General features: G+C 37.5%; 4 protein-coding genes and 1 pseudogene across 4 annotated transcripts; all 5 read left to right on the forward strand.

Moving 5' to 3' along the window:
* The first annotated feature begins 399 nt into the window (after positions 1 to 399).
* On the forward strand, positions 400 to 1,344 carry OR4D6 (olfactory receptor family 4 subfamily D member 6). The gene has a single exon (XM_077115009.1). The coding sequence runs from the start codon at positions 400 to 402 to the stop codon at positions 1,342 to 1,344; it is 945 nt and encodes a 314-aa protein (XP_076971124.1).
* A 6,363-nt stretch (positions 1,345 to 7,707) lies between these two features.
* On the forward strand, positions 7,708 to 8,668 carry LOC143645535 (olfactory receptor 4D11-like; annotated as a pseudogene).
* Positions 8,669 to 42,053: 33,385 nt separating this feature from the next.
* On the forward strand, positions 42,054 to 42,989 carry LOC143645899 (olfactory receptor 4D10-like). The gene has a single exon (XM_077115010.1). The coding sequence runs from the start codon at positions 42,054 to 42,056 to the stop codon at positions 42,987 to 42,989; it is 936 nt and encodes a 311-aa protein (XP_076971125.1).
* A 5,096-nt stretch (positions 42,990 to 48,085) lies between these two features.
* Positions 48,086 to 52,046, forward strand: LOC143645536 (olfactory receptor 4D11). The gene is made up of 2 exons (XM_077114836.1): positions 48,086 to 48,120; positions 51,083 to 52,046. The coding sequence occupies exons 1-2, from the start codon at positions 48,086 to 48,088 to the stop codon at positions 52,044 to 52,046; spliced, it is 999 nt and encodes a 332-aa protein (XP_076970951.1).
* A 6,591-nt stretch (positions 52,047 to 58,637) lies between these two features.
* Positions 58,638 to 59,573, forward strand: LOC143645900 (olfactory receptor 4D9). Its single transcript, XM_077115011.1, has one exon. The coding sequence runs from the start codon at positions 58,638 to 58,640 to the stop codon at positions 59,571 to 59,573; it is 936 nt and encodes a 311-aa protein (XP_076971126.1).
* The last annotated feature ends 12,516 nt before the right edge of the window (positions 59,574 to 72,089 follow it).

Consider the following 72,089-nt stretch of genomic DNA (forward strand, 5'->3'; position numbering starts at 1 on the left):
GTAAAACTTATGGATAAAAAATAAACAAATAACAGGGAGACAAAGGTTAAAATGAATTGAGTAGACTGAGAGACTAGTGGTCAATGAGATGGAAAGGTAAGGGGTATGGTATGTATGAGCTTTTTCTTTTTTCTCTTTTTTTCTTTTCCTGGAGTGATGCAAATGCTCTAAAGAATGATCATGGTGATGAATACACAGCTATGTGATGACATTGTAAGCCATTGATTGTCCAACATGTATGGACTGTTTGTGTGATGATTTAACAATAATTAAAAAAAAAAAACAGACCTCTCTGTTTTCCATGACAATAGGTGATAAGTGATATCAGTACCTCGAGGTACCACACTCCTAACTCTAACATCTTTTCTGAAGGCTGATACAGATGAAGGGCGTCCCACTATGGACAAGAGAAACCATACCAATGTGAAGGAGTTTGTATTTCTGGAACTCACACACTTCCGGGAGCTGGAGCTTTTCTTATTCGTGGTCTTTCTTGCTGTGTATGTAACAACCGTGCTGGGCAATGTCCTCATTGTGGTCACCGTCACCTGTGAGTGCCACCTCCACACACCCATGTACTTTCTCCTACGGAACAAATCCATCCTGGACATTGTTTTCTCATCCATCACTGTTCCCAAATTCCTGGTGGATCTTCTGTCAGAGAGAAAAGCCATCTCCTATGATGGCTGCATGGCACAGATCTTTTTCTTCCACTTTGTTGGTGGGGCAGATATTTTCTTCCTCTCTGTGATGGCCTATGATAGATACCTTGCAATTGCTAAGCCCCTCCACTATGTGACCATTATGAGGACAGAGGTATGGGTGGTCTTGGTGGTGGTTTCCTGGGTAGGGGGTGGATTGCATTCAATTGTGCAGATAATTCTGATGCTTCCACTCCCCTTCTGTGGCCCCAACCTCCTTGATGCCTTCTACTGTGACGTGCCCCAGGTGGTAAAACTAGCCTGCACTGACACCTTTGCACTGGAGCTCCTCATGATCTCTAACAATGGTCTCGTGACCCTGCTGTGGTTCCTCCTGCTTCTGGGGTCCTATACTGTTATTCTGGTGATGCTGAGATCACATTCTGGGGAGGGGCGAAACAAGGCCCTCTCCACCTGCACCTCCCACATCCTGGTGGTGACTCTCCACTTTGTGCCTTGTGTCTACATCTACTGTCGGCCCTTCACTACACTGCCCATGGACACAGTCGTATCCATCAATAACACGGTCATCACCCCCATGCTGAACCCCATGATCTACACTCTGAGGAACCAGGAGATGAAGTCAGCCATGAGGAGACTGCAGAGACGGCTTGAGCCTTCTGAAAACAATAAACTGGGGTGAGGAAGTCAGATTGAGACTAGAACTCAAAGACAGATTTGGTTTCCTCAAACTGCTATCCTAAGGGTAGGAGACAGCTAGCTCTTTCCTCTCTGTATCCTCATAGCCACTCAGCTCTATAAGAGAAGATAGAAGAAGAAAAGGAGGATATGAGAGTGAACAAGGTGAGTGAGCAGGCTGTTGGATTGGGGAGAAATAGGGGGTATACAACTGAAATCAATATCCTAAATTCCATTTTGATGTAATGTGTGCTTCTCATGCCAACGTGCTGCACCCCACATTAACTACCTTCAATGTGGAAATAACATTACCTACTCACCAGTTTGCCATGAGAATGAAGTACAGTAAATGTTATGAGAATGATACTTGTGACAGTCAGCACTGTTCCTGACACTAAGAAAGTGTTCAATCATTATTACTTATTATTTATCTACCTATTCATATATATATATATATATACATATGCAGAATATAGATGTATTTATTTATATAACATGATTTCCCTGGAGTCCCTTGTCATTTCCAGTCAATTTTTCAAGTGAGTTATTGATTTTATATATTTTGACTCTAGAAACTTAACTATATGCCACCAAGAAGTACAAAGAGAAGGAATGTTTTAAGTTGTGTTGAACCAGATAGATACATGGGCAAACCTATACATAGATAAAAAAATTTCTTATTCTCAGGTCCATTCTACTGATTTTCTCACTGGAAATAGTCTCAAAAGCTTCTTGTTCAGTTTACACACATAGCTATACAAAATTCATAAAAACCATTTATTTTATGTTAACTAGAACTTCCTTCTTCCCTTTCTCTCCTTTTTCTATTTCACTCCCAGGCATTTTATAGTTGAAAAAAATTATATAAAATTCATAGGTAATTCAAAGCAAGCCACTGTAGCTCAAAAAAAAATACTTAAAAAATATGATTTCAAACACTCAAAGCCCATTTTGTATACCAGGAGAGAAAAGAAATACATCTTCTTCAGAGTGTTATAATTACAGCCATTGGGATTGAATTGAAATCCACCCATCTCCCAAGGAATTATTCCAAGAGAGTCGATGGAAAAATAATCAGTCTCTTCTCTTGAAGCTCAGCTCAAATTCTATCTTTCAGCCTCCAATAACCATACAAAAATTCATCAAGAAGAGTAAGGAAGCTCATGAAATTGCAACATACTAAACAACTTTTATAAGATATCAAATTGTTTAATTCATTCATCTTATGCCAAAGAGGTCCAAGGAGGTGACAAAATCTATAATCCTCTCTGTGTCCTATAAGACAAAGACATTGGGCTAAAACTCTTAATGACTGTGTTTCTCCACCTTTTAAAATTATTGTCCTCTTAAGGAGACATTTTAGATTTTTTTTTCTTATCACCCCTCCATGAAATTTTAATACCATAGATATGGTACTATATGGTATTATAGACTTTGGAGGGCCACAAACTACTGAAATATCTATTATTTTTCACCCCAGACCCAAGTTTTGCCCCCTTGGAGTGAAGTCACCTTCATTGAGAACACATAAGTATATATCTTTAGATGTTTCTGCAGATAAATTTTCCCAAAACTCAGAGAATCATAGAACAGATGGATAATTTATGTCTTTTGTGGCCTTACAAGAATTTGGAAGGCAGGAATATGTGGATGTCTTGGTGACTGTGCGTTGTTTGTATGCAGGTGTGTGAACTTGCTTGAGGTTATGACTTGGAGACTGTTTAATAATTCCCACTGGAACTCCAACACTACCAGCAAAATGTTCATTCTGTTTCCACCTCCAATAAAATTCCCTTTGCTGATTCTTATATGAGGATTGAGTCTAAGGGACTACTGCATGTGGTAGGGACTCTTTGTGACAGGAAGAAAAGCCATGGTACTGTGGCTCTTTCCAATGTGAACATTGAAAAGATGACAGTGAATCTGGTATAACAAATCTCTAGGATGACTTCACTTTCAATCATGAGATTTCCTCAACATCATATACACAGAGGCCTGGGTACCCAGAATCAGCTGATATCATGGTTGGACATTGAAAGATTTAGGTAAGGAATTACTATGAGTGACACACTGTGAATTACACATGAACATAATGAACACTAAAAGTTTACCAGGTTATATGATGCTGAAAAAATAGTTGAAAACTTTTAGAGAAAGAAAAGTAAAGAAGTTGATGTTAAATATAGGGGAAAGGGAAGGTCTTCAAAAGAGAGAGTTATGCAGAAATAGTAAGAGAAGGCAGCTTGTATTTGATAGATAGAGCAGTTGAGTTGTATATAAGGATCATATTTTGTTCCAGCTTAGGGTTTATCTCTGAAAGAGGGGTTCAGAGACCTCTTTCTACAAAATGAGCACATCCTTGAAGAGCATGTTTTAACCCTAAATTACATCCAACAATGTGGCAGATCCAAACCCTGGGCCATATCCAGACAGTACTGATGACTCTTTTCCCTTGACTCGGAGCTGGCCTTGCTCCCAAATCCACTAACCCAGCACCAAAGTCTCTGGTCCACTTGGTCAATTCACACAAGTTCACACAAGTTAAACAAAAATAAGAAAACTGGTTCAAAGATAAGGCATGATTTAATTGAACAGCATTTTAAGTTCTGTAAATGTCTTTATAAATCACCCTTTCTGAAAGATCAGATACTGTTTGCAGGGGAAAGAGAAAGGAACAGAATGCTTTGAGTGCCTCCTATGTTCTGGGCACTTTACAAACATTGCCATATTTATTACTTATACACCTAAGTTCATTATGTTTCCCAGTTTTCAGAGGAGGAAACTGAAGTAAATTAAAGGACTTGACCAAGGTAAGAAAGAAGGAAGATCAGTATTTTCCAAGGTGGAGGAATGGGAGATTCTGAGAATGGGAAGAACAGGGCATGCAGAGGGAGAAAGAGGAAAACAGATGCAAGGCTGTGGAGCAGGAAGAATTTGCATAAAGTTTGAGTCACTTAGAGGCTTAAAGGAAACAGGGCACCAGGTAATATCCAAGATGGAGGAAAGTCTTGGATGCCATAAAAGAAATTTAACCTTTATTCTACGGACAATAGGGAGTCATTGAAAAAGTATCAAACAAAGGAAAAACACATGGTCCCATTTATGAATTATAAAGATATTCCTGGAAACAACAGAGAGAATAAATTAGATAAATCTAGACCAGAGAAAAGGAGGGCGGTCAGGAAACTACTGTGACAATGAACAAGAGCAGATGATAAACATTTAACCAAAGATAGAGACAAGATGGTAGATTGAGAGAAGTGAAGAAAATAAAGTTTTAAAGAGAGTTTTATATTTGGTCTGGTTTCTTACAACATTAGTAGTTCAATATGTCTTTTGAGTAAAATGTGCTATATGTTGGTATATGCTGTAGCGGTGACCATGCCTTCACAGATGACATGCACTGGGTAAATGAGACAAGTTGTCACATTCTCTAGAGCAAATCAGAGGCAATATGTGATTTTCGTTTATTTATACACATAATTTCCCAAGGCATTCACCCTCCCAAAGCTTGTTTTTACATAAACTAAGCACAGTGTTCCCAGCTTGTGGTTGATTTGAGGACCATCTCTCTAAACAGTGGGGCCACATGACTGAGACATAAGCTTAGACTCAGCATGGATGTTTTCCTCTAACCTTAAGTAAGTTTGTCACCTCTTATCACCTATGTAAGTCTTCCCAGAAATTATTGGAGATATGTGGAGTGGAACTTGCATTGCTGTGTGAATTGTTTCCAATCACTTAAGCCTCTCAGGAACTTTATTTCTCCTGAATTGATCCTCAGGCAATAAAAAATTTCTTACTTTTTATATAGTGAATTGAGAAATGTGCTGGTTGTATCTGCCCTTTCCTCTCTGTGCTAGTTTGAAATTGTTATGTGCCCCCAGAAAAACCTTGTTCTTCTATTCCTGATTCAATATTATAGGGTAGGACACTTTCATTAGATTGTTTCTATAGAGATATTATCCACTCAATTGTGGGTGTGACCTTTTCATTACATGGAGATTTGATTCCACCCATGCAAGGTGAGTCTTGATTAGTTTACTGAAGTCCTTTAGAAGGAGAAACATTTTGGAGGAAGCTCAGACACTTCATCTGCTTCAGAGCTAACAGAGATGTAGACATCTGGAGGTGCTTGGAGTACTAACAGAGAAAGCAGGCGTCTAGACAAGAACATTTGGAGATGAAGAATCCAGAAAATGCTGTCATGTATATTCCCATGAGATGCTAAGGAAGATGGAACCCAGGGTTTTGCCCTGGAGGAGCTAAGTGAAGAACCACAGATGCTTAGAGAAAAGCCCACTAGTATCAGAAGCTGGAAACAATGGAACAAGGACAAGCAGATGCCAGCCACGTGCCTTCCCATGTGACAGACATTAGCCTTTCTGGAGTCAAGGTAACTTTCTCCTGGATGCCTTAGTTTGGACATTTGTATGACCTTAGGATTGTAAGCTTATTACTTAATCAATTTCCTTTTTAAAAGTCATTCCAGGGTGGGCCACGGTAGCTCAGCAGGCAGAGTTTTGACCTGCCATGCCAGAGACCCGGGTTCGATAGCCGGTGCCTGCCCATGCAAAATAAATAAATAAATAAACAAAAATAAATAAATAAATAAATAAATAAAAGTGATTCCATTTCTTGTAACTGCATTCCAGCAGTATTAGCAAACCAAAGCATTCTTCAACTAGGATTCTATAGTAAAAGATCTTGCAATGCATGGGGGAAATGAAGGAGGGGAGATTGCTTCCTTCTTGTGCTGATGTGAATGCACTAGTATGTAATTCATCAGAATCTGTGAATCCCAAGCTGAAAAGACAGTGCTTAAATTTTATAGGAATGAGGTAGGAGGATGTGGTATACTACCAAAATCTCTGTGGTAACCCCATATTTAATTTCCTTTGTCTATATTTGCATTTCTGGACCATCATTGTCTTCAGGAACAGAGCCCTTATCATCTTATTTGTGTTAAACCCATCATTTATCTTCAACCCCTGTGTACCCATGGGGTCAAATCAAAACTTAAAGGTAAAACTTGTGATTTCTTAATGATAACAGAAGGAAAAGGGCCTAAAATTCCATTGTGATGAAGAGAGAAAATACAGGAGGTGATGAAACCCATCCTCAGAAGTCCAAAAATAATTCTGTAAAGATTTCCTTGTGTAAATCATTCTTAGATTTTTGTATTCTGAAACCGGCAGGCAAGGGGGAATACTGGAGAGATTCTGGAATGAAGAACTGGGAGAAATTTGTTTTAATCTCCCTCTGCCACTTATTTGCTGTATGACCTTAGAAATTTTATTTACCTTTATTGAGTTCAGTTTTCATATTAGTAAAGGAAGAATAATAGTCTTCCACTCTAACCTCAGAGGACTGGTAGGAAAATTTATTATAATTAGGTTTTGTGCTGGTTTGAAGCTGTTATATGCCCCAGAAAATGTCAAGGTTTTGTAATCCATTCTTGTGGGTGCATACCTACTGTGGGTGCAATCTTTTGATTAGGTTGTTTCCATGGAGATGTGACCCACCCAAACAAGGTAAGTAGTTCTTAAGGAGTAATGCTTAAGGATTAAGCTCTTTACTCAGAGCTCAGAGACATTTGGAGACAGAGGGAGAAAGACCCTGGAGACACTAAGAAAGGACCCACAGATGCTTAAAGAGAAGCCCATCGAAATCAAAAGCTTAGAGCAATGGAACCCAGAAGCAAAGGACCAGCAGGTATCAGCCATGTTCCTTCTCATGTAACAGAGGAACCAGATGTCAGTAGCCTTTCTTCAGAGTTAAGGTATCATCCTTTTGTGCCTTAATTTGACATTTTTATAGCTATATAACAGTAAATTTGTAGTCTACTAAAACCCCATTGAAAAACTCAACCCATTTCTGGAATATTGCACCCAAAAGTTTTAGCAAACCAAAGTAGGTATGCAGTAGCTTTTAAAATTAAAATAGGATATCCAAATTGATTCCTATTATGTCGTTACTGAAAGGCACCTGAGCATTTATTTAGTCTAATAGAAACAAAGTGGAAAGTGAATAAATCAGACCTTCTCTGATTCATGAGAGCCTAGGGACCCACAACTCCTTCACTAAGCCTTCTTTGCATTCTCTTCCTCAGCAATTTGTAGAAATGGGCTCTACAGAACCCACAGGCCCCCACAGAAAACAACAGGAAAACTAATGATCAAGTCCACACCTCTCCTTGAGCTAATGAAGAACTGAAGAAAGCGGAACTAAGTGAATTTCCCAGATTAATGCCATGAGTTCATGAAGAACATGATAATTGACAAAAATATATTTCTGCATGTTCAATATCCACTGAACAGGTAAACCTTACTTGATTTCATTGTCTAAGTAATATTATTTCCTTCAAATGTGGGCATGGTGGAGGAAACATTACCCAGTGGTCCTGGGAAATCATACCAAGGTGACTGAAATTATTTTTTGTGTACTTACCCAGTCTCAAAAGCTAAGCCTACTCTTATTTTTTTTTATCAGTGGTTTATGTAACAACTGTGTGAGCAAACATTACCATCACAGTCACTTTGAGTCTTGCCTTCACACCCCCATGTACTTCCTACTCCACAATCTCTCGGTCATAAGACATCTGTTTTTCCTCCATTACTGCTCTGAAGATCCTAGTAGACCATCTTTCAAGAAGAAAGACCATCTCCTTCAATGGTTGCATCAAACAGATGTTTTTCTTCCACCTCCTCGGTGGGGCTGACATTTTTTCTCTCTCTGTGATGGCATTTGATGATTAGATGACCATCTCAAAACTCTTGCACTACATGACCATCATTATTAGGGGGTGATGCATGGCACCCCATTATGGCCTCCTGGGTGGGGGGCTTTGTCCACTCCATGATGCATATTTCCCTGTTGCTCCCACTCCTTTTCTGTGGACTTATGTTGTTTATGGCTTCTGTTGCAATGCCCTCAGGTCCTCAAATTTTCCTGCACTGACACCTTCCCTCTTGAGTTCCTAATGTTTTCCAACAATGGTTTTGTCACTACCATGTAGTTGGGTCCTTCTCCTGTGTCCTACATTGATGATGTTGAGGTCTCACACTGGGGAAGTCAGGAGGGAGGCCATCTCCACCTACACCTCCCATACCACTGCGGTGACCCTGCATTCCATGCCCTGCATCTGTATCTATACCCTGGCCCTTCACTGCCCTCCTCATGGACAGAGCTGTCTCCATCACCTTCACTGTCATCATTCCTGTCCTGAATCCCATAGGCTATACACTGAGGAACCAGGAGATGAAGTCAGCATGAGGAGACTGAAGAGAAGATGCATGGTTTCTGAAAAAGAATATTCTCATTATTGAGTGTGGAGCTTTAATGTTTCAGTTTGCTAAAGTTACCAGAATGCAATATACCTGAAATGGACTGGGTTTTACATGTTTGTATGTTAAACTTACAATTCTAGGTCATGAAAATTTCCAAATTAAGGCATCAACAAGCTTATACCTGGGCTCTGAAGAAAAACCACTGGCATCTGGAATAGCTTTGTCAGCTGAAAATGCATGTGGCTGGTGTCTGTTGGTCCTTGCTTCTGGTTTGGTGCTTTCAGCTTCTAAATCCTTAACTTCTCCATGACAAACTCTGGATTTCATCTCTTAGCTTAGTATCTACCAGGGCATTTTCTTTTCTGTCTCCAACTGTCTGTGCTTTCTCCAAAATGTCTACCTCTTAAAGGACTTAAATAAGCAGATTATGGTGCACCTAGAATGAGTGAGGCCACATTTCCATCAAAACAACCTAATCAAAAGTTCCCACCCCACAATAGGTGTTCCCCAGAAGACTAGATTAAAAGAACATGGTTTTTCTGGGGTATATAACAGCTCCAAACCAATACACTTAGCTTCTAAGGAATTTTTTATTGCCTTTCACTCCCTCTAACTTTGTGAGAATTGGAGGTCACCTGGAATTTATACACTCTGATTCTTAGAAAAGTCCCAGTATACAACTTCAGAAATGGTAAAAATATGGAACTGTCTATTCCTATCATTGTCTCAATCATATGCTTGTTTGACCAAAGGCAAAAATAAAATGTAATAACCAATCCAATAAATAATTCTATCTTTCTTTTATTTTGCTTATGTGTGCTTCTTTGTCATTTCCCTCTCCACATTGTATAAAAATATTCCATAATACTTCAAATTAGGAGATCTAATTCTCACTTATATTCCCAGTATCTTGAATAGTGTCTGACATATAAGAAGCTCTAAGTAAATGTCTGTTGAATTTGTAAATCGAAGGAAATGAAAGCATGAAAGAAGTTGATCCCAAATTCTAGTTAATCTTCAATTTTTGGTATTTAAACTGAGTTTACTTCTTAAACAGATACTTCCTCGTGGAATCAAGGAAATCGAAATGAACCAGCGCTTTCTCAAGGCCTTAGTACCTTTGTCTATCTCTTTATGACGTCATTAAAATGTTCATTGGCACTCAAATAGCATTCTATTGTATGTACACAATAGAATGGAAATTTTAAAGGATAAATGAATGTTTCTACACATAGAACCTAATTCATTCAGAGTTCCAATCATCCTACCCTCTGTGTTCTTCAAGTATGTGGGATATTTGAACTAAACATAAATATAAACAGGAAGATGGGACTTATTTCCTCTCTCCTCTTCCTGGAACCCCAAACCTAGGACCTATTAACCGTAGGGTAAGAGAAGGGGGTCTGCTCTACTTTGCAAGCTGCCAGATGTGATTTACTAGAAACAGAACAGCTTTTTAAAAGGGGAATTTATTAAGTTGCAAGTTTACAGTTCTAAGGTTGTGAAAATGTCCAAATTAAGGCACCAGCAAGATGTTATCTTCACTCGAGAAAGGCTGATGAAGTTTGGGGTTTCTCACACAGTTGGTGGAGCACATGGTGATATCTGCTAGCTTTCTCTCCAGGTTTCTTGTTTCATGAAGCTCCCCCAAGGACATTTTCCTTCTTTATCTCCAAAGGCTGCATGGTTTCCGTTAGTTATGGTGACTCTCAAGCTTTTCCCAAAATGGTTCCCTCTCAAAGGGCTCCAGTAAGCAACCTCACCTTGAATCCGTGGAGACATATCTCCATGGAAACCATCTAATCAAAAGTCGCCACCCAAAATTGGCTTTTCTGGGGTGCACAGCAGATTCAAACCAACACAGGGTCATTGAAATGTATCTAAAGGCTAAGAATAAAAATATAAACCACATTCCTTTACTTTAAGTTAGGGAAATCAGATATATTTAGAAATTTAGAACTTATTAGATTTAGAAAATGCCATATGCATTGTATTGTATATTACATCATTTCTCCCATGAGGAGTAGTTCATATGCAATGACTTTAATATCTCTGAAGGAATCATCCTTGCTAAATACATTAAGTTAAAACTAAGCATAGCTTTACATTAATTCCGATCAGATTTTGTCACAAAGTTAATGTAGGTCAGGACAAGTTTTGCCACCAAGTGAGTTTCTAAAAATTTCAGCATTCAGCATTTGGAGATTTCAGAATGACTGGGATCATACAGAAACTGAATATGAAGGGATTGTGGTAGACAGAATAATCCCATCCAAAGATGCCCAGATCCTAATCCCCAGAACCTGTGAATGTGTTACATTCCATGGTGTTTTCATTTCCCAGCTGCTGAAATAAATACCCTTCAATGTGTTCATTCAATAAACAGAAATTTATTGACTCCAAGTTTCAGAAACCATAAGGTTTGCTTCCTCCAGGGGACATCTTATGGCTGGCCAGAAATCACTGGGGGTTCTTGGCTTCTTTGTGAATGTTAGGTTCTGGTGTCAACTTGGCCATGTGATGATGCCCAGTTGTCTTGTCAGGCAAGCACTGGCCTGATCATTGCTGCAAGGATATTTTTTGGCTAGTTGATAAACTAGAAAGCTGGTGTATTAAATCCTCAGTCAGTTGATTGCACCTTTGGCTGATTTTTTCTGCCATCAGTTAAATCATGTCACCCACCAACAAGATAACCCAATCCATTGAAGAATTTTAAGGAGGCAGAAAGCCTTTTTCACTGCTTCTCCAGCCAGCGAGCCTCTCCTATGAACTTCATCTAAACCCTTCATCAGAGCTGCCATCTTCACAGCCTGCCAAATGAATTTGGGACTCTTCCATTTCCTGGTTGCCTGAGACACCTTTATTAATCTCATATTTACAGATATCTCCTGGTAGTTCTGTTTCTCTAGAGAACCCTGGCTAAAGCACAGGCAGTGCACATGGCAACTTCTTCTCCTTTCTATTGAATTTCACCTTCTGATTTCCCTCCCTTTAGCCTTCCCTAGAAGGCCTCCAGTAATAGGATTAACAACCCACCCTGATTCAGTGGGGCCACAATTTTTTTTTAATCTTTTTTTTTACATTTTTTTATTAATTAAAAAAATTAACTAACACAACATTTAGAAATCATTCCATTCTACATATGCAATCAGTAATTCTTAATATCATCACATAGATGTATGATCATCACTTCTTAGTACATATGCATCGATTTAGAAAAAGAAATAGCAAGACAACAGAAAAAGAAATAAAATGATAATATAGAGAAAAGATAAAAATAAAAATAAAAAATACAAAAATATATAAGAAAAAATAAATAAAAAACAAAAAAAACTATAGCTCAGATGCAGCTTCATTCAGTGTTTTAACATAATTACATTAAAATTAGGTAGTATTGTGCTGTCCATTTTTTTTTTTTTAGGAATCATACCATTCTACATATGCAATCAGTAATTCTTAACATCATCACATAGATGCATGATCATCGTTTCTTAGTACATTTGCATCGGTTTAGAAGAACTAGCAATACAACTGAAAAAGATATAGAATGTTAATATAGAGAAAAAAATAAAAGTAATAATAGTAAGAACAAAACAAAACAAAACAAAACAAAACAAAAACCTATAGCTCAGATGCAGCTTCATTCAGTGTTTTAACATGATTACTTTACAACTAGGTATTATTGTGCTGTCCATGTTTTAGTTTTTGTATCTAGTCCTATTGCACAGTCTGTATCCCATCAGCTCCAATTACCCATTATCTTACCCTGTTTCTAACTCCTGCTGAACTCTGTTACCAATGACATATTCCAAGTTTATTCTCGAGTGTCGATTCACAACATTGGGACCATACAGTATTTGTCTTTTAGTTTTTGGCTAGACTCACTCAGCATAATGTTCTCTAGGTCCATCCATGTTATTACATGCTTCATAAGTTTATCCTGCCTTAAAGCTGCATAATATTCCATCGTATGTATATACCACAGTTTGTTTAGCCACTCGTCTGTTGATGGACATTTTGGCTGTTTCCATCTCTTTGCAATTGTAAATAACGCTGCTATAAACATTGGTGTGCAAATGTCCATTTGAGTTTTTGCCCTTAATTCCTTTGAGTAGATTCCCAGCAATGGTATTGCTGGGTCGTATGGCAATTCTATATTCAGCTTTTTGAGGAACTGCCAAACTGCCTTCCACAGTGGTTGCACCATTTGACATTCCCACCAACAGTGGATAAGTGTGCCTCTTTCACCACATCCTCTCCAGCACTTGTTATTTTCTGTTTTGTTGATAATGGCCATTCTGGTGGGTGTGAGATTGTATCTCATTGAGGTTTTGATTTGCATTTCTCTAATGGCCAGGAACATTGAGCATCTCTTCATGTGCCTTTTGGCCATTTGTATTTCCTCCTCTGAGAGGTGTCTATTCAAGTCTTTTTCCCATTTTGTAATTGGATTGGCTGTCTTTTTGTTGTTGAGTTGAACAATCGCATTATAAATTCTGGATACTAGACCTTTATCTGATATGTCGTTTCCAAATATTGATTCCCATTGTGTAGGCTGTCTTTCTACTTTCTTGATGAAGTTCTTTGATGCACAAAAGTGTTTAATTTCGAGGAGTTCCCATTTATTTATTTCCTTCTTCAGTGCTCTTGCTTTAGGTTTAAGGTCCATAAAACTGCCTCCAATTGTAAGATTCATAAGATATCTCCCTACATTTTCCTCTAACTGTTTTATGGTCTTAGACCTAATGTTTAGATCTTTGATCCATTTTGAGTTAACTTTTGTGTAGGGTGTAAGATATGGGTCTTCTTTCATTCTTTTGCATATGGATATCCAGTTCAGTTGGGCCACAATTTAACAACTTATTGAAATGTTCTACTTACAATGGATTCACACCCACAGGAAAGAATTAAGATTAAGAAATATTTTTTATGGGTTGCTAAATTCCAAGCCATCATGAATGGCAAAGGGTAATTAAGATAGCAGATGGAATTAATGTTGCTAATCAGCTGACCCTAAAATTGATAGATATCCTAAATTATCCAGGTGAGTTTAATATAATCACAGTGATCTTTGAAAATGGAATACATAGGCAGAAGAGAACTTCAGTGTATTTTAGAAGTGCTTGACCTGCCATTTCTGGCTTTGGAGATGAAAGGGGCCATAAATCAGGTAATGTTGGCAACCTCTAAAAGAAGGAAAAACCTAAGAAATAAATTTTCTCCGAGAGACTTCAGAAAGGAATTCATCCCTGTCAACACCTTGATTTTAACCCAGTGAGGTCTGCATCAAACTTATGACCTAAAGAACTATAAAATAATGTTGGTGATGTTTTAAGCAGCTAAATTGTAGTAATTTATTACAGCAGCAATATGAAACTGATCCAAGGTTGATGGGCCAGTTGGAGATGAAGAATCTGTAGTAGTCAAAGAGGGAGAGGAAGGGAAAGGTAAGTGCTAGGAGAAGGGGCCAGGGGTGGGGAGGCCCTCTCTTCCAAACAGGGGAGGGTGGCCACAGGCTTCTCCCAAGGACCTAGGAATGAGCACTACACACATGCACAAATCTTGAGTATGTGTGAAATTAGCTAGAGAAGCCAGTCCCAAGTCTTCACCACTTCATGGACTACATTTTGAATAGGAAATAGCACTTGAATTTGAAGTAAAACTCTAGTAGAACACCTTCTGAAATTTCGTGTGTAACATAAATCAATAACAATGCCATTGAATAGTGAATTAACTGTTCCCAAACTTTAAGAAAAGAGACCCAAAAAGGAGTTTCAAGTATTTTGTATAGCAACCACATTTACCACATTAGAAGATGTCATCCACTGTGCAATGGTTGGGTTCATGGGTCAAAGGCTAGGTTATGGCATCTGGTGGCTTTGTCAGGCATACAACAGCCCTGTAAAGGGTATTGAGGTCATTAGACAGTTGATTGCATCAAGAGCTGATTACACCTACAGTCAATAAAGGAAATAGCCTCCAGCAATGAGACAAGTCTCATCCAACACTGAAGGCCTGAAGAAAGAACTGAAGATTTCAGCAGTCAGGAAGAAGAATTTCTACCTCAGCCTTGGCCAACCAGCTTCTCCTTCATCAGAGTTCCTAACATGTGGCCTGCCCTACAAAATTTGGACTTGCCAACCCCTACAGTCACATGAGACAGTCTCTGTAATAATCTCAGAATATTTGCATATTTAATACTGTCAGTTCTGTTTCTCTGGAAAACCCTGGCTAATACATGCTGCAAAATGCATTTGCCACCTTAATAACAGCTATGTAGAAAAAATGAAACACTACCATGTTACATGTACTCAATGATTGTAAAACACATAATTTCAGGGGTATTTGAGATTTCAGGGATTATCTCAGAGCAAGGAGGAGCGAAGGAGGTGTTGGGAATTTAATTTAACTTGGAATATTTTGTTTTCAATTTCTTCTTCAGAAATAGACCTGAATTATGCCTACAAAAATCCTCCATGGTAGTTTATTCATAGAAGTGGAAACATGGGTCTCTCTTACTCACCTTCAGGGTAATCTGAGCACCACCTATCATTGAGACCACAACTAATGTCTACTATCAACCCTCCAATGTCTTTCTATGTCACTCAGCACAAAACATTCCTTACACTAATCTAATAAGTCTGCATGCTTTGGAGCTCTGTTACCTCTCGACTCTCTTATTCTATATACTGCCCCTCACAAATTCCACCTTGGTCCCACCCCCACCCCAACGAGCACACCAGACCTTTCCTCAACAACCATATAGAAATGTCAATCCCCTTCTATGACACTTTCTATCCCTTGCTCTGTTTTATTTTTCCCCACACTACTTTCTTCAATAAAATATTCTTTAGATTTTACTTATCAAGTTAGTTGTCTGTATCCTCCCCTGAGAATGTTAAGTTCCATAAGGGCAGGGATACATACCCAGTCAGTGTCACATTTCCAGTGCTAGAGAAGAATCTGGTATATAGTAGGTACTCAATAAATATTGGGGTTTTTTTTTTGTATTTTTTATGTTTGAGATATTTCAAAGATACCAGAAATCCTATAATGGCACTGATTTCTTTTCTCAGGAAATCGCATTTCCTGCTTCCAGTTCATGTATTTATTATTACGCTAATTTTACTTTACTTTTGAAATTCTTTTCACAAGTGAAAAAAAAGATTCCAATAGAGATTCAGATTTATTTTGAGCAATTTTTTTAAATTTTTACTGAGAAATATTCAACACATGCAGTCCATACCCGGTGTACAATCATGACTCACAATATCATCACATAGTTGTGTATTCATCACTGTGATCATTTTTTAGAACATTTGCATCACTCCAGAAAAATAAATATGAAAGAAAAAGGGCATACATCCCATACCCCTTACCCCTGTTTCTCATTGACCACCAGTACTTCAATCTTTCCAATTTAAACCCTTTGCCCCCCATCTTTGTTTATGTTTTAATTCTTTTTTTTTTTACTCATCTTTCCATACGTTGGATGAAAGGAGCATTGGACTCCAGGTTTTCACAGTCACACAGTCAAATTGCAAAAGCTGTATCATTATACAATTGTTTTCTTTTGAGCAAATTGGACTGCACACCTTCAAAGCCATCAATTCTTTTCAATGCCTTTGCCTGGTTAACATGTCTATGTTGAGAGCCTTCACAATTTAATTCAACTATAAACTCTTTACAGCAAAGCACATACTTGTCTCTTCTGTATATTATTCATATTCTTTCTCATGGTACCTTCTGCTTCTCAGTTAAGTGCATATGTACTGTCTGAGACAGAAAGGGTAGAACCAACAATTCATTGAATCTGGACCTCTGGGACCAGATTTCATGGCCCTCAAAATAGCAAAAACTAAGAATTTCCATTTCAACTCCCAGGACATGGAGTATAATTCATACCATTCCTATTCTGCAGATCAATAAACTGAGTTCATTTAATGAATGCAATTATGTGGGCAATTCCACCAGTTTATCCCTATATAGCTATATCTAAACATAGATTTCTCTAGCTCTCTCCAAAGTGATACAGCTCGTATAGTAAAATCATTAGAAACCATTGACATGTATGTGATTATGGTACATCATAATCATAATTACCACCTATGATGTGTTTCTATATATGATAGTGTCTACAAGAGCTTTGGGGACCCATAAGCATCCTCTGCTTCACAAGAAAATGAAGAGTAATGAGAGGAAGATGGTTGGGGTCCAGTTCTCTTTTTCTTGCTTCTTGACAATATAATTTAGGTGACCCACTTGAATATATAATGGCCTTTGTGCCTTTCAAACCCATGAAAATGAACCTTAAAGGCTTCAGACACATTATTTAGCATGTTCTAACAAAATCCTGATTGAACTGAGGGTAAGGGAGCTTATTTTCCCTCTTGCAATTGGATACTCAGGATAAATGTAAAATGTAGCTTTTTCCACTTATATGTTTTCACATTCACATATGCATTAGGAACATTTCAATAACTCCACTGAAACACCATTGCCACCGGTAGAATTAGCCACTTTATCTCTACTTGTTTGTTCAAAAATATTCCTTTGCCTAGTGCCTATAATGGACATGGAGCTGAGGAAGTAGTACATGAGACAGGGCAGAGTGGAAAAACCTTGAAGTTGTGATTCCTTGAGTCTACTCTTACCTTTGTGAAGTGGTGCAAAGAAAATGAGGTTATTAGTCTTTCAAAGGGCTTAATCTTCTGAACCAGAATTTACCCAGAAATACGTGACCTGTGATCCGTGTGCACAGGCCCTAAGGTCTTAAATATTTTACTTGAATTTTAGGGGTTAAAAGAATGATTTAATGACATTGAACCTCTAGCTAAGGTTAAGATCACATTTAAAATTAAGATGTATTATTGATTTTCATAAATCATCTTATTATGAATATCTTTCTAGATGCATTCAATGATGAAAATAATGAGCATCAATAGTGAAAGATCACAGAGGTGGGAGTTAAACATTTGAAAGTGGAAGGTTTTGTCATTAGTCATACAAACGTAGGACACCATGGGTGTGGCAGAGACAATGTATATTTCATATGATCCCTTGGATTGCTTGTTGGTGAAACTTTTCCAGGTGGGGAACTATGAAATGGGTTTCAAAAGGCAGTTCCTGTAAATTAAATTTTCTCAGATCAACTTCTTCAAATGATATTATTATATAAAATCAATAGTGCTTAGAAGAGTTCATTTGAAAATAACACATCTTTCATCCTGTTTCAATCATTTTCATTTTCATACTCTTTTCTCTCCTTGAAAACATAGATTCTTGCTGCATCTCCAGTGGCTCAACACTTCCTTACTTTTACCATTCCACTCATGCCAGTATCTTCTTCTAGACTGCCCCCATACCAGACTACTCTCCATTCTTCAGTTCTCTTCACTAGTGCCACCCTGCCATGAAGTTTTCCTTATAAGTTTGGCAACTTTGCATAAGTTACTTAACCTCTCCAAGTTTCAATTTCTCATTAGTAAAACACGATTGATCGAACCAACACATGTATTCTGCTTAACACATTAAATTTAACAAAAAAAGTAGTTTTTATAAATGGATATCTTAACACAATCAACAAGCTGGAGATCATGTTTCATCTAACCTATAAAGCTGTTTATCTGTTCCCTTTTGACATCTCATTTTTTATCTTGAAATAGAGCTCTGAATATACATATACTCTCCACTCTTATTTGATGGAAAACTCTTTGGTAATGGGGGCCAATTTATTCCCTCTACAAGCATAAGTGACAGAATAGTTAAGACATGTTCATTAAAGAGAAATTTTGATGGGGAAAAGGAAACTAATATGATTTATTGAGGAAATCGAATAACAAAATACATCATTGTAATTTGGTATTTTGTTTTTTAAAACATTACATGTGAAGGCATTGTCTAAAGATCCCTATAGATTGGGGGTGGGATCAGAGGAGTAGGAGAAGGTAAAACAAAGAGAATAGGATTTGGCAAAGTAGTATGATTGCTGATTCACTGCACTAATATTCCTTCTAGCCTTCCCTGTTTTGGAACAGCTAGAAGGAAAAATCTGAGATAGCAGAATGGTAGCCCATGCCAAACTTTGGGATCTGTACGCTAACTCCTTAATGAAGTGTGCTTTGAAAACTAATTGCTTTTTCTTTCTTTGCTTTGTATATATGTTATATTTTCAATAAAAGTCTTTAAAAATTACATGTGAAGATTATTGAACATTAGAATTTATGCTTATTGTTTTTGTAAATTCATTACACTAAAAAGGAATTATTAAATAAATTTATATTTGATGAACTTATTACATGTGATTATCTCATCAGTAAGAAATTGGGTACGATCAAGAAACAGAAACCAGACCATTGTTTATAAAAGAAAAAATTTAGTAAAGTAATTGGTTAATCAGATGTTGGAGATCTCAAGAGGCTAAAAAAAAGAACAATGAGGTAACAGAGATAGCAACCTGTGAAAGCAGATACCAAGACTAGAGAAGCAAAGGGGAAAAGTTGGGTTTGATCATCAGATCTTTGAAGCCTGAGGGGAAGCGCCATCAGGCTGAGCTTCAGATACTAGGATGGGTGAAATAGCAGGCTACGTGCATGAGAGCTCAGAGAGAGACATTATGGGGCTGGACTGGGGCTTCTGAGAAAAGACTTCTCTGAGAAGATGCCACTGGTATCTCTATCTCTAAGGAATTAAATGGAGTTCTTCTGATTAAATCCTCCAAAACACTGAAACAAAAACCAGTTGCCACACCAAGTTGGAGATCTATTGCTGTGGAGACACTGACAGGAACAGCTTCCTATCTTCTCATCTATCTCTAGTTTTCCTCCTGGCAGAATATAACAAGATTCAGCAGGGAAAAGAGAAATGCAACTTATAGAGTCCCAGTCTTAGATCATAAAGGAGAGTGTAGAAAGGGGGTTTAGAGCTGGGATACATGCTTAGTGATCATCACAGTGTGTGTTTCGGATATATACATATATAGGAAAGTATAAAATCCATCATAGGAGTGATACAGTTCAACTTCATTATATTAATTACCTCTCGGCAATGGCAAACAGTGGGAGAGCAAGTGTTAGAACTTTAGCTGAATCTGTTACACTTTTATTTCTTTTTCAAAAAATAATTTACTTTTCACATACGCTTGAACTTTTTCAAAGTAAAAATTGTGAAAAATTGAAATGGAAAATAAAGAATTTACATTTCCATCCAGGAATTCTGCTCTACCTATGCATAATAAACAGTATGTTAACAGACATTCTCACCAAAAACTACCAGAGAACTGGACAAAGTTTATGAAACTACATTAGTCAAACAAAAGACAACCAGCAGCGTACATCTGAGATACCTAAAGAAGAAAAATCTGAGTCTTAAAATATTTCTAGCTTCTTCGGATTGGAAATTTTCCAGGCTTCCATAGAATGAGGAGTGATCCAAGCAGAGCACAGCAGCCTCCCTTAGAGGAGAAACAGCTCAGAATTTGGAGAAATTGAACCATTTAGAATTTGTAGATCAGAGCACCAGACAAGAGGGATCAATACAGAGAAAGAGTGCATAAATCTACAAAGAGCTCCTTTTGAGTTTTTTGCTTTAAAGTAAGCTGTAATGCAGGGAGAAACCTGAGGCTGGGCAATCAATAACTATGGAATGCTGTAAAACTTAAAAATTCTGAAACCACATAGGGCTGGGTGATATTCAGGTACTCAGAAGAGAGTGGATAATCCTCACTGAACACACAGGGCATTCAGTTCATTCAGCTATGGCAGAAGACCCATGCCTCAGTAATAGAGCTAATATACCCTGAGCAGAAGCTATCAGATCTGCCATAACAAATCTTAAAAACAAGCCACACATCTTCAAATAAGTTAATTCCATGACTAAAAATATTCAATACTCTTTAAAAGAAGACTGCAAAATCTAAACATTTGATGTCTTAATGTTTACCACACTCAGGATCTGATCATAAATGGCTAAGCAAGTGAAGAGATGTGAATATGTGAATCATTGCCAAGGCGAAAAATCAGTTAATAGAAACAGACCCAAAACAACAGAGATGATAGAGTAAAAGGCAAAGAAATTAAAACAGCTATAACAAATATACTCAAGGATTTAAAGTGAAACAATAAAAAGGGAAAAGAAATGGAAGAAAATTAAAATAATCAGATGAAATTCTAGAGCTGAAAAATAAAATAGCTGAATGGGAAAAAAAAGAAATTCACCAGATTGAAATAATAGAAGAGTACATAGTAAAGACTAAAAAAATCACCCAGCTTGAAGACACAGCAAGAGAAAATATCCAAAATGAAGTTGTGTTTCTCAGACATGGCCCCTCCCTCCCAAGCCAAATCTGAAAATAAACTCACTACCCTCACCCCTACATTAGACATGACTCCCAGGGGTGTAAGTTTCTCCAGTAACATGGGACATGACTTCCAAGAATGAGCCTGGCCCAGGCATTTTGGGATTGACAATGCCTTTTTGAACGAAAGGGGTAAAAGAAATGAAACAAAATTCAGTTTCAATGACTAAAGAGATTTCAGACAGAATCAAGAGGTCATTTTGGAGGTTGCTCTTATGCAAGCTTTATCCAGATATTGCAAATTACCATAGTATGCAGAGCCTCAAACAACGGTATTCCTGGAAACCCTAAAGAATACCCTGGGCTCTATATTTGACACTATAAAATTTTTTCTTTGTAAGTCTATTTTTTCAGAAACTTAAGGCCTCCAGATTGTTCCTATTCCAGAAAAGCCCTGAAAACCAGAGGTACCAGTTTCTCCAAGAATACCAACCAGTTTCATTCTTCTACTCCATGATTTCAACACTCCTTTTCAGCATAAACTTAAAATGACCATTGCCTCTATATTCCTGAACATTGAGAGACTGATTAAATGAAAAGGGGGAGGTGTAAGTAAGAAATTAAGTTCTAACAAAGGATTATGACTACTGACTCATTTTATTTTCTTTAGTTTCTAGGATATTAGAATAGCTAGAAGGAAATACCTGAAATTGTCAACTGTAATCCAGTAGCCTTGATCCTTAATAGTGATTATATAACTATGTAGCTTTTATTGTGCAGCCTTGTGATTGTGTAAACTTTGTGCCTGATACTCCCTTTATCCAATGTATGGTAGATGAATAATAAAATAAAGACATCCATGAAATAACAATAATAATAAGTTAGGAATATGGGGGAAATTATCCTTTGTAAATTATAAGCAAAAGTTATAGCACTACTGTAATAATCTTTCATCGGTTGTGCAAATCTAACTACTGTTACAAAATAGTTCAATTACAAAAATAAGTTATCAATTGTAACAAATTTTTCACAACAATGCAACTGTTGTTGATGGTGTTGCATTTGGGAATCCTGTATTTAATGCATGATTATTCTGTAAACCCACTTTTCTAATGAAAAACATTTTTAATATTAAATTAATAAATTCATAAAAGTAAATAAATAAGCCAAAGTACTAGAGTGGGAAAGTAACATACACTATTATAAGGTTCATTTTACCAATGAAGTGATATAAAACATATGATGGTCATATGAGGTAAGTGAAAGATGCATATTATAAACTCTGAAGTAACCTTTAAAGAATAAAGCTATGAGAGATAAATAATAAACCAGAAAAGGAGATAAAATAGAACAGTAAATTAATCTGAAAGGAGGCAAGAAAAGAAAACTAGATAAAAAACACACATAGGGAAAAGAAGAAACAGATGACAAGATTGTAGACATAAACCCATCCATTTTAAAAACTACATTAGGGTTCGTTTCCAGGACCATGCACCCCCCAAAAATTATATTACAAGTTTCTCAATATTGGAGTGGGAGGTTGCAAGCAATCAAGGGGATAACATAAGAATGATCCTTTAGCAACGGATTACAGTTGGAAATATCAATATGAACTTTTGTTTAACTTAACAATAGATACAGATGGTTGCATACAGAAATATTTATGAATGTGTTTATACATGAGTCAGTATCACATATGTACTTCTTTATTCTTTTAACTGCAAGAAACTACAGTAACAATGAGCACACCAAGCATCTAATCTTGGTTTCTAAAACCATCCTCCAATGAAAGGAACCAGGGCACCTTGAAGAAATGGCTGATTCTAGGATGGGATAATTAATGCACAAGGTGACTCTGGAGCATCATGTAGTTCTAGAAAGTAAGGATGTGCTCAAAAATTTAAAATAAACACAATGACAGGGGTACATCAAGGGTATACAGGAGCCAACCAGAAGCACTTCCAATGGCCAAAGTGGAGACAATTTGAGCAACAAAATAAGATGATATTGAATTATAGTCCAAAGTACAAAATAAATATCCATGAGTCCTGTATTGGTTTGTTAAGCTTCTGGAATGTAATATACCAGAAATGGAATGGCTTTTGTAAAAGAGAATTTAATAAGTTGCAAATTTACAGTACTAAAGCCAGAAAATGTCCACATTAAGGCCCCAAAAAGAGGTTACCTTCACTCAGAAAGGCTGATGCCATTGGGAATACGTCTGTCAGCTGCGAAGGCCTGTGGTTGGCATCTGCCAGTCCCTTGCTCCTTCATTGCTTTCAGCCTCTGCTCCTGTGCAGGTTCCTCACTTTGCTTCTTTGGAGCTGGTTTTCATCACTTGGTTTCCCTTGGCTCCCTCCAGGTGGTGGCTTGCTTGACATACCATGGGAAGGCGCATGGCAAAATCTGCTGGACTCTGATCTCTCCAAACATCCATGTCTCTGTTCTGTCAGCTTTCTCCAAAATGTTTCCTCTTCTAAAGGATACCAGTAAACTAATCAAGAGCCACCAGCTATGGGTGGAGTCACATCATCTAATCAAAAGACCACGCCCACAATTGGACATGTCACATCTCTGTGGCGATAACCTAATCAAAGTTTCCACCCTGCAGTATTGAATCAAGATAAAGAGAAATGACCCCCTCTGCAAGACTGAATCAGGATTAAGACATGACTTTTCTGGGGTACATATTTTCAAATCAGCACAAGTCCATATTACATAAATAATTGAATAAACAAATAACTGGGGAAAAGATCTAAATATACAGTACAGAAAAATACCAAAATAATTTATGTTGATATTCTGCCCTGATGGGGGCTGGATAAAATGACATCCTTCAAAAGAGTATAGGAAGGAAAGTGGAAGGAGGAGTTGATTTACATAGTAAAACCTGATGAACTACCTCAACCAGGTAATGAAGTTTAATACCAATCATGAGAAGTCATTTTGAAAGTTTGTACACTTGATTGATGTGATGAAAATAGCGTTTTACTTCTGTAGTTCTCCTGCCAAAACACCCACAGTCCCACTGTCATCATGAGAAAAAAACAGACAAATACCAAGCGATAGAAAATATACAAAATTCCTGGCCATTATTCTTCAGAAAATGTCAATGTCACAGCCTATAGGTGTCTAAGGAGATACGTGACTAAATGTAATGTGGTACCCTAAATGGGAACAGAAAAAGGACATTAGATAAAAGTTAATTAAATCTGAGTAAAGTATGGACTTTATTTAGTTAATAACAGTGTATCAGAAATGCTTGAATAGTTGTGACCAAAACACCATAATACTAACAAGAGATAATGAATGTGGGTATATGGGAGGTCTCTGTATTATTTTTGCAATTCTTCTGTAAATGTGAAATTTTCCCAAAATAAAAAGTTTATTTAAAAGTTGTATTAAACAGAAGAATTTGTAACATTGGATAAAAAAAACAGGTCTCAATTATATAATATTTATAAGGAATGCACTTTAGATATAAATATGGATAGGTCAAATTAAAAATATAAATATTATATGCAAACAGTAATCATAAGAAAAATGGAATGTCTCTATTCATATTAGATGTAGATTTCAGAATAACAATTTTATCAGAGATAGAGAAGACATTTCATAATGATAAGGGGGTTAATTCATCACAGAGACACGGCAATCCTAAGTGAGCATGTAACTAATAACAGAATTTTTTAATAGCTGAATTAAAAAGACACCAAAAATGGACCAAAAGGAAAATAGACAAAATCACCACAATAGGTGAAGATTTGAACACTCGTCTCTCAGTAATTAGCAGAACAGATAATTAATTAAATTTCACTAAGGTATAAAAGCCTTGAACAACAAGGTCAATCAACATGTGTTAATTGATGAATATTATATAGAGAACCACAAAATGTACATTATTTTCAAGTCTGCATGGAACATTCATTAAAATACATCACGCATGAGAGCTTAAAATTATATCAATAAATTTAAAATGATTGAAAGTGAATGCAGTATGTTCTCTGACTACGTGAACTTTAATTAGAAATAATTAACGAAAGTATATTTGGACAACCCCTAAATATTTGGATATTAGATCACACACTTCTAAATAGCCCGGGGTAATGAAAAAGTCACAAGGGATATTAGATGATATTTTTAATTGGATGATAATAAAACTACAGTATATCAAGATTTGTGAAATGAAGCTGAAGCATTCATTAGTGGAGGATAAGCAATTTTCTTATCCTTTAAAAAAATTATAGATTCTAATGCTTCTATTAGAAAAGAGGAAGACTAAAATGAATGAGCTATGCTTCCACCTCAAGAAAACTAAAAACCAAAGTAAGTAGAAAAAATAAAATAATGAACATAAAAATATATATGAATAAAGCAGAAAATGGCTTAACTATAAAGTCAACGAAGTCAAAAGCTGGTTCTTTGAAAACAATGAACACCTTTGTAAACCTCTAGCTAATTGATCACGAAAAAAAAGAAAGTAGCTGAAATTACCAATATTAGCAATTAAAGAAGGGACTTCATTATGAATCTTACAAATATTAAATAATAAGGGAAACAATAAATAATAAAGGAATATTTTAAGCAAATTTTTGCAGAAAAAGCAAAAGACACAACTTATCTGTTTATTGAAAAACACAAATTATCAATATAGACATAATAAGCAACAAAAAATCTGAATAGCTCTATGCCAATTCAAGGAATTGAATTTATAGTAATTAAAATTTTCCTATTAGAAATTCTAAGCCCCAGATTCTTCACAGGAGAAGTCTAACAAATATTTAAGGAAAAAATACCAATATTACACAAACTCCTTCAAAAAATGGTGCATGAAAGAACATTTTCCAACAATTGCTACATACTGTACGGAAGGCCTAAATAAATGAAGATATATAACATATTCAAGGATTGCAAGCATAGGTATTGATATCAATCCTTCCAAAACTGATTTATAAATTCATATCAAGCTAATATATAGCAGGCATTTTTGTACAAATTGGAGCCGTTTTAAATATGTTATAGAAATACAAAGGGTCTAGAAAACCCATAAAATTTTCAAAAAAGAAAACAAAATTGGAGGACTTATAATACCTAATTTCAAAACTTATTATAAAGTTACTTATTATAAAACTTAAGGTGAAATTGGCATGAAGATCAACATATAGATCAATGGAAAAATGAAAGTAATCAGAAATAGACCCAAAAATACATGATTAATCAAATTTAAGCAAAGGTGATAAGGAAATTAGGTGTCAAGGAAAATGGGATAAATAATCAGCTTTTCAACCAATTGTCATGAAACTGTGAATATAGATATGGGGTGGGGGGGAATTTACCTTTACTTACACTATACAAAAACTTAACTTGAAATGCATCAAAGACTGTAAAAGTCCAAGCTCTTAAATTTCTAGAAGAAAACACTGCACAAAACATTTGCAATCTTGGGGTATACAAAGATTTTTCAGACAAGGCACAAAAAGCATTAAGCATAATAGAAAAAAATGTATATATTGAACTTCAGATTAGAAGTCTTGCTTCACAAAATGTATCATTAAGAAAATTTTTAAACAGGCCATAAACTAGGAGAAAATATGTGCAATATGCATCTGTAATGAAGACTGTACCCATAATATATAAAGAATCTACAAAACTCAAAATAAAAGCAATGTTTTTGAAAGGGCAGTAGATTTAAGCAGGCATTTCACAGAAGAAATTATACAAATAACCAATAAGTACCTGAAAAGATACTGATTGCTGGTCATCAGGAAAATGCAAATTAATGCCATACTGAGATAACACTACTATTGAGTGAATAGTTTTTTTGTACTTTTCTATACATTTAGAGATACCGGCGAACTTAAACAATCACAAATTTCCTATTTCACTTGAATGTGCATTTGCATGTTAATTTTCATTCTGAATTAAATTTAAAATCTTGAAATTCCTACCCTGAATACTGAAATTCTAAAAGAGGTTCATATTTGTCTTAATCTAATTATCCAATATCACCACCAAAAGACAGCAATTCATCTGAGATCTGTTGTAGTTTTAATGTAGTTGAGTCAAAGGTCTCCATTACATATTCAAACAATTCATCCATAAAGCTTTTGGGAAAAGTACACACTTGTCCCTTTCATTAATAAATCTTATTCCTTTCCTCAGTCAGCTGTCTCTCACTCAAGTCAAACATTGAGGGCTGCGACAGATGAGAATGGAGGCAAATTTCCATTCAACCCGATTTTCTTGGGCCAAATTACTTGGCCCAGAAAAGAAAGCAATTAATAATTACCCATCTTGGAGAACCCACCCAAATAAAGATTACAGAGTGAGACACTCCAGGGCTCCATTTCCCCACAGAAACTTTGAACAGGCAGCAAGAATTGACAGAAACTTCTTTCTCAGCACTCCAGAAAGCAGTTAAAGTATTGCAATAATTGAGAAAGTGCCAAATCAAGAAAACAGCAACTTAGAAACAGCAGGATTTTAACCAGAAAAAAACAAACAACTTAATTTTAAAATGGGCAAAAAACTTAATTAGACTTATTGTCAAAGAAAATACATATATATATGACCAAAAAGTGCATGAAAACAAGCTCAATGTCATTAGCCATCAGGGAAATGGAAATCAAAACCATTTCATACCAGTAAAAGAAACACCATTTCATCTCAGGAGAATGGCTACTATTTTTTTTAAATGGAAATTACAAGAGCTGGAGAGGATGTGGAGAAAAAGGAACAATCATTCATTGCTGGTGAGGATGTAAAACTGTGCAGCTGCTATGGAAGAGAGTTTGGTGGTTTCTCAGAATGCTAACTATAAAACTATCATATGATCCTGCAATCCCACTACTTGTATTAGTTAGTGTTCTCTAGAGAAACAGAATCAACAGGAAACACTCACAAATATAAAATTTATAAAAGTATCTCATATAACCATGGGATGCAGAGTCCAAAATTCGCAGGGCAGGCTGTGAAGCTAACGATTCTGATGAAGGGTCTGGATGAATTCCACAGGAGATGTTCACTGGCCAAAGCAGGAAGAGAGCCTGTCTCTGAATCCTCCTTACAAGGCTTCCAGTGATTAGATTAAGCATCACTCATTGCAGAAGACACTCCCCTTGGCTGATCACAAATGGAATCAGCTCTGGATTTAGCTGACATGATCATGATTTAATGCTATGAAATGTCCTCATTGCAACAGTCAGGCCAGCACCTGCCTAACCAGACAAACAGGTACCATCACTTGGACAAGTTGACACATGAAATTGACCATGACAGTCCACCCCTTGTCAACTTGGCAGCTATATATATCACCTTAAACCATACCTAATTTCTAAATAAAAAACAATAAAACACACATTTTTCCTTTCGCTTAACAATACTCAACTGTCCTGCATATAACTGAAAACACATTAAATCTCTACAGAATAGGGTGCAAGTCCTTGGGTAATATTCATTATTAAACTTGATATCTTACAACTTAAATAGTATACCATGAACAAAACAGCACTACAGTACTCGTTTCTGTAACTGATCACGTGGTCATAACTCATCTTTATCACTACCCTCTTCCACTACCTATTCCATGTTCCCTTTGCCCTCAACAAGCACTTCAGTTGCCTGTGGTTCTTTGCCTGGTGGGGTGATTCTGAAGTTTCAGAGCCCCCCATTGGTAGTCCTGCCTGGACTGGGTTGTTGCAGTTTTCCATTTATTTTAATCACATGGCACGGTAGTACTAAAAGACACCCTAAAGGATCTCCTACATTCCAAGAAAACTCTTCTTTACCTCCATTGTGTAGTTACAGTCCTACTTCCCCCTGATAGTCAGAGTCAATCACCCCAGACAATAATGTAATATCCTTCTTGGTTTGTTGGTCTAGGGGCATAAGGAGCCCAAAGTGACCAGGTGGCAGTCTTAGATTCCAGTTCAATGGAATTATTGTGGGTTCTCCTGGTGGAAGCACTACCCCTTTTGGATCTAAAACCTGTAGACCAGCAGAGCTCAGGGTCACAGGGGCAGGAAGCAAAAATTTTCCTAGTGAATTACTTGGGGTAATAGTGAGTGGCACCACTCCCATTTCCACTCCATGGTTCCTGGACCTATGCATCCTTGTTATGAGAGAAACAGCACCACACAGCAGACACTGGTTCAGACCATTTGTAGCTTTCTGGAGAATATTACCCCAGTCCTTCAAGGTATTGCCACCTAGTTTGGCCTCATAATTGAGTTTTCAAAAGGCCATTCCACTGTTCTATCAATCCAGCTGCTTCTGGATGATGGGGAACATGGTAAGACCAGAAAATTCCATGAGCATGTGCCCATTCCTGCACTTCATTTGCTGTGAAATGTGATCCTTGATCAGAAGCAATGCTGTGTGGAATAGCATGATGATGGATAAGGCATTCTGTAAGCCCACAGATGGTAGTTTTGGCAGAAACACTGCATGCAAGGAAAGCAAATCTATATTCAGAGTATGTGTCTATTCCAGTTAGAACAAATTGCTGCCCCTTCCATGAAGGAAGTGGCCTGATGTAATCAACGTGCCACCAGGTACCTGCCTGGTCATGTCGGGGAATGTTGCTATATCAGGAGCTGAGTATGGGTTTCTGCTGCTGGCACACTGGGCACTCAGCAGTGGATGTAGGCAAGTCAGCCTCTGTGAGTGGAAGTCCGTGTTGCTGAGACCATGCATAACCTCCATCCCTACCACCATGACCACTTTCTTCATGAGCCCATTGGGCAATGACAGGATGTGCTGGAGAAAGGGGCTGGCTGGTATCCACAGGATCATCTTATTCACTTGATTATTAAAACCCTCTTTTCCTGAAGTCACCCTCTGGTGTGAATTCACATGGAACACAAATATCTTCATGTTTTTAGCCCACTCAGAAAGGTCTATGCACATACTTCTTCCCCAGACCTCTTTGTCACCAATTTTCCAATTATGGTCTTTTCAAGTCCCTGACCATCCAGCTAAACCAGTAGCAACAGCCCATGAATCAACATACAAATGCACCTCTGGCCAGTTCTCCTTCCAAGCAAAATGAACAACCAGGTGCACTGCTCAAAGTTCTGCCCACTGTGAGGACTTCCCTTCACCACTGTCTTTCTAAGACACTTCAGAAATGGGTTGCAGTGCTGCAGCTGTCCACTTTCAGGTGGTACTTGCATATTATGCTGAACCATCTGTAAACCAGGCCCGAGTTTTCTCTCCCTCAGTCAATGCACTTAATGACCTCCCCAAGAGGGCACAGCTCTGGTCTGAGAAAGAGAAGGTAATTTGGCAGGAGTGGAGACCATGGGCATTTGGGCCACTTCTTCATGTAACTTACTTGTGCCTTCAGGACCTGCTCTGACCCTATCTCATATATACCATTTCCATTTTACAGTAAAGTGCTGCTGTGCACACTCAACTTTATGGCTTGTTAAGTCAGATAACACCCAGCTCATGATAGGCAACTCAGGTCTCATGGTAACTTGGTGGCCCATGCTTAAGTGTTCAGTCACTGCTAAGGCCCAGTAGCAGACCAAAAGCTGTTTCTCAAAAGGAGAATAAGTTATCTGCAGCAGATGGCAAGGCTTTGCTCCAAAATCCTAAGGATCTGCATTATTATTCTTCTTTAGGGACCTGCCAAAGGCTCCAAACAGCATCTCTATTTGCACTGACACTTCCAGCACCATGGGATCTGATGGATCATACAGCCCAAATGGCAGAGCTGCTTGTACAATAACCTGGACCTGTTGCAGAGTTTCCTCTTATTCAGGTCCCCACTGAAAATTAGCGGCTTTTCTGGTCACTCGATAAGTGGGCTGTGTAGCACACGCAAGTGAGGAATATATTATCGCCAAAATTCAAAGAGACCAACTAAGCATTTTGCCTCTTTTTTGGACATATGAGGGGCCAGATGCAGCAACTTATCCTTCACCTCAGAAGGGATATCTTGACATACCCCACACCACTGAACACCTAGAAATTTCACTGAGGTAGAAGGCCCCTTTATTTTTAGTTGGATTTATCTCCCATCCTCTGACGTACAAATGCCTTACCAGTAAGTCTAGAGTAATTGCTACTTCTTGCTCATGAGATCCAATCAACATGATATAATCAATATAATGGACCAGTGTGATGTCTTGTGTGAGGGAGAAATGATCAAAGTCCCTGCAGACAAGATTATGACATAGGGCTGAAGAGTTGATATACCCCTGAGGTAGGACAGTGAAAGTATATTGCTGACTTTGCCAGCTGAAAGCAAACTGTTTCTGGTGTTCCATACTAACAGCCATTGAGAAAAAAGCATTTGCCAGACCAATAGTTGCATATCAAGTACCAGGGGATTTATTGATTTGCTCAAGCAATGATACCACATCTGGAACAGCAGCTGCAATTGGAGTTACCACCTGGTTGAGCTTACAATAATCCACTGTCATCCTCCAAGACCCACCTGTTTTCTGCACAGGCCAAATAGGAGAGTTGAATGTGGATGTGGTGGGTATCACTACCCCTGCATCCTTCAGGTCCTTAAGAGTGGCAGTAATCTCTGCAATCCCTCCAACATTGCTTCTGCTTTACTATTTTGCTAGGTAGGGGCAGTTCTAGTGGCTTCCACTTGGCCTTTTTGCCACCATAATAGCCCTCACTGCACGAGTTGGAATACCATGTGGGGATTCTGCCAGTTGCTCAGTATGTTTATTTCAATTATATATTCTGGAACTGGGGAAATAACAAAAGAATTGGTCCAGGGTCCCACTGGACCCACTGATGGACCTGAGATAAAACTCCATTGATCACCTGGCCTCCATAAGCCCCCACTCTGACTGGTAGACCAGAGTGATGCTTTGGTTCCACTGGAATTAATGTCACTTCTAAACCAGCGTCTAATAATCCCCAAGAAATCTGATCATTTCTTTTTCCCCAATGCAGTTACCCTGGTAAAAGGCTGTCAGTCTCCTTGGGGAAGGCTTGGAGGAAGATAAACAGTAGAGATTTATGGCAGTTTAACAGGGTTCTCCCCCAAAGGAACCTGACCTTCCCTTCATTTAAGGGGCTCTGGGTCTGTAAACTGTCTCAAGTCTGGAAATTGTTCAAGGGGCCGTGACTCTGTGCTTTTGTAATTCAGGTTAGACTTCTGTTCACTTGACCTAGAACTCTTGTTTATACAGCTCAAACAAGAATTTAGTAGACTACCCTTCTATTGTATTTCTAGGTACCCCATGATTTACTAGCCAAAGCCACAGATCTCTGCAAGTCATATAATTTTGACTCCTGCTTTGAGTTTGCTGTATATTGTAATAGCCACGTCTACCCTGTCTTTGGTGATTAAGTGCTGCCACCTGGCTTCTACCAACTCGTGATCCCATTATCTCCATTGTGTTTAAGGATCCAGCTCTGTGACATCAGTTCCCATAGTAATATCTGACCTACAGAGAAGAGCAACTACAGAGCTCTTCAGGGATGATGGCGCTAGTCTCACAACCTTGTTTCTCACTGTTCTGGTAAAAGGTACATCCTCTGGTCATTCCTGCGGTGTAAGAGCAGACTTTGCATGATAAATCCACTCTAACATTCCAATATCTCTAAGCCTCTGGATCTCCTCATCTACATTATACTAGGGCAGTTCTGGCATTTCAACCTCAGGTAATGTCAGCCACCTTTTGATCCATGTTTCAACCAACCATCCAAACAAACTGTTAATACCTTTTCTAATCACTTGAGCTATAACAGTGAACGTGGGATTTCTCCTCAGTGGGCCCATATCAATAAATTCAGCCTGATCCAGTCTTATATTTCTCCCACCATTATCCCACACCCTTAAAACCCATTGCCACACATATTCACCTGATTTCTGTCTATAAATTGGAAAACTCACACAGTTCTTTTGGAGTATAATGTACCTCCTCATGTGTGATTCTTTGTACCTCAATTTTAGGGGCCTGTTGGGACTTTTGTCTAGTTATAGGTCTGGAAGAAATGATGGATTGGGGGGGTCATGAAAAGAATTAGAAATACAAAAAAAAGAATTAGAAATATCTTCCAAGCCATTTGCTTCAGAGCATTCATTTGCAGTTTCATCTGGTGAAATAGGATTAATCACTCTAGGGCTAATCCCTTCAGGAGGAGGTTGTGTGGCCAACTCCTCAAGGCAGGTTGGAGGTGGGGTGGCTATCTTCTCAGGGCAGACTATTACAGGGTTATCTAGAGAAGACTCAGCATGACCTAGGGTTTCAACCTCACCCTTGGCATCATCATCAATCCATATGTCAGCATCCCATTTTTCAGAGTCTCACTCCTTTCCAATCATCACTTTAATGGCAGACAACATGCACATTAAGATTTCAGTTTATGTTGTAAAGTTTCTACTCTAACAATAAGGTTCTGAGTCTGATTTTCAGAGATCTCAAATCTATGGCTAAAGGAAATAAGATTTTCCTTTAGGATGCTCACAGAAACATCTATCAGACGGTGTTTAACCTTCTCGTTTGAAGCCTTAAACCCATCCCATTCACTCCTTAATGTATTCAGTGTATTTAACAACAACCAGGCAACATCTTCATACCTCTTATTTCCACAAAACTCCATAAAGGTGTCAAAAACGTTATCCCGCAGAGCCTGGCTTCATACAAGCAAAGAACTAGGAGAATCAAATGATGATATTTCAACTATCTCTTTTGCCAACTCACTCCATGGATTGGGAATGTCATTCTGATTATGGAATCAGAGTCCATTTGAGTCCAGTCAGAGTAGAAAACCATTCATAAAAACCCATTTTTAAGATTCTATTTCTTAAGAACTGCTCTGTCACCAAGTTGTTTTAGTTAAGGTTCTCTAGAGAAACAGAATTAATAGGAAACACTCGCAAATATAAAATATATAAAAGTGTCTCACATAACCATAGGAATGCAGAGTCCAAACTCCTCAAGGCAGGCTGTGAAGCTGACAATTCTCATGGAGGGTCTAGATGAACTCCACAGGACAGGCTCACCATCTGAAGCAGAAAGAGAACCTGTCTCTTCTGAATCCTCCTTAAAAGGCTTCCAGTGATTAGATTAAGCACCACTCATTGCAGAAGACACTTCCCTTGGTTGATTACAAATGGGATAAACTGTGGATGCAGCTGACCCGATCATGATTTAATTCTATGAAACGTCCTCGTTGCAACAGACAGGCCAGCACTTGCCCAACCAGACAAACAGGTACCACCACTTGGCCAAGTTGACACATGAACCTGACCATGACATAGGTACATACCCAAAAGAACTGAAAGAAGGGACTAGAACAGATATTTGCCTATGAATGTTCATGACTGCCTTTTCACAACTGACAAAATATCGAAGCAATCCAAGTATCCATCAACCGATGAAAGGATAAATAAAATGTGATATATACATACAATAATATATTCAGCAGTAAGAAGGAATGAAGTTCTGATACAGGCAACAACATGGATGACTTTTGAATACATCGTGTTGAGTAGAAAAAGGCCATACACAAAAGGATAAATATTGTATGATCTCACTGACATGAACTAACAAGAATAAGCAAACTCATAGAGTCAAAATCTAGGTTATAGATTATCAAAGGATGGGGTAAAGACTGGGAATAGGAAATTAAGGCTTAATATGTGCAGAGTTCTTATTTGTAGCAACAAAAATGTTTGGGGAATGGATGAATGATGATAGCACAACATTGTAGACATAATTAACAGTACTGGGATATATACACACACACACACAAATGTGGTTTAAAGGGCACATGCTAGGTTATATATATGTACGGTAATGGGAAAGAATTCTTTTTATTCACAGAACTTCACTACACCGACAGTGAACTCTAAGTTAAACCATAAACTATAGCTAATAGTGCAATTATAAAAATGTGCTTTCATCAATTGTAACACATATACCAGACCAATGCAGGTTGTTAATAACGAGGTGCTACATGGGAATCCTGCATTTCATGCATGATTGTTCTGTAAACCCACAGCTTCTCTAATAAAAAAAAATCATGGCTTCCAAGATGCTGTATTCCAGGTAGGGAAAAATTTAAAAAGTAGGTTTTCCTAGTGCACTTGCTGGTCCCTCCCACATCTCATCACCAGCTCAGTACGGAGCTAGCCCATACTCCCATGCATGTCCAAACACACCGTATGACTAAGTTCTGAGGAAGAGCACAAGCACAGATCAGTCTGCAAAGACCAAGAAAGGTGTTTTCTCTTTTCTTTTTCATGTGGTTTCTTTTTTTATTGCTAGCTCCTGGCATTCAAGGAAAGTGCTGTCATAACATTAGCTGATACAAGTTTAAGGAACAGATACCTCAAAGTCTAAATTCCAGTGATACATTAAAATATCAAAATGTCCAGGTTTCAATGAAATATGAAAATGTCCAAATTTCAAGCATTCTTTTTGTTTACAAAACATACATAGAAACAAAAAACAATGGCCCATGCAAAGAAGATTCAAGCATTATGAAAAGGAAGAGCTAAACTTGATATATGCCAGATAAAAATTTTTAAGTAGCTATAAATATGTTCAAAGAGCTTAAGTAAAACACAGACAAAAAAACTAAAACACATTAGGAAAGCATAGAAAACACAAATACAATATTGATAGAGATATATGGGGGGTTATACAAAGGAAACAGAGTTGAAGACCACAGTAATAGAAATAAAAAATTCCAAGGAGGGGTTCAATAGCAGAGAGGAGCTGAAAGTAGAGAAAGTCAATAAGATTTTAAGATAAGACTATTGAAATAATTCAGTCTGGATAGTTAGAAAGAAGAAAAATGGAGAATAATGAACAGAGCCTGAAGAATTTGTGGAACACCATCAAGCATACCAAATTAGGCACTGTGGGAATCCCCAAAGGAGATACAAGACATAAAGGGGCAGAAAGAATTGAAAAAAATAAATGGCTGAAACTTCCTAAATTTAATGAAAGACATGAATATAGGCATTCATGATACTCAGCAAACTCCACATACAACAATCAAAATGTTGAATGCCAAATGTAAAGAGAGAATTCTGAAAACCACATAAGGGAAGCAACCATGTCACATACAAAGAAGACTCAGTAAGATTAAATGCTAATCTTTTAATTGGAAACCATGGAGGCAAGAAGGCAGTGGGATGACATATTTAAAGTGCTGAATGGAAAAAAAAATGCCTCCCCAAACTTCTATATCCAGCATAACTGTTTTTCAAATATGAGGGAGAGATTAAGACATTCCCAGACAAATGAAAACCGAAGGACTTTGTCACCACTAGACTAGCCCTACCAGAGATGCTAAAGGGAGTGTTTCAGGTTGAAAGAAAAAGACAATTGATGAAAGCTACCTGAAGAAAGAGAGATCTCTGGTAAAGATAATAACATGGGTAAAAGTAAAAAAATAACAGTACAACTGTATTTTTGTTTTTAACTCTACTTCTTGCTTCCTATAGAATCTAAAAGGCAAATTCATAAAATGTAGTGATAAATCAATGGTTTGGGGCTTGTGATGTATAATATACAATTTGTGAGAAGAACTACATAAAAGTGATGCGATGAAAGGGTAACAACATAGTTGTGTATGCTATTAAAGTAAAGTTGGTATTAAACCAAATGAGATTGTTATAGCTGTAGGGTGTTAAATTTAAGCTCCAGGGCAACCACAAAGGAAGTATTAGAGAGTATGTGAACTCACAGTTTATCAGGGGCAGAGTGCAGAGGTAATGGGTAGTTAAAGCATAATGGGTGTAGGATTTCTGTTTGGGGTAAAGAGACATTTCTAGTAATGGATGACAGTGAGGGTACCATATTGTGAGTATGATTAATCCCACTAAATGGTGTGCTTGGGAGGGGTTGGGATGAGAAGGTTTATGTTGTATACATGTTTCATAATTTTTTTTAAAGAAAGGGAAACTAAGGAGACAATAACAAATAATGGGAATATGTGGTCCTGAATGGTATCTAAGAATGAAAGAGGAAAGTTTCAAAAAAAACATTATTGGGACGTATGAAAAAATTAGACTATAGATGTCAGATTTATATCAATGTTAAATTTCTTGAACTTGATAACTGAATTTAAGGTGTATACATAAATCAATATCCTTGTTTTTAGGAAATGTACACGGAAGTATTGTGTGCTCAAGGAGTATGACATGTGCAACCTGCTCTCAAATATCAGAAAATAGATTAAATAGATGTAAAAAGATGATAGATAGATTGACAGACAGATGGAATGACAGATATAGATAGATGATGATAGATTGATTAGATAGAAAGATAGATAGAGAGATAGATGGATAGATAGATAATTAGATAGATAGATAGATAGATAGATAGATAGATAGATAGATAGACAGACAGATAGATAAAAAGATAGTGAGGGGAAAAAAAGAAAGAAATGGCAAATATGTCAAAATGGTGCATTGGTAGATCTGGGTATCTGGAGGGAAGAGATATGGAGTTTGTATTATATTTACAACTGTCCCACAAGTTTAAAATTATTTCAAAATAGTTTAAAGTAAAAGAAAGAATGACCCATCTCAGCATGCAGGTCCCAGTCTCATGCTAATTTTTATCTCTGTAGAATAGTTTAGCTTACTGAAAAAAATGTAAATGCAAATAAATCCAAATCCATCATCTCCTGGAAATAGTGAGAGTGCATTCTATATACTATCAAAACATTAATAAATTAAGTTAATACAAAATAGCTACAACAACTGTGTGGATGTTTTTAATAATTTGTATCTATCTAGATGCCTCCAAATTGAATTCATATGAGCAGAGTGTTAGAAAACAGGAATAATGAGCATTCCACAACATCTAAGCCATGATTCTATATATGTGGATATTCATAGCAACATCATGGGATCACAATCATCCTATGATTAATTAGAAGCTGGACTGTTATCAACTGGCTTGAGGTCCAATTTTCTTGCAGTTTTTGGCAATCTAATTCACTATGTATGTGGTGTCTTCTGGGCATTGCAATCTGTAAAAATTGGACACTTGAAGTGTCTTGGGCACAACTCTTTGTTATGTTTTAACAAAGTCCCAATTGAGCTGCGGATAAGAGGATTGATTTTCTCTAGTGCCTCTAAATAATTTGAACACCAACAATAATGTGTCCTTATGCATGTGCCTGTGCATTTGCATATGCGTATGTCTTGGTAGCCTTTTAATAACTCCCAGTGAAACTTCTTCATCAAGAATAGTAACCTACTTGACTTCCACTTCTTTGTCCAATAATATTCCCTTTGCAATTCTTACATTAGATCTGAGGCTGAGGGATTTGTAAATGAGACAAAGACTCAGTGCAAAAAACTGACAGAGTTGATTCTTGGACCTGCCCTTTCTCTCCTGAATGTAGACCATAGACATTAAAATATTAATATCCTCCAAAGGATTTAACCTTCAAAAACAGAATTTCTCCAGCATTAATGTCACCAGAGTTCCATGATGCACACTACCTAATGATGTAAAATTTTTAGTTGGAGTTTGAGGATCAAAGAAACTAGGTAAAAGCTTTAAGTACTAAAGTTAAATTTATCGTTAGTGAAATAGAGTTATTGTGAAATGTCATTATTAGTTATGCATAAATAATTTGACTTTGTTATTTTCCAGATATATTAAATGCTTCAGAGTTAAGATCATCTCAGTGGCGGAAATCACAAAGGTGGGTGTTAAATAAGGGGAAGAGGAATATTGTGTTAAGAGAGATGCAGAAATGTGGTCCATTCACTGTGAGAAAAGATGTGTATTTGCCACAGTCCTTGGAGTTACTCATTGGTGAGTCTGTCTCAGACTAAGATTGTTATTCCAGACTTCATTTTGCCAAATGGCTATCTTTAGACTTTTTCAAATGCTCTTGCTTTGCAAAATTGAATTCTATGGAGAAGATTGAAAGAAAACACTGGTTTTTTATGTCATTTCTATACCTACTATTATATACATTTTCCCTTCATCAAACATAGATTCATGCCATATTCCATATGGAAAACAGGAGTAACTAGCACTTATCCAAGGAGTGGTGTGAGAATTAAATAAATAAACTTTTTATACCATTTCACATATAATAAGTACTCAAAAATAGTAGCTTTTGTTATTGCTGGAAATTATCTCCCTATGCCACAAGTTTATCTTATTTCTCTCATGACACATCTCACTTTTTATCATTATTATGTCCATTAATTTGCACAAACCATCCTCCTTTGTTGACTATAAACACTATGACAGTGTGTTCTAATTTTACCACACATTTGAAAATATATAATAAATATTCAGTCGCTACACATAAGGTGGAACAAATAATAACAATTTTGAAATTCCCTTGGAATGATCAATAACAGCTTATCAAAAAACAATCACTTTTATAACAGCACCAATGTCTCTACCAGTTATGAGATTCCACCACCCTCTTAGCTTTGACCCAAAGAGGGAAAGAGGCAGAAGACACCTTCCCAGACTAGTCCGAGATAGAGCTCTTCTGTGCTCCCAGAGCACAGTTCATGTCAGCACTGTAAACCATGTGTTTTTCATGCACTTCTAGATGCATTAGATTGAAAATTGATCTAGAGTGAGGACTTTTTCATACTCATGTATATAGCATTAGGAATAGCAGAATCCCAGGCACACTAAAAGGATCACAAAATATGTGTTGAAGGACTAAAGAAGTCATTGACTAAATGAAAGTGTTTTTCTCTTGTCCTCCTAATAAATGCAGTGTGAGGAATGTCATTAGGTTCCGTTTTGTTAACATCAATTTCTACTATACAATCTTAATTGAGGATGGTATGAAGATGTGTGATTAGGTTGAATAAATGCCGATTCAAACTCATCCTGGAATTTTTTTATTTTTTAATTAAAGAGATGAACTAGACTGTTTTTCTGTGAACTCTACCCTAAAATTAATTTTAAAAAAAGAATTTTAATAAATCTAAGGCTTACTTGATGAATGCTGTAAAGGACAGAGTATAGGTTTTGGAGCGAAACAGAATCACATCTGAAGCTCAGCTTCACCACTTACTACTGTCATAAGATCCCCTTCTGGATTATTTCATCATCTGTAGAGAAGGAATCAAAACCCCTTCTTTATAAGGATACTTAAGAGAACCCTTTCTTTATAAGGATACAATGCATCACACTTTAGGTCTTGAGATGTGAAGTGTGCAGGAAGCATCCTGACTACCCAACTGTTTTTCCCCCAGCCACCCACTGATGGATCTACTGAGAAGGGAAGTAGGAACAAAGCAGGAGGAAAAAGCAGATCAAAGCCTGATATTAGGCACCTGCATTCAGACCTGGAGGGCTGGTACTCCCATCCAGTCTTGTCGGTGCCCTAGTGAATCTTCCTCTTGGTTCAGAAGTCTTTCACTCTCTGCTGGCTCAGGCTGATATCACCCACACAGTATCCACCCCACACAGTAAAGAAATTGAAGAGTAAGGCTTCCGTCATTCAGCTAGTTAATGGCAGAATATGGAAATGATGGATGCAAAGCTCCAACTCCCAAATCAGAGTCTTCTGCACTGCATCCTACTACCTCTCTCAGCAGTGCAATTTTTCCTTTTGGGGAAAAAAGAAATCACCTTTCATATTCCCAACACCTCTATAGGTTCTCATCAAAATGTGTTCTTGCATCCACTCAAAACTGCTTCATTATGCTTTCTTCAAGCTGAGACCTGCCTTTACACAAAAAAAGTATACAAAAGACATTTTAATTATCAAAAAAGGATGTTTTATGTAATATTTCTTTAATATAACCTAATTAGACTTGTTCTTGTAGTTGGTATAGATATCTTTCTGACACAGAAACACAAATAAAATGTTGAGCTTTGTTTTCTGTGAGGTAAAAAACAATGTGTTCATGCATACTGTAGAATAATAATGGATCATTTAAGTCTGCAATTTGTTTAAAGCACTAATATCCCTTCCATAATGGATATAAGGCAGTTTTAAAAAAATAAATAAAAATCAGTAAGATCTTTAAAATATCAGATGGAAGTCAAGGCAAATGGAAACTAAAAACAAATTGGGATCAAGAGAGCAGATAAAAATTGCTCAGGAAAATATGTACAATAAAATTCCACATATAAGTTAAACAAATAACTCTGAGTTTATTAATGAACAAAATAGAGTTTAAAATTTTAACGATCTTCAAGATGAAAGAATACCAGTAGTTCTAGAGCAGCAAACCATTTCAAGGCTCTGGTAACTAATGAAGATTTTGTCCATGAGTCTTCATCCAGATGCCCCTGTGTGATGTGCTGCAAAAATCTTCTTCAAAGAATAGTGGAGGAAATTCTGAATAGCTTTTCCTTATATTGTTCTTCAGTGAAAGGCAAATTGCCTAAGTTTAAATCCATTAAATGGGTTGATTCAATAAGAAACAAAACACTTAAGTGTGATTAATAATTAATCTTTAGAAGGCAAAGCAAGTAGACCTTTCCTTGCTCTTTAGGTTTCAAAGGAAAGGGGAAATGATGGAAGAGTCCAGCAAGGAAAAATCTGATGATGAACTATTGGTAAAGGGAATGTGGTGATTTTTTCTCTCCTGTTTTTCTGCCTCTAAAAGTAAAAAAGATAATGCTGATTTGGATATATTACACTTTTACAATAGTAAAAAATCAAAATATAAACATTTCATTAAAGCCAATAAAACCTGGAGCAGGAAAAGCAAAAGTTTCAAAGATGGTACTTTCACTTCTTACAGCTAGGGAAGCCAGAAAGGAATTTTGATGTCCAAAGCAGCCTAGGTGACAGGAAGAGAGTATAAAAAAAAAACTGTTTTCAAATCAGAATGCATTTATTACAATGAAAGTACCCAATGCACCAAATTAAACCTCGGAAATTGTGTCTTTTTTAAATAAGCAAATGTCACTACTTAAAAGGTATGTCTGTTTTTTCCAAGGATAGTTAGATTTTTTTTTAGAAAAAAACACTATTGAATGACTGACTTTGTATGTGATAATTAGATTTGATCACCAAACTGATTGCAAGCTTAAAAATGTGGATCAACTTACCATCATTGCGAACACTACAGCCACATGGGGAATCGTCTGAGTTGAATTCATCGTCCTTTGGAAGACAATAAAATAAACAAATGCTTTCATATGACACAGACCTAAATGAAAGAATAAAGAAGAGGATTCAATGGATCTGAAAAACTGTACCAGGATAAAAGAATTTATTTTCCTTGGCCTAACCCAAAATAAAGAACTTAGCTTGATTTTGTTTCCTTTCTTGCTTTTGGTGTATGTGACCACTCTTCTGGGAAATGTCCTCATCATGGTCTCAGTGACTTGCGAATCTCGCCTTCACACTCCCATGTATTTTTTACTCCGTAATTTATCCATTGCTGATATCTGCTTTTCCTCCATCACAGCTCCCAGGGCTCTGGTGGACCTTCTGTCAGAGAAAAAGACCATCTCCTTCAATGGCTGCTTCACGCAGATGTTCCTCTTCCACCTTATCGGCGGAGTGGATGTGTTGTCTTTGTCAGTGATGGCATTTGATCGCTATGTGGCCATCTATAAACCCTTACACTACATGGCCATCATGACTAGAGAGCGATGCATTGCACTCATAGTGGCCACCAGGGTGGGGGGCTTCGTCCACTCCATTGTGCAGATTTCCCTGTTGCTCCCACTCCCTTTTTGTGGCCCCAATGTTCTTGACACTTTCTACTGTGATGTCCCCCAGGTCCTCAAACTTGCTGGAACAGCCATATTTGTGCTTGAGCTGCTGATGATTTCCAACAGTGGACTGCTCACCACACTTTGGTTTCTCTTCCTCCTGGTGTCCTATATGGTCATCTTGTTGTTACTGAAATCTCAGACTGGAGAAGGCAGGGGGAAGGCCATCTCTACCTGCACCTCCCACATCACTGTGGTGACTCTGCATTTTGTGCCCTGCATCTACATCTATGCCAGGCCCTTCACTGCCCTCCCCACTGATAAGGCCATTTCTGTCACCTTCACTGTCATCTCCCCTCTGCTGAACCCCTTGATCTACACTCTGAGGAACCATGAGATGAAGTCAGCCATGAGGAGACTCCAGAAGAAACTCGGCCCTCCAGAAAGGAGATAGGATTCCCTCCTTTTCATCACCTGGGATCCGACTTGGATTTCCCCCCATGGACTCCAAGATTTGAAAACATTTGTCCATTAAACAAGCTCTATTTATTATGTGATTTCTAATTATTTTTTTCTATTTCTACTGGTAAGTTACACATGAGTTTTGAAGATTTTGATCAGCATGCAACTAATGGAAGTTGAAAATATGTGTCTCATTATCTAGAAGAAAATGGGGAAATAAAGCTGTCAGGAGAAGTACATATTGTTTTTATAGGAAAGATTTGAGTGAAATATAGGACACTGAATCAAAGTACACTCACACATTCCCATCCTATTCCAGCATTGTTACCATGAAGGGAGCTGAGACACATTGAAACATGATGGGGCTTAAGCATTGGAATTGCGTATGCACTTTCATGAAGCACTTAACATTCTAATCCAAATCAATTTTCTCTTTCAACACTATAAAATGAATAACTTAAGATTTTGTTATCTCAAGTCTACATATCCGAGGTTGCGAGCACATGCCTTAGCACAAGAAGAGCCTGCTTTAGGAGTTAGATTTTACCTCATCAATTGTAAATTTGGTGGTCTTGGGCAAGAACCCTAAACATACATGAACTCCAGGCTCGCTGGACACCCCTCCATCACATTCCTTCATACCCTATTCTTGCCTTCATCACAGCACTCAGAACCCTGTCTTGAATTTCTTGTTCTCTTTTCTCTACTCTCCCTCACCCCAGTAGGGTTATGCTTTATTTGTTGTTTTATCCTCAGCACCTGAAAAATCAAGTGGAATATAGCAAAGACTCTACTAAAAAAGTTGTTGAATAAAAAAACAAATGAATGAATATTGCCCCTCTTTCATTTCTGCTCCTCAAATTATACAAGAGTATGATATGATTAAGAAAAAAATTGAATCATTTTTATTCTCTGATGTCATAACTAAATAAATGAAAAAAAACTTATGAAGGTTCTTCAAACAAAGCATATACATTCAAAATGGTGGGAATAAATTCGAATTCTTTTCAAAATATTAGTTTGGTCAATTGAGTCTGTCTTTGTTTGTTTATGCTAACTACAGCTGCTGGGAGGTTTGCTGTTGTTTTCTCATTTCTGAGGGTAGAGCCTAGATTTTAAAATCGTTGAAAGTAGAAAAAACGCACGAGTATGGACTCAAGTTGTAGCCCACATCACTGAGCAAAGTCCCTGACATGGAGGTGCTCCCAGAACAGCCAAGGAACAGAAAAAATTCACTGAAACTAGAGGAGAGGAAGAAAGACCAAGACAGATAGTCAAAGAAATAATGAGCCATGTTATTAGAACTTTGTAGGTCATTACAAAGATTTTGACTTCCACACTGAGTGAGATAGGTTATATTTAGAGAATTATGAGCAGGATAGTAGTACGTGTTTAACAAAATGAGGAGGCTCCTGTTATGAATAGATTGAATATGGGTAAGGACAAAAGCAGGGAGACCAATTTAGAGATTGTTACAATAATATAGTCAAAATGTAATGAAGACATGTCTTGAGGTTGTAGTGGTGGAGGTGGTGAGAAGATTAAAAACTTTGGAAGGTAGAACAAGTGGAATTAACTGATGGAGCCAATGTGGAGATTCTAACTCCATGTGTGTCCCGTAAGCATCCTGTTTCGTCACCAGCCCACTGGGAACTTCTCAATGCCTATATGACCCCTTCGGGTCCACTGTCTACCTCCAATACTTCAGAATTCAGGACATAGTCATCACTCTGCATGGGTGAAACTGCCTAAGGATCCATCTTTCTAGTCACATGACACAAGGGCATGGAAGCAAGATACAGGACCTTCTCTCCAGGGCTCTCCAAAGTCCATGCTGCCAGGAATATGGAGGAAGGATAAAGTGTAAGGGCTCTAAAGTTCAGCTTGTTTGGCTTGAAATCCCACCTCTGCCATCTATAAGATATTTGACCTTGGGCAAGTGTCTTAACCACTCCATGTCCAAGTCTTTTCACCTCATACAGCATTGATAATACTTACCCATTAGGGTTGTTGTGAAAATTAAATACGTCGATAGGTGTGAAACATTTCAAAAAGTGCCTGAACCCAGTGTCTAGATCTTGGTTTCTAATATCATTTCCAGTAAAAGGAGAGAGGGTTGTGTAGAGAAATGGATGATTCTAGAACTGGGACAGAGAAATAGAAGAGGTAGAGAGCCTAGAGCCTAGAGTATCTTGAAATGTCACAAAGGAAAAAGAAAGTGCTCAAAGAGCAAAATAATGGGGTATGTCAAAAAGACACAGAAGCCAACTGATAGAATTCCGTAGTCAAATCTGGGACAATTCAAACAACAAAAAGTATTGGGTTATAACCATAAGTATAAAATAAATATTCACAAGTCCATAATTATGAAGAACAAATAAATGACTGAATAACTAAATAAGTGGGACAGAATAAATAAATCTCCCATTCAGAATAATTCTAAATAATTTATATAGATATTTTGCCCTGATACAGTGAAGCATAAATCCCATTCCATAAGTGTGGGCTGCATATAGTAAAGCTTTCCAAAGAGTAATGTATGGAAAGGAGGAAAAAAAGAGTCACTGTGCAGTAGAGAAACATTACAACCACTACTTCAGCTAGGTGAACAAGATTTACAACATTAGTGATGAGGTCACTAATGGTATGTACCCCTGATATAATGGAAATGGCACTAAAACTCTGGAGTCTTCCTTCCACAAGCCCCAAATCCTTGTCTGTTCTAGTTTGCTAGCTGCTGGAATGCAATATACCAGAAACAGAATGGCTTTTAAAAAGGGAAATTTAATGAGTTGCTAGTTTACAGATCTAAGGCTGAGAAAATGTCCCAATTAAAACAAGTCTATAGAAATGTCCAATCAAAGGCATCCAGGGAAAGATACCTTGGTTCAAGAAGGCCGATGAAGTTCAGGGTTTCTCTCTCAAGTGAGAAGGCACACAGTGAACACAGTCAGGGCTTCTCTCTCAGCTGGAAGGGCACATGGCGAACACGGCATCATCTGCTAGCTTTCTCTCCTGGCTTCCTATTTCATGAAGCTCCCTGGGAGGCGTCTTCCTTCCTCATCTTCAAAAGTCGCTGACTGGTGGACTCTCTGCTTTGTAGTGTTGCTCTCTCTGAATCTCTCTGAATCTCTCATTCTCCAAAATGTTTCCTTTTTTATAGGACTTCAGAAACTAATCAAGACCCACTCAAATGGGTGGAGACATGTCATCCCCTAATCCAGTTTAACAACCATTCTTAACTAAATAACATCAACCAGGGAGATGATCTCATTACAGTTTTAAATCTACAGCATTGAATAGGGATTATTCTACCTTTAAGAAATGGATTTATATTAAAACATGGCTTTTCTTAGGGGGCATACTTCCTTTCAAACCAGCACACTGTCCAACCCTAAGAAAATTATCAGACTAATTTCCACAGAGGGACATCCTACCAAAAAACCTTACCACTACTCCTCAGTATTGTTAAAGTCATCAAACAAAAAGAAGTTTGAGAAGCTGTCACAGCCTCTAGGAGCCTAAAGAGATGTGATGGCTAAATTTAAAGACATATCTTGTGACAAATGCACAATAGTAATGCTAATAATAGGGGAAATTAGGTGTAGGATGTATGAGAACTCTGTGACATTTTTGTCACTTTTCTGTCATTCTAAAAATATTCTAAAATTGGAAGATATTGGGTGCTGGAGGCTCAGGAAGTCTCAATGAACACTACTTTTCATTTTTAGCAGGGTGTTTCCTAAAACATTTTGTCTAGGTTCAAAATCCTTTCCTTCCCTTCTTATCCTCAAAGGATAAGAAGATGATATGGAGGAGAAACTTGGTTAATATTGCAAAGTAATATCCTGCCAAACCTCCACTGGGAAAACCAGAAACCACTTCTGCCCTTAGGTTGGATGCTGGGATAGGTCCTTCTCTTATTTTGAAAAAGACATCTGATGGAGTCATGCAGAGGTAAAGGAAATCCATACTCATTACAGCTGAGGAAGAATGAACCCAAGTAGTCATTCAAAACTAGTGCTGTGCAGTTACATATTCTGCTGGAGACAAAGCCAGATCTCTGCAAGACTAGACATATTAGAATTAATTCTGGTTGAGGTTAGAGAGAAGCGACTGGGTCCTTCCTGCCTACAGAAGGAAGAATGGAAGCTATCTGAGACAAGGGAGAGAGGGAGCCAACAGGCAACCCTCTGTTAAGAAGGCATCCCTGACAGATGGGAGAATGAATAATATCCAATATTCAGTTTTAAAGGCTGTAGATCAAATAAAACAGCTATCAAGGGGAGTCCCATTTCTTACACTGTAGCCATCTTAGTGTTTTGCTTTCATTTTGCTTTATTTTTGTGGGTGAAGTTAGCCAGCAGTGCCACACTGTCCTATGTCTGATTCAATCTCTTCCCAAATGATAAATTCCTCATGAGTAAAATGTCGAGATATGGAGAAGAAATGAGCCTTCCCCACACTTTCACGCCCCTGAGATTTCCAGTCCTCTTTTTATTAGTTATTAGGCTCAAAGAAATTAGAATGGAAGGACTCTGAGGGGCAGGTCCCCTTATCAGTTACCAGTCTGTCTGTACCACAAGCACTCACAGGCAAGATACCTTCTAATCCTTGACAGAAGAAGTGGTTAGGCTTTTTAAGAAATGCAACTTAACATACTTTAACACAGTCTTTCTTCTTGTTGGAGTCAGAGTATGAGGACATTCAATTTCTCAGTGGCCACTAGAAAATTGTGGACCTTAGACAAAAATGTGTGTTCCTAAGTATATGTACTTGAGCAATGTCTTAATTACTCCCACTGAAACAACCTTATCATCAGTAAAATGTTTCCACAGCCACAGCAAGCTGTAATCCCTCTGATAATTCCCACAGTAGTTCTGGGATTAAGGAATTGATAAGAGTGACAGGGCACTGTGAATTAGTGAGGAAGAGTCAAGGAAATATTACTTCCTGAGTCTGCCCTTTAGCACATAAAGAAAGAAGAAAAGCCACTGAAATGACTGGACTTGACCTTGGTGTTTAACATCACATCCAGAATTTTCTGATGCTGAATTGTTCCCCAGGCTCATGTGAACATTCTTTAAGATGCTAGAGTTCTTGGAGAAGGTTGGAGATTTTAGGTAAGAAATATACCTCTCTGTGGGTGTCTGTGATCTCTAGGTGTCCGTGCATAAGAGTGGGGGAAATAAAATCAGTGAAATCTAGATATAATCGTTAATTATTCATAAAAATATGTTTTGACTACAGATAATATAACATGGACACAAGATGCAGCATTCCAGGGTGGACTCTTCAGTAATAGACCACACAAGTTAGAAATAGTAAGAAGGAATGATTGTGAAATGGAGGACATAGACAGGAGGTCAGTTCTAAATTGTAAAAAGGCAGCTTTGTTTTCTGAGTCTCTTTAAGTGTGCAGAAATCTTGCTCAGCCTTTTTTCCTCTTAGATGGTCCTCCTCTACTGAAATCTATGGAAGTATCTTTTATTGCAAACTTAAATCTAAAGAGAAATACCTAATATTTCAAACCGTCAGAAGAGTTGAAAGTATAGTAGAGAGTACACCTAAAAAGACACTCTTAGATTTACGAAAAAATAAAAATTTATAGTAACAAATTTTTGTGTTTGCCATGCCTTCATGTTCATACCCTTTCTTTTCATCCAAACTTTACATTTATAAGCAACTTTCATAAGTTCAAGTTGTCCCCCCAAGCCAGGATGCCTTTTCTCACCAATCCCTTTTACCCCAAACATCAACGCCACTTCCTCTGTGCAGATTACTGTTTGATAAACACCTCCCTTTTCTGCCATCTGTGTCACCATTTGTCCCTAAATGGCCCCTATCATTTCCAAATGACTATTATAATCAATTCTTTTTCCACTGGGTTTGGGCCATATTCCTTTCACTCAGTCTGGAGCTCTTTCACTGCCCTATCAATACTTCATTAAAAATTAGATGGATCCCTTCAGCTCCAATGTTGGGTTAATTTCTTTTTTTTTCTTTAATTAATAAAAAAATTAGATGATGTAAAATCACAGATGCTAGAAGATGCTTTCTTTGGTAATTTGTGAACATGAAATCTATTTTTTCTCTGACAAAGGTCCTGGTCTCTCCCCATTCCACAGATGAAGAGATGGAGACACAATTAGGGAACACACTTCCCCAAATCACACAGCTGTAGTTGGCAAAGACAGCACTTGAGTCCAGGGAATGCTCACACCAGAGCCCATACACCAAACGACTTCTCTGGTCTACCAAAGTAATATTTAAAAAGAACTCAAACCAAGCACGAGCTCTTTTTCCTATAATATACTGTCACTACTCTCTGAGCCACTCATTGCCATTGAAAGAAAAATGTATCATATCTTGCTCGAAACAGTACATTCTGGTGTAATTGTTTTAGAATATATGTTCTAGGAAATATATAGCTCTTCAAATCAATTGTCAGCAAATTTAAGAAACTCTGTGTCTGTGAGAGTTATTAGCCCATACTTTTTTCTTTAAGGTAACACAAATAAAATCACAACTGGATAATCACATTGTTACATATTAGGCAATGTTCTAAGTACTGAAGCTTTACATAGATTTAATCCTTACAAAAACCCTAAGCAGGAGATACCATTGTCTCCAAATTACAGATGCTGGAACTGAGAACAAAGGGGTTAAGGAAACTGCCCAAGTTCACATCACCAGCAAATGTCCCACTGGGCATTAAACAGGCTGAGTGCTGAGTGTGGTGCCCGAGTGCACTATTTTAACAACTATGTTATGATGCCTTCCAGTAGCCACTTCCTTAGCATTCCATATTAAAGAATTTTTAACAAATTTGCATAGAGAGGAAGGAAAACTTGAAAGAAAAATGAACTAGGCAAAAGAAATAGCTTCGTTTGAACTGGAAAAAAATCGGAAACAGAGTGACTCATTTTTCTTTTGTTTGTGATTGTGGGAAGAAAAGGGAGATAAACTGAAAAGGAAAGAATTAAGGTCCATTCAACAATTCATCAAAAAATGAAATCAAAGAAAAGAAAGGAATTAAAAAAGCAATAAGATTATGTGGCATGTGTGTGATTAACATTTTAAAAGTATATCAGTTTTCAAAAGTGTTTGTGTCATTCTGCATTTCCGCCAGAATTCCAGTTCCTCCACAACCTTGCCCACAAGAGTGATCAGTTTTTTTATCTCAGTCATTCTGATAGGTGTATTATATTTTCACTGTGGTTTAAATTTACATTTCCAAAATGATCATGATGATCTTCTCACGTTCTTATTTACTATCCCTATATCTGCTAGTCGAAGGGTCCAAATCACTTGCCTTTATTAAAATTGGCTTCCTCCTTTTCCTTTCATTGAGATTTAAGAGTTACAGTCAAAATCTCACTTCCATGTACTTACCCAAGAAAAAAGAAAGCGTATGTTCCTACAATGATTTGCATATGCAAAAATGTCCACAGCAACTTTACATGTAATAGTCTAAAACTGGAAACAACCCAAATGCCCATCCACAGAAGAATGGATGAACAAACCATGCTACATCCATACAATAAAAAGATTTAAAACAAGGAGAGAGAGTGGTGCAACCATGGTTTGGGAGACAGGATTCTCACCTGCCATGCAGGAGACCCGGGTTCAGTTTAAACAAAAACAGAGAAGCAGTGGGGACAATCGTTTTAGAATTCTGTCCGAAGGGGATGATATTACAGATAGGGATTCTTAAAACCACTTAAATGGAGTGCCAATCAGGAAGAAAATCACCCTTGTGGAACTCAAAGTGTCTCAGTCACTCAAAATTGGCACTGCCTCCCTCATCCACATACAAAAATGTCCATTTTTACATCCCTCATGCCCCAAATTGCCTCTTTTCTAATATTTAACATCCGTGTTTCTCTTAAATACTTAGAATTTATATACCTAGAACAATATTTCTCTAATAATTAAATGCATGCTTGTGTAATAAGATGTCATTTTGGACACCTTAGCAATAACTCCAGTGAGGATAATACCTCACTGGTTTCAGAAATAATGCCTGAATCTATTAAGGCAGAATAACCACTTTTTGAAACAAGATTGTCAATTTTTTTCAAGATACACAAGGAAGAAGGAACATGATTCAACGGAGTTGGGAAATACCACCAGGGTAAAAGAATTTATATTTCTGGGACTTACCCAATCCCATGAGCTGAGTTTGGTCTTATTCCTGTTTCTATTTTTTGTGTACGTGACAACTCTGCTGGGAAACCTCCTTATCATGATCACGGTGACCTGTGAATCTCGCCTTCACACCCCCATGTACTTCTTACTCCGTAATCTAGCCATCCTTGACATCTGCTTCTCCTCCATCACTGCTCCTAAGGTCTTGGTGGATCTTCTGTCAAAGATAAAGACCATCTCCTATACAAGCTGCATGACACAGATGTTTTTCTTCCACCTCCTTGGTGGGGCTGACATTTTTTCTCTGTCTGTGATGGCATTTGATCGTTACATGGCCATCTCGAAACCCCTGCACTATGTGACAATCATGAGTAGGGGGCGATGCACAGCACTCATTTTGGCCTCCTGGGTGGGGGGCTTCGTCCACTCCATCGTGCAGATCTCCCTGTTGCTCCCACTCCCCTATTGTGGCCCCAATGTTCTTGATACGTTCTACTGTGATGTCCCCCAGGTCCTCAAACTTGCCTGCACGGATACCTTTGCACTTGAGCTCCTGATGATTTCCAACAATGGCCTGGTAACTACCCTGTGGTTTCTCTTCCTGCTTGTGTCTTATACTGTCATCCTAATGATGCTAAGATCTCAGGCAGGAGACAGCAGAAGGAAGGCCATCTCCACCTGCACCTCCCACATCACTGTGGTGACTCTGCATTTTGTGCCCTGCATCTATGTCTATGCCAGGCCCTTCACTGCACTCCCCACTGACAAGGCCATCTCTGTCACCTTCACTGTCATCTCCCCTCTGCTGAACCCAATGATCTACACACTGAGGAACCATGAAATGAAGTCAGCCATGAGAAGACTGAAAAGAAGACTCAAGCATTCTGAAAGGGAATAGAAAAAGAATCCAAGCCTTTCCATCACCAAGGACTTCTTGAATTTTACTTTCCATGTATTTATGTTTATATATCATATATGTCATTCAATAAACTAACTGCATTTACTAGGTAACTATACTTCTATATAATTTAATAGAATATGGACAATCCAACATGAGGTCAGCATGAACTAAATAGTGGTATAGGTTTGAAATAATTGATACACCTCCACTTGTCAATCAGGAAAACTGTATGAGAGGCAAATAGTCCAAACACTTTGTCAGAAGATAAAGGAATAGAAACCTAAAAAGGTAAAATGACTTGTCCAAGGTCTTATGTTGAGTCAATTTACAGAGCTAGGTCTTCAGACTCTAGATCCAATACTCTTTCATTCATATGAATGTTACCTTTTATTAATCAACCTGTTGATACAAAACTATAATCCTGTTCCAGAAAGATCTCATGATCAGAATCTCTGAAAGACACATATATGAGTAGCTATGACCTATTATAGATTGAAAAATATCTCTCTTCTTAATGAGAACCTCAAATGTACGTTATGGTTTTCTTCCTGGATTTCTATCAGGATTAAAGAAGCTTGGGATGATTTCCCAAAATGGTCTAAAGGGATTTATCTTAATGCAGAACTAGACTTGCTAGATTCATTCTCATGATGAGTTCAGATGTTGGCAAAATCTGGGGATCCCACACATAGAACAATCCATTCCATTATCCAAGGACTGATTTTCCAATTGCAGCCTTATTAAGCCCAATCTTGGCTCAGTTTCACCATTAATTCATATTTCTTCCCACTGAAAATGGAGAGGTGTTGTTAAAGATGACAAATCTAATCAGTCTATATTCAATCTGTTGGTGTTAATGAGAGGGCCGTTCCACCCACCAACTTCTATGCGACCAGGTTAGTGTCATTGTTTGGTAAAGCATGGTGGCTGAAAGTTCTAACATCACAGTCATATAAACCCGAGCCCAAATCCTGCTCTGCCATATGATCCTGAGCAAGTTTGTTAATGTCTCCAATGGTACTACCTCACCTATAGAAAGCTTTTTATAATACCTCCGAAACCAAATGTTTTAATGACAAGCATCTCTGGGAACCAATGAACACAAAGACATAAAATAATTCTGAAATAATGAAATGGGTGAATTTCAAAAGCTGTTGCCATGCTGCTTTCCTAGTTCTGAGAGAGATGTAGATCTCAGAGTTTCAGATTTAAATCATTAAATAGGGGTAATACAGACACTGCTTTAAACAAAAACTGCACATATAAACAACACAGCTCCTGACACCTTCTTTGGCAGTCACCACATAGCTTTTGTTTGCTCTTTGTTACACTTTTATTTAAGTTTCATTTCTCACCCAGGAGCCAGAGCGACTTTGTTCAAGAAAAAAGACTATACTGTTCTTGGCTCTCATTCTCTAAGCCAAGAAGGAAAACTCATCATCTCCTCTGCTGCCTCTAGAAAAAAGCACATATCTTAAATGTGTGCTTGTGCCTCTGCATGAATATGTGAGAAGGGCCAGAGGAGAAACGAGAGTTAGAAAGAGAAAGAAGTAGAAGGAGGAGGAAAATTTTTTAATGACTCCCAAGGGAACTCTTGTGAATTGACCTCACAGCTTCCACATTCATACCCAACAATATTCCCTTTGGTAATTCTGACATTGGGCTTGTGGGTGAAGGACTGATACAGTGGCCAAGACACTGTAAAGCAGAGTGGCAGAGTTATGAAGACACGATTCCTTGAGTTTGTCTTTTCCCATCTGAAGGAAGAAGAGAACAAAATCACTAGCCTTGAGGTAGGCTTTACATCCAAACATTGATTGTCCCAGAACCTACTTTTTATAAGATGCATTTAGACTATAAGATCAATTTCCCACGTGGAAAGTGAAGACTTTAGAAAGAAACAATTACCCATTAGTGTGTGTGAACTACCCGAACTGAAAATCTGGTATTATGATTTATTGGAAATGCTGCAAGTGTACAAAATGCACTATTGGAGTTGCAAAAAAAAATGTGAGAAGGAGATCAGTTGACTCTAGCGTGTGAAGTGACATTTTACTTTTTAGGGTGTTGAGCATCAAATTATTTTGAAAGTAGTTGGGAAGTTGCTAATATCACCAACTTTCAGTAAGATGACTCCTTTGGAAGCAACATTAACTGGCAATGATTCCTGAGTTGAGTACGTGCAATCTGACCAGCTTTGCTTCTTGGCTGGGAATGGAAGGTTGAGAACTTTGAATAACATCTCAATTGTTAGCTTATATATGCTCTTATGCATTACCAAAACTTATTAAACATGAATAATACTCCTAAAACCTATAGAGATTTAATCAAGTGTAGGCACTTTCAATAATGGGAAGGAGAAATCCATTACAGAAGGGGCATCTAAAAGATATTACTTAATTTAGGGAATGGGGGCGCATTTGCTCAGTGGGATAGTGGGCTCTGGGGGAGTATTTCGGTTTCTGGGTTCTGTTCAAGATGTTTGATAAGTTCATTTCCAAAGGATGATGCCTATCGGAGCGACTTCTAAGAAATCCTTGTGATCCTGATTTTGACCAAATACAGGCAGATTAAATGGTATTTCTGTATCTACTTCCCCTCCCTCATAATATTCTATTTTCAATGTATATAGTCTTATACTTTCAAAGTATCCTTCCCACTGTTTATAAAAGAACAGCATCCATAAGAACTTACCAGATCCAATATTGTAAAGGGGAGTTCATGTTTGAGGTTATGCTATTCAGAACTCATTTCTGCACCTTGCCATTGGAACTCTGTGTGGTTGATTTAGGTACTCTGTGAAGGTGCCTTTCAAGACTGCAAAAACTGCTTTTCCAAAGTCCGATTATTTTTCAAACATCTCTAACATCCTCTCATACTAAGTCATTCTCAACCACACCTTTCATTTGCCATGTACATGCTTCTAACACCACCATCTCACATCCATATCCAGATACCACTTTCACTAGATTTATAAAGGGCTTTCCTGAGTCCCTTGCTTTGCAATATTTTGGGGGGAAAGACAGATCAACACTGGGAAGAAGTAGAGTTGCAGTGACTAGAAGCACATATCTTAGGAGTAAAACATGTCTTGGTTTGAGACAAGGCTCTACTAGCTATGAGAACTGACTCTTTTAGTACTTGGTATCCTCAGCTCTAAAATCATGATAATAATATCTATCTCACAATGATACTATAGATCTGAAAGAGATAAAATGAAGTGCTTACTATAATACATAAGAATCATTCAATAAATGTTAGCTAAAAGCAAGCAAAAGGTAAATAAAATTGAGCTCCATGATTCTGCCCACATTTCTATAATTCTGAGACTTTGAAAGTTGCATGGAACCCCTGGAGCCTGATACCCAGGTAAGTAGGTTTTGTTTGATTGAGAAGTATGACTCATTTTCTTTCTCTAAAAGTTTATAGCATAAATACCTATGCTTATAACTGTATGCAAATATTAATTTATTTTATTTGTAGGGAGTGTGTAGGTATGATGCTCCAATTTTGGGGATATATGCCTTAGCTCAAATTTCTAAAGAAAGATGTCCCCAGAGGAAAAATGGCATTTTCCACTTGCAAACAGCTATTGGGAAGAGGACTCTGAACCACAGGGCAGTAGCAGGATAAGCCACTGTCAGAAAGATTTCAATAGATGGTCCAGGCATATGTAAGAAGAGAAGCACACACCTGGGGCTGGCTGGACTGGGTAGCCACTGGAAAAATTCAATTCTCCAACTGCTTTCAGTTTCCAAAGCAGGCATAATCTCACCCACTCCTTAGAGGCTTCTTTGTATGGAGTAGGCCTTAGTATTATAATATTGTAGCTAGATTACAATGGCACTTGTTTAGAATTGATGTTCTGCTATGGCGTATGCACATCACAAAAGTTTACCATGAATCTGGTACTATTACTGAGTAACTTGCCTAACAGCTCACTAGCTAACAAGTAGTAAAACCTAAATTGCTAAATCTTCCAGATGATTTGTATATTTTTCCCAAAATACATGTGTGGAAAATGATATTATCCAGCAGAGCCCCTGAGCAGCAGGGGTTTGCAAACATTGCATCCTCACATGGGACTTCCTGCTATTTTGCACCTAGAGTCCTGTGATGTTTTCACATTTTTTTCTGCAGATCCAGAAATCCCATGACTCTTATTGTCTCAAATGTAATCTTTTCATTTGGGCCACTTTTCCCCAAAAGATGATCTTGTAGCCATCAAAATATAAATGGAAAAAGGATAGAAAGAAGACAAAATGGAAAAAAAGGGGGGAAAAAACAGAAAAGAAAGAGGGAGAAAACAGAGACTCAGGAAGATCTTAGGTATGTCACAGTGGTCTCCTGAATGTATAATATCTGATTCTGTTTTCATAAAGAACAAATATATATATATAACTGAAGGAAGAATGAAGAAGTCTTCTGGTGTGCTGATAATTTTCTCTTTCTTGATCTGGTTGCTTGCTACAAATATATATTCTTGAGTCTATGTGAAAAATCACGGAGCTGAAAACCATTGACTTGTCATTCTAGCATCTAAAAGGAAGATTCTGAAGTGGGATGCTGTCATTAATTAAAATGTGTTTCTTCATTCAAGATTAACCAAAGACCCTTCGGGGATGATTCTTCCACTTTCTAGCCATGGTCAGAATAGTGTGGAAAATTCTCACTTCAGGGTTTCTGGAGACCTGACATCTTCTGTGATCATTATTTTGAATATTCCACCCAGTACTGTTGACGTAAATGCCAAAAAGGAGAAGACTGAACCAAATCTGAACTAATGCCAATGGAATGGAAAAGTGGGCTTTTTATCATGATATTCCGTGTGAGTAAAAAGGAGAGAGTTGACTGTGGAACCAGTGTCTTGTAAGGGTTTTTTCCAGGCTTAGGTGAACATAGTGAAAAAAAATTAGATAAACTAAAACCAACATCAGAGAAATAACTCCAGATGGACAACAGGACAACCTCCAAAACTAAAGAGTTGGGGAGGACCTAAAGTCCATAAATGAGTGGAATTTCTAGCAGTAGCCTTCAGATTGTAGCTGGTGAAAGTTAGTTATAAAAGAACCTGTTATGAAAACGTGTGGCCAATTAAATTTTGTTTCAAATTAAATTGATCTTCAGATATCAGGTAAAAATCTTATAAAGTAGTCACTACATTTGTTTATTATTTTTAATTTTTATTGAGGTATAATACAAATAACAGAAAAATTCACATTAGTGTTCAGCTCGGTGAATTTTCATAAAAACTGAATATGCCTTAAAACAAGCGTCCAGATGAAGAAAGACAATATTACCAGCACTCCAGAAACTTCCCTCATGCTCCCCTCAATTTTGTATATTTTTGTTCTTTATATAAACAAAACCAGACAGTATACACTCTTTTTTTGTGCCTGGCTTATTCAGTGTAACATTATGCTTACAAGAGTCATTTATAATGTTGCATGTAACTGTTGAGCATTCTCCTTGTTGTATAGTATTTCATTGTGTGAATTTATCAGTCTATCTTTTCTACTGTTATGTCCATTTAGGTCATTTTCCAATTTGAGACATTTACAGTGTGTGCTGAATATTCTGTCTTTTGTTGGAGATATGCATGTGTTCTCTATGAGTGGAAGAAATTGCTATCTATAACTGCTTAAGAGGATATAACAAAACAGCAAAAGGCTGGTAACTGGTTAAAGTTTACCAATTTTACACACATACTAGCACCAGTGTGTAAGATTTCCAGTTGCTCCATATCCTCACCATCACTTGGCATTTTTCAATGCTTTCAATGTAGCTGCTCTGGTGTGTGTATGGAGGTTTATTGCATAATTTTAATTTGCATATCCATGGAGAAGTAGAATTGGCATTTGGATAAGTCTTTTGTGAAGTGTTGGTTCATATCTTTTGACTTTTTCTTTTGCTGGATCAACTTTTTTATTAACCTGTAGAAGTTCTCTATATAACTGGGACATAATATATATCACAGAAACATATAGTGTAAAGATGTTTCCCACTTGTGGGTTACCTTTTTTTTTTTGTATGCTTTAATACTTCATTATTTTTCCATGTGAGTATCCTAGTATTGCAGCACTATTTGTTGAATTTTTACTTGTTTGGTTTTTGTTTGTTTTGCTTGTTTTGGGGAAAGTGCATGGACTGGGAATCGAACCCAGGTCTCCCACATGGCAGGCAAGAATTCTACCACTGAACTACCCTTACACCCCATGCATTGACTTTCAAATCTCCTAATGGTATATTTTGCGAACAGAAATTCTTAACATCAATATAAACCAATTTATGCTTATTATATAGTACCTTAAGTGCAGATAGCATAGAAAAAGTCCAATTGAATAGCTTCATGACCATAACCTGTGTTTCAGTGGCCCTAATGGTGGAACCTAACTGTTTGGATGACTGAATCAAAAACCTAGGTAATCCTCCACCTGGTAACAGCGTACTGAATTGCCTGCCCAATGTATGTGTAGAAAAAGAAGAGCCTCCTCCTGATTTGAAAACCAAAACTCAAACTGTCAGAAAAGAACACTAGATTTCATAACACATTCCTTAACTGCACTGTACACTTGGAATTCCGAGCCTATGGATCAGAGGAATTACACCAGAGTGGAAGAATTTATCTTTCTGGGTATTACCCAGTCTCAAGAGCTAAGCTGGATCTTATTTGTCTTCTTATTTTTGGTGTACGTGACAACTCTAATGGGAAACCTCCTCATCATGGTGACAGTTACCTGTGAATCTCATCTTCACACTCCCATGTACTTCCTGCTCCGTAATCTATCTGTTCTTGACATCTGCTTTTCCTCCATCACAGCTCCTAAGGTTCTGGTTGATCTTCTGTCAGAGAGAAAGACCATCTCCTTCCGCGGCTGTATCACTCAGATGTTCTTCTTTCACCTTCTTGGGGGAGCAGATGTTTTCTCTCTCTCTGTGATGGCCTTTGATCGTTACGTAGCCATTTCAAAACCCCTCCACTATATGACCATCATGAATAAAGGACGCTGCACTAACCTGGTGGTAGCCTCCTGGGTGGGGGGGTTTGTCCATTCCATTGTGCAGATTTCCCTGTTGCTGCCCCTTCCCTTCTGTGGACCCAATATTCTTAACACTTTCTACTGTGATGTCCCCCAGGTCCTCAAACTCGCCTGCACTGACACCTTCACTCTGGAGCTCCTGATGATTTCCAATAATGGATTACTCAGTTGGTTTATATTCTTCTTTCTCCTCGTATCTTACACAGTCATCTTGATGATATTGAGATCTCATGCTGGTGAAAGTCAGAAGAAAGCCTTCTCTACCTGCACTTCCCACATCACTGTGGTGACTCTGCATTTTGTACCCTGCATCTATGTCTATGCCCGGCCCTTCACTGCCCTCCCCACAGATACTGCCATCTCTGTCACCTTCACTGTCATCTCCCCTTTGCTCAATCCTGTGATCTACACCTTAAGGAATCAGGAAATGAAGTCAGCCATGAGGAAACTAAAGAAACGATTAGGGCATTCTGAAGGGATTTAAATTCATGATGGTGGTATGGTACCAAAATTGAAAGGCAGACTTTTAATTTCATTTTCTCAAAATGAGAAAAAATCACCTTAAGGTCAAAAACAAAGGGGCACCTAGGGGTACCAGGAATCCAAAAAGAGGTTGGTCCCATGGTATGTGTTAGGGATCATGTGCATTGATACTGCTTTCAGGTAGACTCATTCATGTATTTCACTACTTACTTTCAATTATTCATTCCACAAATATTTATAGAGCACATACTATATGATAAGCTTCAGATTGCTGCAAACATTAAATAGACATACTGTCCTAAAGGTATTCTTGAATAAATAGATGAACAGATGCTTTAATAAATATATGAACAAAGTGCTGGTGAAAACATGTAAGCACCTTACTTGAGAACTTCGAAAGACATTTGACAGTGGAAAGACATTTCCAAAGGGTAAAAGGAGGAAGGCCATTCTAAGCAAAGAAAATAGTATCGTAGAGGAAGAAAATGGTATACTGTATAACATTTGTGCAGCAGTGAGATCAGTGTAGTCACTAAGCAGTAACACTCAAAAGATGAATACCAGTGCTTGACGTTTAAAAGGATAGTTGAAAACAAGGACTCCATTTGTGCTCTTTGAGCAATTCAAATTGGAGAGAATACATCAATATGAATTTCATTTCGAGAGAAAATATCCCCAAATCACTTTAAGGTCGTGGGGAAGAAGGAATCAATTTTGTTAAGTGGGAGTATTCATAAAGAAGTAACACTGATGGGAAGAAACTAGGTTCAGTTCCCTGGAGTTTTGAAAAGCTTGAGCAGAAATAAATGCTAAAGACTCCCATGGAAATCAACTGTTGCCCCTATGTAACAGGATTATCCTAATCATAGACCTGCCAAGGTGAACTTTCTACATATAGGAAACTCACCATTCCTTTACATTTCCGCTAAATCCGTAGGAAGTAGAGAAAGGGTAGACAAAAACAATGAAAATTTAACCAGTGAATCCAAGAATTTGCTAGTCTGTGTAATAAAAGGGATAGAAATGGTGGTAGGAGAAAGATTATCTAACAGGTCAGTGGATATTCTGCTGGTATTAATGAACTTTACTGAACTACATCTCTCTTTATAACAAAGTTCAAGACACAGCATCTGGCATTTATGTACTAATCTGAGTAGGCTAATCACTGTGACAAAAACTACCAAGATCTCAAAAACCACAATAAAAGTTTATTTCTTGCTCAAGTCACAGGTCAATACTGGTCTGCAAAAATATAACTCTTCCATACAATTGGTCAAATATATGTCCCTTCCATCTTGGGCTCCACCTTTTTTTTGATTCTCAGCATCCTCTCCATTTACCCAGTAGATGGAAAAAAAGAAAGGGGATGAAGGGTTATAGGGGAGTCTGGAGAATACAATCTATCTGGGTCGCTAGTAAGAATAGAGGTATATGAAAAATAATGAACTCTAGCACTTTCTTCTACAATTTGTACAAGTCTGCTAAGAAATCACAGTTGGGTTAGATTACAAGGGCTAAAATATTGTCTCTGTAAGGATTTTCTTAATACATAGAAATGTTTACTGAAAGGATTACTGGACCTTTAGAATGGCAGAGAACAAATGAAGGAAGTGAAGGAGATCCAGGGAAAGGAAATTTAATTTAAAGGAAAAGAACGGTGTTCAAATTAAATCCCAGGATTAGGATAACAGCAGACAAGGAGATCATGTCCCAAAATATAGAACATTGAAATAGAGTTTCCGGAGTAGGTAGACCAAGAAGGCAGCCCTCATAGAAGACTGTCTTCATTTATTCCCATCCTTGCCATAGACTAGTCCTAAACAAAAGGTTTATTAATGCTAAAGCTCTTGTAAAAACATACCTTCTTTTATTGCTTTTTCTTGCATTCTATTCTAGTCTTACCACTTAAAACTCATTTTGAATTGTTTTCCAATATCAGCCATATTAAATATTAGAAGCATTCCCCCAGTATTAAAATTCCAATTAAGACATAAACTTTTCCTTCATCTGGACCTGTCTGCAGCTCCTGAATGGCCATTTATTGTCTGTTTACAGTTTTGTTCTGGTGTCATTGCTCGTCAGTCCCTCCACACTATTTGCAATGGTGCCTTTCTTTTCCTACCTCATTGTTGACATTCCCTCAAGCAGGGTCTTTATGACTGAGGCAGAACTTTAAATCAGCAAAGGTATGCATAGTCAGAGTATATACTCCCAAGTGTAAGACCCAAAAATGATGGTACCTCAGAAAAAGCTGTCTCATTTTCCATGCAGCTGCCTTGGACTGTTCACACATGCAAAACAACCTGATCAGACCCAGCGAGGGAAAGTAATGGAATTCAGCAGAGCGATCATCAAATTCACTTCTCTTTTAACATGACATCAAATAATTGTTTGTATTGATCTACATTTTTCTTAAGGTAGAGACATTTCCTATTTTCTAGGTACTATGCCAAAACTAAAGGTCAACTGGTGGGGAGGAAGAGCGTATGGGGAGGGGTATGGATTCTTTGCAGATGAAAAGGAAATGTCTACATATAGATTAAGGTACTTAAGGCATGTCTGTTTACTTAGGTTGGATTGTATGGTGTGTGAATAAAATATGGATAAAGAATAAGTTAAAATTGGGGAACAAAGTGTAAAATAAATTGGATAGATGGAAATACTAGTGGTCAATGAGAAGGAGGGGTAAGGGGTATGGTATGTATGAAAGTTTGTTTACCTTTTTATTTCTTTTCCTGGAGTGATCAAATGTTCTAAAAAATGGTCATGGTGATGGAATACACAACTAAAAGATGCTATTGTGAGCCAAGATGGTCCACCATGCATGGAATGCATATGTGTGGAGATTTATCAATAAAGCAATTTATTAAAAAAAATAAACAGAGAGGGTGCACTGGTGGTTCAGATGTAGAATGTTCACCTTCCATGCGGGAGACCCAGATTCAATTCCTGGACCATTTACCAAAAATAATAATAATAATAAATAAGAATAAAATAAAATAGAGCTATTGAAAAAGTTAGAATGGCAATAGCCCAAACACCCCTAAAGAGAAGGATGAAAGATCAAAGATGATGATGGAGTTATACAGAGAAGATTGTATTTAACCAATGAATATGAATGCTGAATCATTAAATTGATATATCTTTTAGTCTCCAGTTTCTTAGAGTAGCTAGAAGGAAACAACTAAAATTGTGGAATTGTAACCCATGTCAAACTCTGATTTATGTTTTAAAACTAATTGTGGTGCTGTGCTTTGAAATATATTGCTTTTTTGTATATGTGTTATTTTTCACAAAAATCAGGAAAAATCGATTGTGGTGATAAAAAAGTATTTAAGCCTGCTAGCCTTCTATATTCTGTAGCAGCTAGAAGAAAAAGTCTGAGAAGATCATATGGTAGTCCATGACAAACTCTGGGATGTGACCTGTAAATACTTGTTGGAGATGTGCCTTGAAAACTCTTGTCTTTTTATTTCTTTGCTTTGTATATGTGTTATACTATACAATAAAATAAGGTACAAATATCAGTTATGCTTCTATACACTGGAAAGAACAATCTGAAAAGGAAAGTAGGATAACAATCCGCTTTACAATAGCATCTCTAAGAGTAAAAAGCATCCAGGAATAATTTAATCAAGAAGGTAAAAGACATACACGGAAAACCACAAACACTGTTAAAAGAAGGAAGACCTAAATAAATGGAAAGAAATTCCATGGTGATCAGTTGGAAGGCTTAATATTGTTATGGTATCAATTTTACCCAAAGCAATCTACAGCTTTGATGTACTCTCAGTCAAATGTCCATCAAACTTTTTTGAAGAAATGAGAAAACTTATCCTCAAATTCATATTAAATCTCAAGGAGTCTTAAATAACTAAATTCATCTTGAAAAAAAACTCATACTTCTTGGTTTCAAGACACACTGCAAAGCCACAACAAACAAAAAAGTGTGGTGCTGGCCTAAGGATAGATATATAAAGACCATGGACTAAAATCGCACATTCAGAGTTGAACCCACATATCTAAGGTCAACTGATTTCCAACAAGAGTGCCAAGTCCAATCAGTCAGGAAAGAATAGTCTCTGTAACAAATGGTGTGGGGAGAACAGGGTATCCACACAATGAGTTTCTGTTTGGAGTCATAAAAAGTTTTGGTACTGGATGGTGGTGATAGTCATACAAAATTCCGAATGTAATTCATACCACTGACATGTATAATTTAAAATGGTTAACATGGAAATTTTGCATTATGTATATATATCCGGAACATAAAGTAAATTCAATAAATAAGTAAAAACAAAATAAAGTTAAAGTGATTTTGTAGGGAAATAAATTATCTTGGTTCTATGAATACAGTGAACCCTCTGGCAAACAATGAACTAAACCTAATAGTACAATTACAAAAAATGTTCTTACATGAGGGTGCTAATGCAAGGTGTGAAAAATAGGGTGGTATATTGTGGGCCATTGATTTTACACCATGTAGGGAATACATATGTGTGAAGATTTGTCAACAAATGCATTTTTTTAGTAATAATAATAAGTGGGTATATGGGAACCCTGAATTTTAAGTACGATTTGTTTTTATCAATTACAAATTTCTTAATAAAAAATTTAAGATGAAAGGAAAAAATAACTTTGCTATGAAACTTTGTGTTAGGCCACCATGGGTATTTAGTTTTCATTATTTTAGGGGTTTTCTCCTTCTCCTTCTATCCATGAGATAAGAACACTGGTCACTGGTAAATTTTTTGTTAATTTAATCAATGGGTGCTATGAGACCAGCTCACACTAGTAATTGGGTGAGTCAAGGTAAAAATACAGAATTCAAAACACAAATTAACCCCACAAAAATTACCTGCCATATTCTGGTGCATGTACTTCTAAAAAAAAAAAGGCAAACAAACAAACAAAAATTCAACAAATTGTTTTGCAATAATGGGATACTCACATGAAAAAAGAATGAAATGTGGCCCTGGGCATAAAGCATACAAAAAAAATTACTTGCCACAAATATATTACATAAATGAAGAAACTCAATCACTCCCAAGTTTGGGTTCATAATTTAAAATTGAGATTTTACACTTGGATGGTTTTATCTCCCCCAAAATCTGCATTTGCTAGTAATTAATTCATTTTCTCATTTTTGTGTGATCAATGGAGTAGACAAAGAGGTGGTTGCAGCAGGACTGGGCAGGGATTCACAAATTCTAAATATAAATAATGTAGAATGAAAATAGAGGTGGCAATACAAAACAAATTATGAAAAAAAAAACTAAAGGGTATTCAGGAATTGTTTACAAAAGACCAAAAGGGGGGCAAAGGGACTTTTCAGACACAATTCAGAGATGTTGACTCCTTTTGTATGATTCTACTTATATAAAATAATTGGAATACACAAAGTCATAGAGACACAAAGTAGAGTACCGGATAACCAGGACAATCTTGGAGGAGAATGGTGAATTAATGCATAATGGATACAGGACTTCTCTTTGGAACGAAGGGAAACTTCTACTAATGGATGGTGGTAAGGTAGTGCAACATTACGAAGGTGATTAATCCCACTGAATGGTATGCTTAAGAGCAGTTAAGATGGGAATTTTCTGCAATTTGAAAAAAAAATGAATGACTACAAAGACAATGACAATTAAGTGCAATGAATGATCTTGAACAAGATCTAATAATGGGAGGATAAAAGCTTGGTGATGAAAGATTTAGCATAATGTTCACTTAAAAAGATGGTAGCATAGGACAAGTTGGCGAGGGGTGGACTGTCATGGTCAGGTTCATATGTCAACTTGACCAGGTGGTGGTGCCCAGTCGTCTGGTCAGGCAATCACTGGCCTGTCAATTGCTATGAGGACATTTCATGGACTTAAATCATGATTACGTCAATTGCAGCCACAGCTGATTGCATTTGTAATCAGCTAAGGGCCATGTCTCCTGCAATGATTGATGGTTGATCTAATCACCAGAAAGCTTTTAAGGACAATCCAGAAGAGGCAGTATTTCCTTCCTGCTTTAGCTGGTGAGCTTCTCCTGGCTGTTCATTGTGGACCTTCATTGGAGTTACTAGCTTGTGGCTTGCCTTACAGACCTTGGGCTCTACGTTCCCATGGTTATGTGAGACACTTTTATAAACTTTATATCTATGGATATCTCCTGCCGATTCTGTTTCTCTAGAAAACACTAGCTGATAGTCATATACATCATAATACTAAATCCCTAAATATTTCTGCCTGTAATTCCTAAAATACAAGAGCTATCTCCCATGTAGCTACAGTATCATTATCACAATCATTAGATTTAATGCTGACACAATACTATTATTTGATATACAGTTTTAGTTCAAATTTCTCCAATTGTACAAAAAATATCCCACATCATGTTCCTCATCCCTGACCTCCACCTCAATGCAGGACCCAATGAAGAGTCATCCTTTATATTTGGGAGAAATCTTCACAGCTTTTTAGTTTTGAAGACACTGACATTTTTGGAGAGTTGTAGAATGGTTGTTTTGTATATCACCCCTAAATTTGGGTTTATCTGATTATTTCCTCATGAAACGATTCAGGTTAAACTTGAAATCTTCATAAGCTAACATATTTTAGCTTACTCAGAATTCATTTGGTTCCTTGCCCATTTCTCTGTATTCTTGTTAATGCAAAGGAAATCATAATCTTGAGCAGTAGGGTCAAATGAAAATTTTATATTATTCTTTATTCTACTTAACTGCTCTGAGGCTATTGGTAGGTTTTGATCCTGCTCCTATCGCCCATTCACTGTGAAAGTTTACATAAATAATTAAACTCCCTTGGTCCTCAACCTCCTCACCTATAAATAATGTTACTGCAATAAGGGGGTGGGGCCATGATGATGGCTTAGTGAAGTCTAGGATTTAGTTCATCCTCTAGAGCAGCTAGCAAATACCCAGGAACATAGAGAAGAACTTCTGGGGCCATGTCAGTGAACAGACACACAGCGTACACCAGTCTGGACAAGCTGTATCAGCTTCAAGCCCACTCAGAACCATGAGTTCCCTAAGCCATGGCAGCTATTGCCCCTCCCACACAGGCTGCTTCCCAGGAGGAAAGGAAGGGACTTTGTCAGTGCAGGGGCTAAGTACAAACAAGCTCCAATTGTGGAATTAATGAACAAATTCTGACTACTAATAATAGGCCCCCAGTTCAGCTGAACCTTGAGTAAAAACTGAGGTTGCTGGCACAGAGGGGGCAGGGCTGACAGAAGAAGAAAAAAGAAAACAACAGAGCATTTTTTGGATCAGACAGCACATAATACTTGAATCAGGGATCAGGTCTGGGCCTGAAGGAAAAGAAGGGGCACATACGACCTGGAGAAACACAAAGAAACATACCAACTTAAATTCTTGAAGGGCAAACCCGTAGAACAGGGGTCCTGCTCTGAAAGGACTTTTTCTTTTTCTCTTTTTCTAGCTGTGTTTCTACAGTTTGACTACTCCTTGGATACTGTAGGGCTTCTCAGGCTCCAACTGCCCCAGGCATGGGCAGAATTAAGCTTGTAGGGCTTCTCAGGCTCCAACTGCCCCAGGCATGGGCAGAATTAAGCTTGTATGAGAGTTTGTCTGGAGCCTATGTCTTCCCCAGTAGAGGGGTGGATGCCAGCTCAGGTGGAATCCCTCCCTCAAGGAGTTCAAATCCAGGGTCTGGAAAAGTGAAGCATTTAAAGCCAGCCTACAACCTGCCCTCTGTCTCAACTGTGCCACTAACAGAAAGACTCCACTGAAGTTAAAGACATCATATCTACTTTTGCTGGTGGGACTCACAGGCAGAAACACGCCACATACATGGCAGGATGGGAAAAACTCAAAGTCAAAGGCTTCACATGAAAGCCTCTCAACCTGCTGGGTTTCACGCTCAGGAAAAACTGATGCAGATGACTCTTGCCTCCTGGGAAGAGGCCAGTTCCCTCTGGGAAAATATGTCTGGGGTCTATAATACATAAGTAGACACTCCTGGGGGTGAAGACACCATAGAAACGGGGCAAAAAACAAAAGAACAAGAACTGAAATATTCATATCTGTTAAACAAAACCTAAGCTACAAGTCTATAGTAAGCTGAACTGAATGTCAAAGAACAGATCGATAACAAAGTTGTCCAGAAAGAAAACCCTAGGTATAAAAAGTTAAAAAAAATCTCCAGAATAAACTAAATAAGGTAATTAAATGCCTAGTTGCAAGCAAAAAATAACAAATCATACTAGGAAAATTGAAAATATGGCCCACTCAGAAGCACAAACCAACAATTCAAAAGAGATACAGGAGTTGCAACAATTGATTCAGAATATTTGAGCAGATATGGAAAACCTCATAAAAATCACATCAATGTGATAAAAACAAGAAAAAACAGATATGATATAGAAAAGGCAAAACGGTAGAAGAAAGTTCTGCCCACACAATAATAACGCTAAATGTTAATGGATTAAACTCATCAATCAAAAGACATAGACTGGCAGAATGGATTAAAAACCAGGACCCATCTATATGCTGTCTACAAGAAACACATCTTAGACACATGGATAAACATAGGTAGCAAGTGAAAGGTTGGGAAAAGATAGTCCCTGCAAACGAAGATCAGAAAAGAGCAGGAGTAGCTATACTGATATCCAGCAAATTAGACTTCAAATGTAAAACAGTTAAAACAGACAAAGAAGGACCCTATGTACTAATAAAAGGAACAATTCAACAAGAAGACATAACAATCATAAATATTTATGCACCAAGCCAGAATGCTCCAAAATACATGAGGCAAACACTGAAAAGAGAAATAAGCACATCTATCATAATAGTTGGAGACTTCATCAATGGATGGAACATCTAGACAGAGGATCAACAAGGAAATAGAGAATTTGAATAAAACAATAAATGAGCTAGTCTTAATAGATATTCAAAGAACATTACAGTGCACAACACCAGGATACACCTTTTTCTCAAGTGCTCATGGATCATTCTCAAGGATAGACCATATGCTGGGCTGCAAAGCAAGTCTCAATAAATTTAAAAAGATTGAAATTATACAAAACACTTTCTCAGATCATAAAGGAATGAAGTCAGAAATCAATAATAGAAATACACAAACAGATGGAGACTCAATAATACACTCTTCAACAACCAGTGGGTAAAGAAAGAAATTACAAGAGAAATCAATAAATATCTCGAGGCAAATGAAAATGAAAACACAACATATCAAAATTTATGGGATGCAGCAAAGCAGTGTTAAGAGGACAATTTATTACCCTAAATGCCTATATCAAAAAAGAAAGAAGTACAAAAATCAAGGAATTAACTGTCCACTTGGAAGAACTAGAGAAAGAACAGCAAACTAACCACAAACTAGTGAAAGGAAAGAAATAGTGAAGATTAGAACACAAATAAATGAAATTCAGAACATGAAAACAATGGAGAAAATCAACAAAACCAGAAGTTGGTTCTAGGAGAAAATCAATAAAATTGATGGACTGGACCCTTAGCGAGGTTGACAAAAAGAAGAAGAGACAGGACGCAAATAAATAAAATCAGAAATGGAAGTGGAGACACAACCACTGGCCCTGCAGAAATGAAGAAGGTAACGAGAGGATACTAGGAAAAACTTGATGCTAATAACTAGACAATGTAGATGAAATCGTCAACTTCATAGAAAGGCATGAACAACCAACATTGACTTGTGAAGAAACAGACAACTTCAACAAATGAATCACAAGTAAAGAAATTGAATCAATCATTAAGAAGCTCCCCAAAAAGAAAAGTCCAGGACCAGATTGCTTCACATGTGAATTCTACCAAACACTCAAGAAAGAATTAGTACTAATCCTACTCAAATTCTTCAAAAAATTGAAAAGAAAGGAAAGCTACCTAATTCATTCTATGAAGCCAACAACACCCTAATACCAAAGCCAGACAAAGATATTACAAGAAAAGAGAACTACAGGCCAATTTCTCTAAAGAATATATAGATGCAAAATCCTCAACAAAATTATTGCAAATTGAATCCAGCACCACATTAAAAGAATTATATACCATGACCAAGTAGGATTAATCCCAGGTATGCAAGGATGTTACAACATAAGAAAACCCATTAATGTAATACAATGTGCTGGTATGAAATGATGTATTTACCTTAGAAAAGCAATGTTTTAATCCTAATCCCATTTTGTAAAGGCAGTCATTTCCTTGAATCCCTATCCAGTATTGAATGTTTGAAGCTGTTATTAGATCATCTCCCTGGAGATGTGATTTAACAAAGAGTGATTGTTAAACTGGATTAGCTGGAGGCATGTCTCTACCCATTTGGGTGGGTCTTGATTAGTTTCTGGAATCCTATGAAAGTGTAAACATTTTGGAGAAAGGAGCAGATTCAGAGAGAGCAGAGCAGAACGATATAGCCACAAGAAGCATAGTTCAGCAGCCAGAAACCTTTGGAGATGAAGAAAGAAAATGCCTCTCAGGGAGCTTCATGAAACAGGAAGCCAGGAGAGGAAGCTAGCAGATGAGGCCATGTTTGCCATGTGCCCTTCCAAATGAGAGAGAAGCTCTGACTGCGCTTGCCATGTGCCCTTCCACTTGAGAGAGAAACCCTGAACTTCACTGGCTTCTTGAACCAAGGTATCTCTCCCTGGATGCTTTAGATTGAACATTTCTATAGACTTGTTTTAATTGGGACATTTTCTCAGTCTTAGAACTGTAAACTAGCAACTTATTAAATTCCCCTTTTTAAAAGCTATTCTGTTTCTGGTATATTGCATTGTGGCAGCTACCAAACTAGAACATACACTGTGTTAGTTAAATTCAGTTGTCAACTGGGTCAGGTAAGCATACCTAATCTTGTTGCTGTAGACATAAGCCAACAGTACGTGAACCTCATCTGTTGCCAATTACATCTGCAGTCAGCTAGGAGGCGTGTCTGCTGCAATGAGTGACGTTTGACTTAATTGGCTGGTGCTTAAATGGGAGATCGCAACGTAGCACACCTAAGCAGCTCAGCATTCCTCATCTCAGCACTCGCAGCTCAGCCCAGGCCTTTGGAGATGCAGAAAGAAGTCACCCCGGGGAAAGTTGTTGGAACCCAGGGGCCTGGAGAGAAGACCAGCAGAGATCATCCTGTGCCTTCCACGTAAGAAAGAACCTCAGTGGAAAGTTAGCTGCCTTTCCTCTGAAGAACCAACAAAATAAATCCCCTTTTAAATAAAGCCAATCCGTCTCTGGTGTGTTGCATTCCGGCAGCTAGCAAACTAGAACATACACCATACCAACATATCAAATCAGAAAAACCACATGATCATCTCGATTGATGCAGAAAAGGCATTTGACAAAATTCAACATCCTTTCTTGTTAAAAACACTTCAAACGATAGCAATAGCAGGGAATTTCCTCAACATGATAAAGGGAATATCTGAAAAACCCACAGCTAACATCATCCTCAATGGGGAAAAACTGAAAACTTTCCCTTTAAGATCAGAATAAGACAAGATGTCCAATAACACCATTGTTATTCAACCTTGTGTTGGAAGATCTAGCCAGAGCAATTGGACAAGAAAAAGAAATACAAGGCATCAAAATTGGAAAGGAAGAAGTAAACCTCTCACTGTTTGCAGATGATATGATACTATATGTTGAAAACCCTGAAAAATCCACAGCAAAACCACTAGAGCTAATAAATTAGTACAGCAAAGTGGCAGGTTACAAGATCAACACTCAAAAACCTGTAGTGTGTCTATACACTAGTAATGAACAATCTGAGGAGGAAATCAAGAAAAAATTCCATTTTCAATTGCAATGAAAAGAATAAAACTATTTAGGAATAAATTTAAATTAAAGATACAAAAGGCCTATACAAAGAAAACTACAAGAAATTGTTAAAATAAATCACAAAAGATCTAAACATATGGAACGGCATATTATGGATTGGAAGACTAAATATGGTTAAGATGTCAACTCTACCTGAATTGATTTATTATTCAATGCAATACTGGTTAAAATCCCAACAACTTAGTTTTCAAAAATAGAAAATCCAATAACCAAATTTATCTGGAAGGGCAGGGTAACCCGAAAAGCTAAAAATATCCTGAGAAAGAAAAACAAAGTCAGAGGTCTCACACTACCTGACTTTAATGTGTATTACAAAGCTATAGTGGTCAAAACAGCATGGTAATGGCATAAAAATAGATATATTGACCCATGGAATCATATAGAGTGTTCAGATATAGACACTCTCATCTATGGACAATTAATCTTTGATAAGGCAGCAAAACCAAGTCACCTGGGACAGACAGTCCCTTCAATAAATGGTGCCTAGAGGACTAGATATCCACATGCAAAAGAATGAAAGAGGATCCATATCTCACACCCTATACAAAAAGTAACTCAAAATGGATGAAAGACCTAAACATTAGATCTAAGACCAAAAAACTGTAAGAAGAAAATACAGGGAAATATCTTATCAATCTCATAACAGGAGGCAGTTTCCTAGACCTTACAGCCAAA

Source organism: Tamandua tetradactyla, chromosome 9, assembly GCF_023851605.1.
Source record: "Tamandua tetradactyla isolate mTamTet1 chromosome 9, mTamTet1.pri, whole genome shotgun sequence".
Taxonomy (NCBI): Eukaryota; Metazoa; Chordata; class Mammalia; order Pilosa; family Myrmecophagidae; genus Tamandua; species Tamandua tetradactyla.

Coding starts and splice junctions, on each gene's coding strand:
- OR4D6 (XM_077115009.1), top strand. CDS start 400: ATGGACAAGAGAAACCATACCAATGTGAAGGAGTTTGTATTTCTGGAA.
- LOC143645900 (XM_077115011.1), top strand. CDS start 58,638: ATGGATCAGAGGAATTACACCAGAGTGGAAGAATTTATCTTTCTGGGT.
- LOC143645536 (XM_077114836.1), top strand. CDS start 48,086: ATGCTAGAGTTCTTGGAGAAGGTTGGAGATTTTAG. Junction 48,121..51,082: donor GAGAAGGTTGGAGATTTTAG/GTAAGAAATATA, acceptor ATTTTTTTCAAG/ATACACAAGGAAGAAGGAAC.
- LOC143645899 (XM_077115010.1), top strand. CDS start 42,054: ATGGATCTGAAAAACTGTACCAGGATAAAAGAATTTATTTTCCTTGGC.